Source organism: Xiphophorus hellerii, chromosome 12 (assembly GCF_003331165.1).
Source record: "Xiphophorus hellerii strain 12219 chromosome 12, Xiphophorus_hellerii-4.1, whole genome shotgun sequence".
In the NCBI taxonomy this organism is placed as follows: domain Eukaryota; kingdom Metazoa; phylum Chordata; class Actinopteri; order Cyprinodontiformes; family Poeciliidae; genus Xiphophorus; species Xiphophorus hellerii.
This window is the reverse complement of record NC_045683.1, coordinates 6,439,239-6,499,583: the sequence shown is the minus strand read 5'-3', so window position 1 is coordinate 6,499,583 and position 60,345 is coordinate 6,439,239. Positions and strand designations below refer to the sequence as shown.

The 60,345-nt window shown below is 37.0% G+C and overlaps 1 protein-coding gene across 3 annotated transcripts; it reads right to left on the bottom strand.

Moving 5' to 3' along the window:
• Nucleotides 1-3,646: 3,646 nt before the first annotated feature.
• Nucleotides 3,647-58,476, bottom strand: LOC116730340 (transducin-like enhancer protein 4). 3 transcript variants are annotated; one of them, XM_032579478.1, is made up of 20 exons: nt 57,876-58,476; nt 57,430-57,527; nt 54,680-54,743; nt 54,543-54,587; nt 37,656-37,718; nt 33,300-33,374; nt 32,648-32,849; nt 31,015-31,031; nt 22,438-22,560; nt 22,009-22,062; nt 21,755-21,907; nt 20,812-20,944; nt 19,872-20,059; nt 18,717-18,793; nt 18,350-18,599; nt 18,023-18,270; nt 17,062-17,209; nt 8,791-8,941; nt 8,275-8,351; nt 3,647-7,791 (listed from the first exon to the last, which is right to left on the bottom strand). In XM_032579478.1, exons 1-20 carry the CDS (start codon nt 57,918-57,920, stop codon nt 7,684-7,686), a joined length of 2,319 nt encoding a protein of 772 aa, XP_032435369.1. In that variant the 5' UTR covers nt 57,921-58,476; the 3' UTR covers nt 3,647-7,683. The 3 variants fall into 3 exon arrangements, with proteins under 3 accessions (XP_032435369.1, XP_032435371.1, XP_032435370.1); XM_032579480.1 differs by having other exon boundaries at nt 57,430-57,515; nt 57,876-58,475; XM_032579479.1 differs by having other exon boundaries at nt 7,684-7,791; nt 32,648-32,846.
• Nucleotides 58,477-60,345: the final 1,869 nt, after the last annotated feature.

The window sequence follows — 60,345 nt, the reverse complement described above, 5'->3', positions numbered from 1 at the left end:
GACAAGGAAATTCTACTAACATTGATTTATTTTGCTTGTTTTATTGAGTAATTCACCTGATTCAATTATTCATCCATTGACCTACATGGTTTTGTAACCATGTAGGTCAAGAGGCAGAATCTGTAATGCTCAGCTGAAAAGAACATTTGTGACACACCAAAAGTATTTTTAAACATGATCTGCAATGTCATAGCACGATGTAATATTCCACCAAAGCACAGGTAGCATCATTAAACACATATGAATGTAGACAGTATGGGCAGTTGCCCAGGGTGGCATTAGGAAATTGGGCGCATTTTTGCCTGATTTTATAAAAGGGAGTGTAGTTATTGAAGTTGTGCCCTGAATGAGACTTCAGTGGGGTAGTCACCACTCAAGCCCATGTTAAATTAGCACACCATGCATGTTGAACAAGAGGAATCAATGTTATTCTAAACTTGATAGAAAAAGTTCCTCAACATGATTCTTACTGTCTCATTGGTTCTCCTAAACAAGAACAACATGCAGCATTTCCAGTTTATTTTCCAGGACTGAATGTGCATAAGTGATATCATGTGGGTTCTCATTTATGTTTTGTGATGTCCATCTTCTAGGTACAACAGAAATAGCTTAGCTTGTATAAGACGCAAGTAAAATCTCCATTCCATTGGCAGGTAACATGTTTGGCTGTGTTAGAAAAACTCATCTTTAGATGTATGTTTCTGGGACTAATTTTTAAACTTTGGCGAATTAAACTGATATTGACATGTTAATTAATGTTGCATTGTTGTCTCTTAGTGGGTTTGTTTTTTGCATTATACCTGAAGAACTGTAATGTCCAAGTGAATAAAAAAGTTGCTGTAGGGCGGAATTCTTTTTTTTTGTTTTGCTATAATCTGTATCCATAAGGGGAACTTACCATAAATGTTTTGAACTGTTGTGAGTATTCACTTGGCTGCCTCCTCAATATCTTTTTTTTTTTGTGGATCTCCACAGTGTGCTGTCAGTATTTGAAAACTCTGAATTAATTAATGAGCTGCTTTGTTAGCCCTCTGAGGTTATAAGAGAATTGGAATGGGTAAAGTGGCACTTTGCTAACATTATTCCATCACGCTATGAGGTCATGCCTGCAGTTATTGGGGGTTGCAAAAAGACGAGACAGTTGACACTTTTCAGCATAAATTCACTTGATAGTTTTAAAACATTTGAAATATATTAGCTAAAACAATAAGCATATATGTAGCAACACATAAAAGTTTAAGGCACATTGTGATCATGTGTCCTGTTTGTTTAATCCAACTCGTGTGTTTGACAGTAAAGTGAGCAATTTGCATGCTGCAAGTGCTCTTACTATTTATTGTTGAAGTAGGGTTGCTAGTTCCCACATTGCATCCCAACCTTCCCTCCTTCTCATCCACTTTTGACTGTTTAAAGTGCTCACTGGAGAACTGCAGCAGGAGTATCATTCACTGGAATGGCAGAGCATCCTCCTCCACAGCCCTCACTTAGATCACTTAGTCCACTTTACTAGTCCAGTGCTCAGTGTTGCATGTACATAGCACGTTTACAATAGGGGGTTACAACAAACGTCATTGTTCCAATTTAAAAAAAAATTATATCATAAAGAGAAACAAAAAAATTATTTATATTTTTGAAATATTAGCAATTTCAGTAATATCAGAATCGTAGCCTCATGAAAAAAGCGTGGACATGTAAAGAAAAAGGTACAATCACTGTAGAAACTGTGCCATCTTTCTAAGGTTTTGAAAATAAAAAAATAAAAAACTATTTGAATTTGACATCAAGTGCCCAAAAGCCAGCATAAGATTCCAGTTAATCTTTAGTCTTAACAGCATTTTATATTTTTACAATTTATAGCATTTTATTTTATTTTTTTTATTTTATCTACAACTACTACTCAGTGGTAGTTGTTATTGTGTCTTGTCTCTATGCTGTAACTGCGAAGTAATTTCCCTGCTGGGATGAGTAAAGTACTTCTATTCTATTCTATTCTAGTCACTAAATAGGAACTACTGTTGTCCTTGCTTGTTCGCAGGAATTAAGGAAAAGTAGCAGCCAGATACTGATAATAAAATGTGCTTGACTTCTTGGTCATCATCCGAGTGACTAACTCTATAAGAGCAAGAGGTTTGCCAGTCTGGATCATACAGCTTTGTGTGTTCAATCAATTAATCAATAACATTTTATTTGTATAGCACATTTCAGCAGCAAGGCATTTCAAAGTGCTTTATATCATTACAAACACAAAAACACAAAGTCATGCAACAAAGAATCAACAATCAAAACATTACGTTAAGTCAAGTGCCATCATTAAATTCGTAGTTGATTACGTTTCAAGTACAGCTCTAAACAGGTGGGTTTTTAGTCAAGATTTAAAAGAAGTCAGTGTTTGAGCTGTTTTACAGTTTTCTGGAAGTTTGTTCCAGATTTTTGGTGCAAAGAAGTTGTATGCTGCTTCTCCTTGTTTGGTTCTGGTTCTGGGGATGCAGAGCAGACCAGAATCAGAAGACCTGAGGAGTCTGGAAGGTTGATACAACAGCAGATCTTTAATGTGTTGTGGTGGTAAGACGTTCAGTAATTTATAAACTTACAATATTTCAAAGTCTACTCTTTGAGCTACAGGGAGCCAGGGTAGGGACTTTAAAACTGGTGTTATGTGCTCTATCTTCCTGGTTTTAGTCAGAACGCCAGCAGCAGCATTCTGTATCAGCTGCAGCCGTCTGATTGATTTGTTGGGCAGACCTGTGAAGACGCTGTTGCAGTAATCAATGCGACTAAAGATAAACGCATGGATGAGTTTCTCTAGATCTGGCTGAGACATAAGTCCTCTAATTCTGGAGATGTTAACACAAGATAAAGAAGGAAGACATCAGCAATGACCTTAGAGAGGAAGTTCCTTTTGCCCATCAATCTTTAACAGTTTAAAAGGCCATTCCCAAACAATTTAAAGTCCACCTAAATATTATTCACAAGTGGAAAACACTCAAGACAATTGCCAATCCTGCCACATGAAGGTCAGGCTGTGAAGTGCTCAGAAAAAAAAAAAAATCCAAAAGCTCTATCTCATACTTTACGGGCATCAGGTTAGCATGTTAAAGGTTTACACTACACACAGACTAAATAGCTCTGCTTCAAATAGGTCCTCTGCTCTATCTGAAACTCTGCCCTCAGGGAGTTATCACATTGCTCCTCTATTAACACTTTAACAAAAATTTTACCAGCGTTGCACAGAAAAGTAGCTCAGATAACGAGCTCAGAAGATCTGCAGTTGCACCAGGTGTTTGCTAATTGCTGTGGGCTAGTCCAAAGAAGCATAGTGAGGGAGGAGTGCTGTGTGATGCAGATACTTGAAAACTAAGAAGCTGCAGCTCCAAGGGGGAGCTGCGTTTCAAAGACAGAGCTCAGTCCACACAGGCACAGCTGAATGGCTGCCACACCAAATTAGAGGAACATAGATTTTATATAATACTGCCCCTTCATAGTAGAAAATTCAAGCCAGAAACATGTGTTGCTTTAAAAAGTTCTGCAAATCAGTTTGACTGATTTGATATTTGAATTTCAACTTTTCAAAAAACATCATAAGAATTGAAGAAATTTAATTCTGAAACATTGCACTGAAATTGTTAAAGAGACCAAGACACAATAATTAATCCACACAATAATTTAATAAAATCAATCACAGACTAGAAAAGAGAGTGAAGGCATTTTACACTGAAAGAATAAAAGCTCAACTGGTGACAGGTTTCTTTTAAATAATTACATTTTTACAGCCAAGTTGTAACACTTTCATGAGCTTAGTCAAGTGTTCTGTACATCATTAATTTATGGTATATAATGAGTATTTGATGTTGTGTAGCTCATGTAGCATTGAAGCGAGAAAGGTAACATTCAGGTTTGGATTTTTACATTGAGCACAACAAAAACACATTTCAGGTTTTCTGGATGAAAGCAGAAGAGAATCCAGTTCAACAGATAATCAATAGATTTGATGAACAGCAGAGCATTCAATGACAACAACTTGAATAATTTAGCTTTAAATTGAAAAGTTTTGCCAGTTCAAGTACTGAAAGAAACTGCATAACACAAAGTCACAAATTATACTCACGAAAATGAATAAATATATATTGGTCTGTATGTAAGAGAGTAGGCAGAAGTGGCACAAAATATTGGTTAGAATATTAAACTTAAGCTTTTTAATTCTGTGGAGGTATCTGCAGTAAAAAATGGTAAATAATTATGACATGTCTTCCCTTTTTTCTGTTAGTAAAAGAAAACCTTTTTCTTCTTTGTAGTGCTAGAAATGATCAAATCTTAAACAAACAGATTCCGTGCACAGTTCTCAAAGTTTACATACTCTGATTATGGGCATAAATACCCTTCTCTAATAATTTCTGTAAAATATATATCTTTTTACATTTTGTTAAAACTGTCACCATGCCATGACAGTATAAGATGAGACTGATAATCTGTGAAATAAATCAAGCTCCCAGTCCTAACTGCAGAAATACACCGCTTGGTCAGAAACAACCAATCAGAAGAGGAGGAGGGTCTTAGTACTGTCAATCAAGCTTGTGTGCATGCTGCCCACACCCTCCTCTTGCTCTCTGCTACACTACGACTTCTCCCCATCAGCAGAGTCTTCCATCAGACTACGTAGATTAAGTATGACAGCGATGACGGCAAATAAGCGAGTTTTGCTGTAACAGTAAGTTGTTTATCTCCCATTGGCACATGTAGTTGCGCCTACACAGGTAGAATTAACAGCACTAAGACTTTCCTCCTGGCTCTGATTGGTTGTTTCTGACCAGGAGCTGTGCATACAAGTGGCAATAGTTATAGTGGGAGAAGGCAGAGGAGCTTGATTTCTTCACAGATTATCTGTCACGACACAGTGTTAGCTTTAGCAAATATGTAAAAGACATTTTTTCTTAATAAAAGTTACATACTGCAGCTTTAAAAGATTACATACAGTGGGATTTCGGAGAACAAAAGAGAGATGCATGGATCAAATAATAGTTTTGGACCATATTTATCAGTTTTATATTTTACCTCAGACACTCGTGTAGATACTGATATAATATGCAATGTTTTGATGACTTAATCTGCTGTTAGTCTACATGATTTTGCACCAAGTAGATTGAATACCATAAAATAAAAGTAAGATTTGTATGCTGCCACTTAAATCTATGATGAACATTTGAAATGTTTTTAAAATATTCAAATTTGACAAGATTAATCAATTGGATTGATAATAATGTCTGACTGTGAGCATACAAGTTTTACCTCTATGTATCTTCTGAGACTGTGGCTACCATAGTTAGTTAAATTAAAAATTATAATAATGACATTTGTAAAACAAAGTTACATTTGTGCTCGGAGTACTATTGAACAAGCAGGAGAGTGGAAAGGAAATCCAAGAAGCATAGAAGCATAAAGGCACTGTGTTTTTTCTGTCTTTTTTTTTTCTTTTTTACAAGAAGCTAACAGAACTAAATCAAAGTTAATCCTGTCCGATCACGACTACTTTTGTTCTTTTTTTATAGGTAGAAAAAGAAAAAAAAAGTCCACAACCAGAAAACCAAGTTCAAAAATGAGAAAGCTGACCTTCAAAACACCAATATATCAGTTTTACAGAAAAACTATCAGAGGAGAGTGAAAGAGCATTCACAGGAGTCCAAACTGGGAGACAGAACCAAGTGCAATGGTCAGTCAGGAGTGAGGACACTGATGGCTGTCTCTGCAGTTTGCTCATAAAGCGCCCGCAAGATCGAAACATAGACACAAAACACACACATGTGTGTGTGTGAACTTCCAGCCTCAAGCTGAAATACAGGAAAAGGTGGGAAAAATAAGCAGGAATACTGGTAGAAAATACTGAGGGTAATAACCTGCATCTTAAACAATAGAAAACAGAAAATAATAAGCCTCATCTGTTCAAATACAAAAAGAAATCTTTCAGCACATTTGGAAATTGTTTTTTTACACGTTTGTTTAATGAGTGCAGATAATACAGTTTAAATACATCACACACCTCTGTACAGTAGACATCTTGTTGTTTTTGGATTAGGCAAACTAGTCTTTACAATACAAGTCCTTAGGCTATGACGATTTCTTTTTTTCCCTCTTCATTAGTGTGTTTATTTAGCGTGTCCTCTCAAAGTACTCCTTGAAGGTCAGCTCCCCTTTTGTTCAACATGTCGCCTCTCTTTGTCAGTCCTTGAAGGAGCTCAGAGATATTAAAGAAACTTTCTGTGATGGCTTCCACAACAAGCACCCCTCAACATGCAACTGTAATGAAATTAACTGTTGGTGTTTCTGGCATGTGGAAGGCTTTTCTGAGAAGTATTTAAGAAAACATGTAAAAGTTTAAAAGTTAAAAGTGAAGGGAACAAAATGCATCAACATAATAAATATGAACATAATGCCTTTGAAGCCCATGTTATTAAAATCATTTTGTCTTTCAAAAAGCCCCTTACATACAGATACATTGCTGGCACCAATAGTAAAAATGTGAAAACCCCTTTTAAAGAAACTAACCTTTTATTGTGGTAACATAATTTTACGGAGAAAAGAAACCAACCTTTAATCTGAGTATTTGTTGCCAACAAACCCATAAATGTTGATACCCCTACCGTCAGTACTTTGTACAATCTCCTTTAGGCAACAGGACAATCTCTCCAGATGAGAGTCCTTGGCCCTCTTTCCTGCTCTCTCCTCTTCAGTTTACTCCACAGGTTTTCTACAAGATTTAGATCTCAGAAGTAGGCTGAATTCAGCTGAGTGAACAATTATAATGTTTTGGATTAATATTAGCCTGAATGACCTAGTCATGATGCACTACTTTTACCATCGTTGGATTTCAATTTAAAATGTCCATGTATAGTCAAAGAGTCAAATATTCAACAGCTGTAATTAAGTTTCTAGTGTATTTGAAAGATAAAAGCCTCCTCAAGTTCACAGTTTCTTCATCATACTTAACAGTAGGCACAAAAGAAGTATGAGGGGAACCTGGTGCCACTAGTGGTTTTAAAAATAATTTGAAAACAATTTTTTAAAATAAATTTTCTTCATTGACTAAATTTAATGAGGAATTTTCTGTGTTTTATTTTTAAATGCGCTCAATAAAAGATTGAATCATTTAAAGGCTTTTTACACATCTCTACTAGAAGAGCCCAAAAATTGGTCAGTGTCTGCAATTCCTTAAAAACAAATTTGCATGTGCATAATTACGACCCCTCTCTGTCATGTACCCTTTGAAGGCATAATGTCAACTCTGAGACGTAATCAGGCAGAGAAACTATGCAGAAATGACAATAAAAACTTGTTATAAAAGATGTGCCATTCAGAACACCTAAGCTTAAAGCTAGATATGTCTAAATGCTGTAAACAATCAAATATAAGAGATACTTGTGTTAAATGTCATATAAAGGAATGCTATCTGGCCAATTTAGACTTAGTGTACATGGACATTCTTTTATACTTTCACCAGCAGAACGGCACTTGAAAATAAAAGGAAGATAAAAAATCTGTGTGCTTTGTGCATTTTGATTCTCGACCAAACAGAATCAGGAGGTCAAAGTGTCATGGTCCCAGAACGTATTTGTGTTTGTTTGGATACATTTTTTATACTGATGATGGTGACTTTACGTCCAGATGCAAGGATGACCTTTAAGTCCAGCTTTCCTAATAGATGACCTCGTAGACCGTCGCTTTTTTGTCTCCTGAGCCCGTCACAATGTATTTATCATCTATGGAGATGTCACAGCTCAGCACAGAGGATGACTCCTTTGACTGAGAAGGGGATATAAGACAAAATGTGGTTATATGTATTAACAAAAAGACAGCCTTAGCTCCATGTTGTATTACATATATATCTTGTCTCTTCCAGCTGCTGCCATCAGGCAAGAGATACAGAGCAATAAAAACCAGGACAAATCGCCTAAAAAACAGTTTTTACCTGATGGCAATCATGGCACTAAATTCAAAGGCATAAGAACTTCTGCTCTTGACACCACTTTATTATAAATGAAAATTCTCCAGGCGCTGCAACCATCTTCTGATGTCTATTTATTTCTCATTTTGTACTATTTATTTCTTTATCTTTGTATATTATGTATATACACATAACCTGCATCTTAACTCGAGTCGAGCAAATCTCAATCTCGTTGTAATCTGTTGATGACAATGACAAATAAATCTTATCTTATCTTATCTTATCTTATATCTCTCTAAACAGAAAATTCCTAGATGCAGGGGCTGTTCTGTCCCTCTCACCTGGAAAATGCTGGCTCCATATGGAGTTCTCCATGCATTGAGTAGATTGTCTTTTCCTGTGCTCACAAACCACTTCCCTGCAAGGAACGAAACAGAACACAGTGAAAACTTATACATAAAAAAGAAAAAAAAAATCAACCTTCTGTTTGTGAACATTGACATTTGAGTAATGATTTTACTCTCTATGCACTTCCTGCTTTCTTGTATTTTCACTTTGAATGTGGAGAACTTACACAGTCACATTTTTTGTAATACAGAGTTATCTATATTACAAAATATAGATATTTTAGTATATTGTTCTGTACATGCACGTGATTTTTTTTTTTAGGTATGCAAGACCTAGGTGAACAAATAAATGTTTAAGCCTAACCAATTCAAAATACTGAGAATACTGGTTAGCGGTCCAGAATTTGACCACCTGTGTACACCTTTTTATGTCTAAATTAAGAAATAAACAAGGAAGCTTCATTTGATGACAGTGTCATTTATGTCCCCCTGACCATGTTGCACTCTTACCACAGTGAGCAAATCTTAGTGAGAGCACGCAGCTTTCATGTAGATGGAGTTGGTACTTGTCAGGTTTGGTGACGTGCAGGACCTCTACGTTGCTGTTCTCCATCCCCACAGCCAGCCACTCGCCTGTCGGACAGTAACCCAGAGAGAAGATCTGCAAAAAAGACAAACAGTCCTCTTTTAAATATTTTATTATACTAAATGTTTTTTTTTTCTTAAGGTTTTGTTGGCTCTAGTGCCCTTCATTTGAAAGTAGTTCGACAGGAAAGAGGGTAATGAGAGAGGGGGAAGACATGCGGCAAATGTTGCAAGGCCGGAAATTGAACCTGCAACTACCGCCACGAGGACTAAGGCCTCAATGCATGGGTTGTCCTTTGCCCCTGCACCACCAGGTGCCTCCCACCAGGCAGGGAGGTGTGACATACATATGTAGTGTCATATGTATGTCACACTACATATGACCCCAGATCATATGTAGTGTTTAAAACATTCAGCATTGTAACGTCAAAAATGTGCTCATGAATATGTTGTATAAATGTGAAAAACCAGTAAAAGACTTAAAAGATAGTTTAGCTGAGAAATAGTGGGTGATAAATTTGCTGAGACTGTAAAACTTTATCAGCCATACTGCTCCCTGTCTTGTGTTCCCTCTCTCTCAAATCTCTTTAATGCACACTCACGCCCTCATGTACAAACTGAGGTTGCGAAATGGGTCCTATTCAGGAAAATTGCTATAATGGTCTCTTATCGCTGCATTTCTTCTTACCTGAAAAAAAGTGAATTCAAACTGCAAGTATTATTGGTGTTAAAAGTATTTGAGGGCATGACAAAAATAGTCTGGCCTTTAGTGTGCACTGTAAAAAAAAACGGCCTCATTTTACGGTAAAAAACTGGCAGCTGAGTTGCCAGAAGTTTACCGTCTTTATACGGTAAAAGTCTGGCAACCAAAACTGCCATTTTTTTACCGTATTTCTAAAATACGGTAAAATTCTGGCAACCAAAGCTGCCAGTTTTTTACCGTATTTCTAAAATACGGTAAAATTCTGGCAACCACAGCTGCCAGTTTTTTACCGTATTTGCTAAATGCAGGATTTCACCGTATTTTTGAAATACGGTAAAATTCTGGCAACCACAGCTGCCAGTTTTTCACCGTATGTTGTAAATGCAGGATTTTACCGTATTTTTAATATACGGTAAAATTCTGGCAACCACAGCTGCCAGTTTTTTACCGTATGTTGTAAATGCAGGATTCTACCGTATTTTTAAAATACGGTAAAATACCGTACTTCCTAAAATATTTTAAAAAAAATAAAATGTGGTTTTGCCGTAGTAAATACGGTCATGCTGACTGAGGCATAATATCTACATGAGTGAAAAACACATCCAGACTGTATGATATATTGACATTTTATTGTAAACCCTCCCCCCCAAAAAAAACTTATGGTAAATTACTGGTCTCTGTTCCTACCAGAATTTTACCATACAAATTATAGTACAACAACCAAGGAAGTGTAACTTGTCAAGCATTTCTATACAGAAAGTTATAAAGAAAATAATTTCTAATTAAACAAAAATACAGATTACGAGTAATCCACTTAAAGAAACAATTTCTATTTAAAAAGTCAAGTTAAAAAAAGAACTGATTCTATTTTATGTCCAGTTTCCTCACGGTATTACTGAGATCTGGAAAACAAAAACAAAACAAACAGTATGTGTCCACATAAGAGATAACATATTGTAGAAGACAAAATGGTGATAAAAGGATTCTTGTTCTGGGTTGAGAGTCACAAGTCGCTGAGATCAGACGTTGCTCAGGATGGTTGTAGTCTTCCCAGTCACAGGTTGAAATTGAGACTCGCATGTTGTCAATCGGGTGTTTCCTCTCTGCTGGAAAACAAAAAGAAAAAGTTAGAAAGATGCACTACATGAACATCTTATTCGCTTAAATGTTTGTTTCACCTTTGTTGACTTGCATATGGACACAGGTACTTCAACCAGGTGGTGTGATCATTTCTGACTGAAAATTCAGTAGTTAAACCTTTGTTTGTTGTCAACAGGTGTGATCCTCTGGTCTGCAACCAGACAAAATACACAAACTAAAAACAAATATAACTGTTTTAGGCAATTTATGAAATAGATACTCACCATTTATCTGAGTCTCATGAAGGCCAATAGGTTGTCTTCAACCATTTATGTAAGTTACATTTCCTGCAAGCTAGCAGAAACAAAGCTGTAAATGTGAACACTTTTCATACAGGCAAACAAATTGATACAGCTGAGACAATTTATGCTAGGTTAGTTTTTCTCAGTCACTTTTGGTGCATTTCTCGAGTCATTGTTGGCATTTACAAAACAGTAAGCGCATTTCTCAAAACAATTTGTAGAAACAGGAAAAATAGCATTTGTTTGCTTTCAAAATCCTTAGTTCAGCTCTTAAAATCCTGTCTGTTAACATATCAGTGACTCAAAATAATAAGTTATAGTCTCTCTATGTACAGATAAGACAGTCAAATCGATTAGTCATGAGAAGAGACTACAAAAGGATCATTTACGCCAGTGTTTCTCAACCCTGGTCCTCAACGCCCCCCTGCTCTGCATGTTTTAGATGTGCCTCTACTCCAGAACAGCTGATTCAAATGATTGGATGACAATCAAGTACTGCAGAAGCTTGTTAATCATCCAGAGATACAATTCAGGTGTGTGGCAGAAGGGAAATACCTAAACCTGCAGGACAGGGTGACGCTGAAGACCAGGATTGAGAAACACTGATTTACGCTTTTGCTATAATTTATTCATGGACCATGCCATGGTGATTCAGAAAGAAAAAGACAGAAATGCAGAGAACAAAAAAAGTAGAAAAGGAGCCACAGGACAATCTCCTCAAGGAAAACTGTACAGTGCTGTAGAAATTACATTACATTTTAATTTCCATAGTCACTTTGTTCCTTAACTCCACTGAGGAATCTTTTTTCCTCAGTGGGGTTAAGGAATGAACAGTAGGGTGGGAGGACCTCCATCAGCATCATGTTGTGGGTCTCAGCCATGTCCTGATGTTGGACTGATGGAAACTGGCAGATGTCCTCAGCCTCTTCTGACTCTTCTTCTGCTTTCCTCCCAACTATTTCCTCCTCAGCCTCACTCCTCTTCTTCTCTCTGGCTGTTCACTCTGCCCAGATACTTGTTCATCAGTTCTCAGACATGTAACATTGTGTTGTGTTCTGACTATATAGAGCATAATGTTGCCAACTGATGGTTCACAAGATGCACCTCCAATCTGTTTCAGAAAACTGGTTGATCGTTGGTTGAGCTAATGGTTCATACACTGACCTGTTAGAGAAACTCAGGACTCACTTGGGAGCAATTTACCAATTCAGGACAGATTTAGAAAATAATAGAATATAAATTAATTAATATATGATTCACATTATGACAACTTTAAGACTTATGCATGTTAAGACTTACACAATGAACTGATGCTATTTTGGAAGTTGAGAATTCAACACAGACACGTTGTTGTCCTGTTGTCCTCATTTTCTGTATACACCCTTTATCCTCCGGGTCAAAATGACCCGTCTTCAATAAACCCCCAATATAAGCAGCTTAATTGAATTTTAAACACCAAATTCTATCTTGTATATTGTCACTCACCACAAAATGTGTGAATACTTGACTTTTCCCTCTCCACTTGAATTTCTATAGCTTAAGAAAAAAAATGTGCAAAATGAGTTTCGAATGCATTTTTATTCATCACAGTGACTAATTTTCTTTTACTTTTCTCCAGTGAACAAGAGGATGTACAATACAAAAATATGAAAAATAACATAACCCATTCAACTAATTGGCACATGTAGGGCAGTATGCAAGTGCACAGCCTTTGCAGATATATTTCTTACACCTGCAGCACACAGTATGTGTTTTACAGTCTGAGGGCAGAACTGACATCTCTTCCTCTTACTTGGCTTAGCTGAGGAAGTGGCTGTGGTAGATGGATCCTCAGGTTGATCAGGAGCTGCTGCACTCTGAATAGCTTTCACAACTGCTGCTGAGGCTTCTGTGTGGGGGACATGCTTCCTTCTTTCAATGAGTGGAGTTACAAGTGCCTTTCCTAGCTGCTCCAGGAACACCCTCTTCTTGTTGTGCTTATGAGACATCCAGGTTGGGTTGATCTCTATCCAAATCACAAAGGCATTGTAGGAGGACACATCAATGATGTTGTGGAAGATGACCAGGGGCCAGCGGGCAGTCATTCTTCTGCAGCTATATGCTCCAATCACCTTATCTAGGTTGTCCACACCTCCTTTGTTTCGGTTTTATTCCAGGATGATGATTGGCTTCCTGTCCTCACGGTCACTAATGTCGCCGTCTTTGTGCAGTGTGCTCAGAAGAACTACATTCTTGTTTTTCTTTGGGAGGTAGGAAACTAGAGTGGTGGTGGGTGTGAAGGCAAACTTTGAGGAGAAGACCTCTCTCTCCTTTGACCCAAGCAGTGCAGGTGGGAGCTCAGGCTTGTTCTTTTGAACTGTACCAACCATGGTGATCTTCCTCTTCAGGAGCTGCTGTCCGAGTTCATAAGAGTTGAAGAAATTGTCACATGTCACATTGTGACCCCTCAGTCCCTCTGTCACATCAAGCACAACTCGCAACCCCTGGTTCTTCTCTGGGCATCCACTGGTTGACTTCCCAGTATAGACTTGCATTTTCCAAGCATAGCTTGATTCAGAAGCCACCCATGACTTGATCCCATATTTTGCTGGCTTGCTGGGCATATACTGCCGGAAAGGACAACAACCTTTGGACAAAAGACATTAGCATCAGTGATTAGTATCAGTGTCACAGAAAACAGTCAAAGAAATCAATAGTGAAAATCACTTTTATTACAAATATGAAAACAGATTACCTCTAAATGGAACCAGTTGCTCATCCACTGTTACATCAGGCTCTGGATTGTAGAGGTAGGGCAACCGCTCCACCCACTTGTCCCATACCTCTCTTATGGCTGCAAGTTTGTCTGTCATACGTCTTGCTGGTCTTGATTCACGGTCATCAAATCGCATCAGTCTTGAGTAGGTGTGAAAGAGTTTGACTGGCATTGTGGCTCGGAAAATTGGCCTTCCACTCTCTGCTCACTTCTGCTACTGATTGATCTGAGACACAACTAAAACTTTGTAACATTTTATGGTTTGTAAATAACTCTGTGACCTTGATTTCAACTCCATTTGCCTCACGGGTCATTTTGACCTGAAGACCATCTTTGTACCTTTTTTTGTACAGCTTACATGGAAATGAGAATAAAAGCAACACTGAACTTTTTCTATTGTCTGGGCCAATCTAGGAAAAGTCTTAAAATCTCAAGTTAAAAAAATTACATTTAGGGGATTTTTTGGGGGGGGGGGGGGGTTTAACACAGTGGCGGGTCATTTTGACCCGAGGACAACAGGAGGGTTAACATATTTTGATCAAGACGATAAAAGCAAATTACAATTATAAAAGCATAGAAGTGTACATAACCAGCTACATGATGTACAAAAGCAAAACTTGCAAAACTAATTGTTTTGATGTGCAGAAGTGACACAGTAATTTGAAGATTGAACAGGTAGTTTTAAGAATTTCAATTCTGTTCTGAGAGATGCACCCAAACTGAGAAAAGCTGTAAAATATTAATATTTAAATTCTCTTATCTTCAAATCCTTCAACTGTCATGGACCCAGTGACTTTAGTGCAAGTATTTTGGGTGTGAGAGTCAAGAGGTCAAAGGAAAATATTAAATAATATCTCTGATGCCAAGCTTTATACTTCTAAGTATTACCAAAATATTGAAACAAAAGCTAACATGTTCTTCAGAGATTTAACTTGCATGCATGAACATTTCACACTCAAAGTAATTCAAATTAATTATTGAACCAAACTTGGAAAAAGTTGCTTCTGCCATTAACAATAACTTTAAGCACATGTAGTCTGAAGTAGACCAGAAATATAATCTATGCAGCCGTTCCTACAGAAACATTAATGGAAGTGTTGCATCTGTGAAGATTAAATGTTCCATATAGTAAAAATATCTAGCTGCAGTGCATGTACATAAACAGCATGGCTCAGAAACTACACATTTCTTTGTCAGTTGGTTAAAGTTAGCTAACTTCAGTTGAAACCGTGAAAGGGACTCACCTGTGATGTGTTGCCCTTCTCCTCCTGAACGTGCAAAAATAGCAGAAATTTGATTTCAAAGACAGTAGCAGCATCTTGACAAGGACCAGGCCTACTGGGCTCTCAGCACCCTAGTTAGCAACCTTAGTTAGCACAGTGACTTTACTGTGTTGAGTTCAGGACACCACTACAGGAACAGAGTTAAAAGAATCTTGCTGCTGATGCTGAAGGATCAAGCAGCAATGCAAACTAGATAATTATTTGTTTACATGACAAATAACAGTCTCCATTTACTGTAAACCCTACTATTTATCACAATAACAAAATGAAAAACTCTCTAGACCAGGGGTCCCCAAACTACGGCCTGCGTCATTTGGTCTGGCAATGCCGGATCTGGCCCGCCTCCTCATACCAGAGAGCATTCAGTGTATTTTTTCATATATTGTATTTTCTGGTTTGTGGATTTCTCTTCAACCACCAGGGGGCTCTTGAGCAGATGTTAAACTAACTTTCCCTCAAATATATACTAGTCAGTCCCAGTCACCGTTTCACTCACGGTTTTTTCCATTTCCATTCTGGGTAAAAATCTATCTAAAAGCGACCGCGAATGTGTCGTAGTCAGCAACCCCCCCCCCCCCCCCCCCCCCCGTCGACAGTTTCAAAGACAGAACAGCCCCCCCCCCCCCCCCCCCGCCGACAATAAGTTTCTAAGGTATCTTTCTCCAAAAACTAAGACCGGCCCCCGAGCAGAGAAAGGAACAGCTATGTGGCCCTCGCAGGAAAAAGTTTGGGGACCCCTGCTCTAGACTATTCTCTACTAATAGCACAATATTTAAAACCAAGTGTGGGATTTGTGAAACTTCAATGATGGGTGACTTTACAACTTGTATGATTTTGGATAACACTAGAATTGTTCTTTATTGAAGTTTCACAAATCAGATAAAGGTTTTACAAATCCCACACTTGGTTCTAAATATTCTGATATGAGTTGAGAATAATCTAGTCCAGATTTGAAGAGTCTAGGTGTTGTAGTTTTTTAGCTAGAGTAAATTAAAGATGCTGATTGCAGTGAAAAATTAGGTGGAATTGCCCTTTAGCCATTTCCCAAATTGGAAGCAGCAATTGGAAACCAACTTCAGCTTCATTCAAGCAAGAGGGGCTAACATACAGTTCTCTTAATGTTAATGATCAAATGCTCTCATAAATGATGGTGGCGTTGGCTGTAGGAGTTTGCTTTGCAATCGGTGGATCGCCAGATCGATGCCTGGTCTACTGCTGAGATTTCAGTTTGGTGTATTAAAGGCATTATTAAAAAAGAAACCAAAATATCACACCAGCATTCTGTTCTTTGTAAAAAATTATTTTGCAGTCTTGTTTACGCTTTTACATTGTAGATCTAAACATCAGCAAAATTTGTAATTTTGGCTGATTGCTACTGTTAAGTTTAGGGTAATTAACTGCTGGCAATATTACAATTTTTTAAGAACTTTACAATTACTTATATTTTTACACTATATTTCTGTATTTTCTACATTCGTGACTGTCACAATTATTTAGGATATATGTTTATTCAGTTATGATAATGCCATGTATTTTCTACGGCAGTATAATGCTGTGAATATTCTGGTCAGTAACTGCTGGCATTTTACAATTTTTTACCGTAAATTTACTGACTTTCTTTGCAGTTTCGACTTACGGTAGTTCCATGTAATTTCTACGGTAATGCAATGTTTTTGGATACGACGGTCAAAAACTGTTGGTTTTTTACAGTTTTTTACCGTAAATTTACTGACTTTTTTTACAGTGTGGGTTAAATGCTCTGAACTGAGCTGGTAAATTACTGCAATAAATCAAAAGCAGAGACGGTAATCACACACGCTGCAATTGGCAGGGACTCGTCCATCGAAGTACAATTTTTACCAATCTGTAACATTTTTACTTTACAAGTAACACAAACTACCGGTACAATAAGTTTGATAATAACCCAGCCGTCTTTGCCCCAGTGCAACAGCTTACATTATGAATGTGGTAGAGGGACTGAGTTATAAAGAATTATATGAAAATATAAGCATAAAAGAGGTTCATAAAAATATTTAACACAGTATACGTATTGCTTTGGCGTTTCTTACAAACCTGGGAAGTGAAGTCGTGTTGTTGCAGCTGCCGTCCCTCTCTCAGATCCCAGGACCGAACAGTGTTATCCAGACCTCCAGTCCAAAGTTTAGTTCCGTCGTTAGAGATGTCTATACAACTGGCTCCATCTGTATGACCCTGAAACTGCCTGCAGAGAATCATGCACAATACATCCATGTTATTTAACAATAATTAGTAGAAAAAACTAAAAAGTAGTTCATGAATATCCAAAAATAACATCAGGTGTGAGGTTTCTGGAACATAACTGTGCCCAGTTGGGTTGAATTAGAACACATGTTGTAAGCCATCCCTTCTTGTCCCACATCAATGTCTGACCTCACAAATGCACTTCAGGAAGAATGTGGAAATACTCCAACACACTCTTAAACCATCAGAAAAGTCTTTTCAGAGCAGATGAAGATGCAAATGCTACAAATGGAGGACTGACGTAATATTAGCGATGCAGAATGGATGTCACTCAAGTGTGACAGAGTATTAGGGCCATATAAAGAAAAAATTAAAAACATAAAATTGTGAGAATAATGTCATACAATTATCAAAATAAACTGTTATGAAAATAAAGTCATAATATTACAAGAATGAAGTCGCAGTATTACAAGAATAAAGTTATAATTTTACGAGAAAAAAGTAAAAAAATACAAGAATAAAGTCATGGTAATATATGAAAATAAAATGGAAATAGTATGAGAATAAAATCATAATATTACAACTTTATTCTTGTAATATTATGACTTTATTGTCATACTATTTCAATTTTGTTCTCATATGACTATTTTCATAATATGACTTAATTTTTTGCAATTTTGTTACTTTATTCTCGTAATTAAAAATATATATATTTCATTAGCGTGGCCCTAATACTCTGTCATACTCAAGTTCATGTGTTCAGTCAAGGAAATACAATTGCTATACACTACATTACCGATCTGTAGCCACCTACCGAACCAAAGTCTGGTTGTGAAGATCCCAGACAGCTATGTTTCCATCAGAGCAGCAGGAAAAGCAGACCTTGGAGTCAGGGCTGATGGCCAAAGCATAACACGCTGGTGCGGATGAAGTCAGCTCTGCTTTGATACGAGGAGTTGGTGTAGCCAAATCCCATATTGACAAAGTGCTCGCCTCGCCCCCTACAATTAGCGTTCGTCCATCCGGAAGCAGGCGACACGAGCGAATGTAGTTATCCCTGTTCTGAAGCAACAGAAAAACACTGTATTACATGCATTTACTGACACAGTCTGGAATATAAGGGTCAAGGCACAGGTCTTACAAGGCAGTCCAGCTGGGAAACAGGGGTCTTGTTACCCGGATGACTGATATCCCACACCTTCACACAGCCTTTGCCCCCGGTATAGACATGACGAGTCGGGTTACTGATGGTGACAGCACACACCACCTCTCCATGGCTGAGAGTATTGATCTGTCGTGCATGCCGTGGGATGCCAGGGCCGATCAAAGCATCTGGAGGAAAAGGCACAGGCTGCATTTGTCCATCAGCGCTCACATGAAAGGAATAAGCTCTGGAGGGGACAAAGAGTGGCAAGAAATAAGAAAGAGAGTGAAATGAAAGGATAACGACAAAATCATGTGTCTTTCTTGGTGTGTCTGACATTAACAACTGAGGTGAGGAAACCTACGGTTTTCCACCAGGAATTCCTGACAGGTTGGGAGGAAGCCCTGGGACACGGATGTGATGGTGAGGATCAAATCCCACCTAGTCAGAGAACGACAGTTCAACTACACACCACTGTGAAATGCCTTTGTTATATGAGTCATCTCTAATTAAAGCAGAGCTGCTTGAAAAATGTGATAATGAAGCTTAAGAGAGAATAATGCTAGAATTTTTCAGATTAGAAGCAGCAATTCTTTAAAAAAATTCAAAGCTGAGAACTAAAGAGAACTATTTAAAGAGTTAGATAAGGTTGCAAATTTTATTTTAACAATTAATTATAGATATTTAAATCACTTTTTCAATGTGATTTAAATATCTACTAGATTTTGATATTGCTTACTTTAGGGTAAGGTGATGTAAATGGACAATAGAGACATTGTCATAATAACATTACACTTAATTAATGCCCAATTCGAAACATTATAAAAAAAACACTTGAAATTATTCTGTCAAATCTAAGGAAAACTTAAGATTAGGATAATTTCTGTAGACCTTGAGAAATGCTTTCTACCACTCTCTTTTCTTGCTTTCTTTATTTTTAAAGGATTTTTTTTTCTTTCAGATAGAAAATTTTAGCTCTCTTTAAAGGTTAAAGCAGTTTTTTTTCTGCTTGTGTTGTTAGTAAGACTGACTGCTCTCTTGCGGTCAGTGACCTTCACTCTACGGCCAGCAGCACACTACAAGATTCTAAGTCAAATTTTTACATCAAAGACAAATACTGGAGGTTGCAGACAAAACTCTGAGATCTGCCATCAAATATCTGAGGTTAATCAGATATGAGGTCATCTGGATGAAGGCTTTAAAAAAAATCATAATCAGTGAGGTTTGAGTAGACAAGTTAAAGAACCGACAAAATATCTACCATGCCTGATGTTTAGAGGAAGTTGCTGACTGATTTAAAGGCAGATCAAACAACAGCAATAAGCAGAAAACTGTGAAAAGCTTGCTTGCACTCAGGAAAACATTTTAATAACGATTGTTTTATTTTCAGTTAACTCAATATTTTAATCACACAGCTAAAATTGATTCAAATGGTTTCTCCATTATTTTACATGTTTCTGTCTTGAACATGATCACAGATACAAATTCAGGATGTGTGTTTCTGTGAAAGTTCTGGTACCACTTGCGTGCGTCCATATGCCGCCACGGCAGCAGCGGCCACTGCGCTCATCTGTGGGGAGATGTTGTGGAGGCCGGAGTAGGCGGCGCTCGCTCCACTCAGCTCTCCGTTCATGCCGGGGTGAGGAACCATTCCGAACGGTCCGGGGTACGAGCAGGGCACTGCGAGCGGCGTCCGGAGACCGGAAGCTGGAAGACAACAAAGGCAGAAGTTACAATGGTTCCTGACACAGTGTGAGGACAGGTTTAGTAAGACGCAAATTCCTTAGTAGACTTAGACTTACTTTATTGTCATTGCATAGACACAACAGTGAATTTGGCAACAAAATGTTGTTGCTTGGATACCAGAAAACACAGAGAAAGTGTGACTATATATGCATACACACACATATAAACACATACATACAAGTATTACTGGTGCAGGTACAGGTGAAAAACAGAAAAGAAAACTAGAATAAATATGACACAAATAATACATTGATAAATATATAAGAGCATATATACATATGCATATATATATATATATATATATATATATATATATACATATATTATACTCTTCATTCAGTATGAAAACATTAGGAGAAATATTTTTAAAGCATGATTAAAATTGAGGTTTAGATTAGATTAATTAATTAAAAACAAACAAAAGAACATGGTCTACTTCTTCAGATACAGAAATATGTCAATATGTTTTTTATATTCTGAAATATAACATGTAGAAATGACATAAGAATTATGAAAGATCATTTCAACTTCTTGCTCAAAATTTAGCTTTGTCTAAGAAAATAAATATACTGGAAACATTACAATGTTCAAACTCTATGTACTCAAATCTGAGGAAGGCTTATTGGTATTAAAAGTTCTTTGTGATTCCTTTTGACTTCCATGCTTCTCGTTGCTGTAAAGATGCTTTATGATCAGCTACGATCAGGACTGACCCAGCAGCTCGGCTCCTGTGGGTTTACTCGGTGCAGGCCTCAGGCCAGGGGTGGAGGTGCTGCTGGGTGTGGGAGCCTCAGAGCGGGATGTTGGGGTGCTGGACTTAGACACAGGGGTTGTAGATTTTTCATTCTAAATCAAGTACATCATAGAAAGAAGAGCAAATTACTAGAAAAAATGTAAATTCACATCTAGAAAGGATGCAAAGCAATTCACAACCTAAGTAGGATATATATATATATATATATATATATATACAGACTTTCTTAATTACAAAACCCACAAACAAAACAAGTATACTAAAAAGAATACTTATTTAGTTTTATAGGTTTAAGTATCAGGACATAACATAGCTCTGAAGTTCTAAAACTTTTTAAATCTAACTGTACTACATGATAGATGCAGTAAAGATTTTTGAAGTAAAATGAATCTTAGATAAAGATGCTGTAAGAAAGTAAATAACTGTAAACTCAAATTGTAGAGCCACTTAAAGTATTGTGTCAAGTCAGTGAGGTTTGCAGATTTATTTTTGCACAACTCAGATTTTTGCACACTTCAATTGGGTCTAGACTTCATTTATTTGACTCTAGAATCATTTAATGCCGCCTTCCTCTGAGACACTCAATGACTAAAGTGCATTTTGTTAACCAATCTTTTAGCTTTTTTTCTGCTAAAATACTGTGAAAGGAACAAAAGTGTTCTTTATTTGTCATCTGTAATCTGTTCTTTGTATCTGATCTCCTATGGTTAGATTTAAAGCATTTTAGAACCTGGTGAAGTCCATAAAGCGTTTAGTATATCCTGATGCATTAAGATATTTATCATCAAAACATTTCTTCATACTTGACTTACAATGATTTGCTTGAATGTTTACACTGATATAAATATCTTTAAAAAAGAATTTAATCAGATGAAAAGACGGTAATTCCCCAAATGACTCACCAAATTAATCTCTTTGGACTTGGATGAAGGTGTGCTGCTGGAGGAGGCGATAGAAGAAGGACTCAGGGGGGCGTCTTTCTTTAGCAGGCGACTTTTGTCCAATCCGTTCTCCCGAGGAGAGTGGGCAGGACTTCCTCTAGGAGAGGTAGGATCCTGAGGTGGGTGAGCCCAGATGTTTTCAAAGAAACAAGGTTACATGTTTAACAAATGAACAAGAAAACATGGCATCTTAAGAACAAAAAGCTTCCTGGTACCTCGTTGGAGACGTCTACTACTAAGTTGTCGTCACTTTTTTCTCCATCACTTTCCTGGGATTCACACAGAAATGTAGCTTACATTTTTGAAAAATTGAATGAAATAAAATATATAAATAACAATATATTGTTTTACTGTACAGAATAAAATGGCCTCACAATATTTTCCATTCAGTCTGCTCTAACTTTTTGCCTTTGACAATATAAGAAAACATAAAAGGACAAATTAAAAGCTAGTGGCTTCACACATGAAAAGCTAGTTCTCCCAAGCTTTTCTCCATTTCCTTCCTCAGCTCTTCAAAACAAAGTGTAGTAAAAACAGACTCAAGAACTGAGATAAATTTTCCAATTTTTTCTTGCAGTGAGAAAATATTTAATCATACACCTCCTTCACTGCCCAGAGAAGGAGGGTTTAAGCTCATCACTCACATAGCGGCTGGAGGTCAGTTCCTTGTCATCCGTCTTCTGCTTCTTGCTCTCGGATGAAAAATCGCTGGAACTCCGATGTTTCTCTCCAGCCCGGAAACTGGCTGACGGAGACACGGATGAACTCTGAAGCAGAAAGCAAACATGTTAAAATAATTTGAGCAACAATTTCTGTTATCGCTTATAAACCAGATGTTATAAACCAGATGTCTGTGGAATAAAACATGATATAGTAATTCTTCTTGATGGAATTTAAATCAAATTTTAAAAGCTTAAAACCAAATAGATTACAACATAATTTTAACTGAAAATATTTTATGTATTCAACACTTAGTTTTAAACTAAGACAATTTATACATGCACCAGAATGAAATTAAATCAGTTTATATTGCGAATGAAACAATTAAAATTTTTTTTACTTTTACTGAGACAGATAAGGCAGTGAAAGATAATCGTAGTGTAACTCATACTATTGGACAAATTATCTACAATTTATTTTCCAAAAAAGATCTGTTGTCATCAGACGCTCCATATTTTCATGTTAGTGTTACCAGCTACACTAACATGAAAATATGGAGGGTCTGATAGTTATAGGACTCCTGCTAAAACACCTTAAAACAAATCCATCCATTTACATTTAATCTGAGTCTATTTAAACTATTGAGTAGAAAAAAATAAAATTTATTGGAGCATCTAGCAACTGTTAATTTGCAATCAACGACTTCATGTTTCCTTTAGGATAAATATGACATGGCAAAGGTGCCCATTTATTTTAGCTGTTCTTTATTTTAGTTGTTTTTCTGGACAACAACCCAATTTTATTCAGCCACTGCACACAGTTATGAGAACGATCAGGAAGACAAACATAAAAAATTTCCAAAGCTCATTTTTGGAGTACAGCTGCAAATTGCGTTAGATTTTACTACTGCAATAAAATAGATCAACTGACTACAGCTTCACGACTGATTAAGGTGAATTAATGAATGTATTGGGTTTTTATTTTAAGTGGTGTTGATAACTGATCTCCTTTGCATTTCTTTTGCAAATGCAGACAAAACTAAAATTCCAGTCAAGGCACACTTTTTACATGTTTAGCTAAGGCAGTTTCTGGGCTTTAAAAAGATATTGAATGTACTGTAAAATTAAAAGTGGGTCTCTCCCACATGTTTTATATCCTTCCCACAACATTCCATACAAATCGACATGTGGGCGAGTTGGGGCTTCTCTGCCTCATGGTTTCAGGGAAGATTCTACTAAATAATTTAAAGATCAACTCTACTATCTGTTAAATACTCCTATTTTAAACACAACAAAACAGTGAAGCATCCTTAACAGAGCGATTGTGCCACAGATGCTGCTTATTCCTAATCGAGCTTTGCATCTTTTAAATATCAATAAATGTTCTTTGAGAAGAGATCAAACTAAGAGATCGCCCCTCTTCCTCTGAATATCTTTGCCCCGTCTCTCTCACATTGGGAGGCGCTGCTCACCCAGAATACACTGGACAGAAAGAAAAAAATAAAATAAAACAAGACCTTTAGCTCGACCTTTCCACTAACTCACGCCTGTAACCTTTTCACTGCCCTTTGCCGTGCTGCAAGTGTTGATGACAACGATTCCGAGCGGGGGGAAGGGTGAAGCGGCGTGTGTTTGTGTGTGTGTGTGGAGCACTTGTTCCTGTTTACATTTTAGTCCTCTGGATGTGCAAATAATCTGCAGATATCAGTGTGTGTGTGTATGGGCATATGTCTCTTCATGAGTGATAGAGGAGCAAGTTGAGCCATCCCTCTCTGTCGCCTTCTTTTCAGGCTGATTAGATTAATTAGCCTGCAAATTAGCTCTTTTCAAAAACATCAAAGCAAATTAATTTTGCTGTGGAGACAAATGAAGGCCCTGCCGGCTGAGTGAGCATTGTAACTGTGACAAAGTCTTCAGTGTGGGTGAGTGAAAGTATTAATTTTCACTGACATCATAATTACATTTACTTCCCGTATCCAATTGATTCTGCGACTCTTGATAATGGTATCTGTAGCCGAGCCGCTTTCTTTTTCATTCACTTTAGGAATCTTCTTTCTGGGTGTTACATCAGTGTCAATCTTGATTAATTCATCCTAACATCCTAACTATGGCTGACATGATTCATCAACATAATCAATGACATTGACTAAAATGATCTGTAAAAATTTACATTTTTAGTCAACATAGGTTTTGTGATTTAATCTGTTCTCTTTTTTAATTCTTAACACAAATTACAATTTAATGTAAAGTTTATTACATTAAATAAATGTGATAAACTAGGAGACTGTGACATCCATACATCTAACAGATGCACGAGGATCTATAGTATTGCAGCTGATCATATTCCTTTATATCTACAGAGTATCCATCTCCATAAGGAGATGGATATTTGGATTTAGACATGCCATGACACAAATCATGACATCAGTGTCATGATCAGTGTTGTATAAAGTACTGAAATCTCAGAGTCAAGTAAAAGTACAAGTACCTCTCCAAAATATGACTTTGGTAAAAGTCGAAGTCACTGACTGAAATGTTACTTGAGTAAAAGTCTTAAAGTATTTGAAACTTCTTGTACTTAAGTATGGAAATTACTGTAAAAATGGATGTACTCAAGTAATGTAATGAAAAGTACAAGTAAAAAGTAAAACAAAGCAAATGCAGTTTGAATGACATTTTTTATATTTTGGTAAACTTGTCAAATACACTTAAAATAATGTACCCAACCAAGTGCAGGCAAAATTAAACCTGCTAATAGATATACCTGCAGGCATCATTTAGTTAAGAAAATTAGGTGCTTTACCTATAGCACAAGGTTAACTTAACCTGCTTTACAACTGAACCAGCTTCTTAGTATACCCTCCAGGACAGAAAATACAATGTTTTTGTAAGCCTTAAGTTTTCCCTTCAAGTAAGGTCAGTGCTGAAAATGAGAAAAATAAATAGTACAGAAAATGCGGCCAACATGAAGAAAAAGAGCTGTTACGATTACTCTACTTCACAAATCAGTGAATCAGTCAATGCTACAGTCAGTAGGTGGTGCACACAACTGGTCATTATGCAAAAGAAAAAAAGAATTGGGAGGGAAATGCAGCTTATTGGCATCTGTAAACCTGGTTTTGAACTTGCATGCCTTTCCTATATTCGTTAAATTTAGTCTAAATTGCTATTGCTATGGCTTCTGTCCCCCCTTGAACAGAGGAGTCTAGGTAGCCTGCTACAGTCAACATTAGGCCTAAGCTAAATACACCACGTGTGGAACTGAAACAATGCCAAACAAAGTTCATTTATGGTCAAGATTTCACAATACAGTAGTGCCTAGTGACCAAGCTATAGTTACTGAAACAGGAGGATTATAACCATTTCATAAGAAGTTACCTCGATGTGTTTCTTCAAGTTGGACGGGGAGTTTTTGTAAGATAGAATTTCCATGTGACTGCTACTGATTGCGAGACTTGCTTTGTGTTTAATGGGAGAAGCGAAACAGGTGTATCCTAATTAAAAGTAAAGAAATCAAGAAATGGCAAAAAATGTGGAATGAAGATAAGAAAGGAAGAAGATTATATGAAGTACAAAAGTCAGTTTGAATTCGAAGCATTAATGAACGAAACAGAAGAGAAGAAATAATAATTAGTAGATTAAGAGTAGGTCATACCTACTTAAATGACATGCTTTATAAAATAGGGAGGAAAAATAATGATAAATGTGAGAGATGTGGAGAGAAAGAAAATGTAGAACACATATTGATGAACTGTAAGTCAAATGAACTCGAAAGGGAAGAATTAAAGAGAATAGTTAGAAATATGGGGCATGAATGGAATCTTAAAGGTATATTAGGAAATGAAGGAAACATAACAGATATTCACAAATTAAGGAAAGCATTGTTTATTTATCTTAAGAATACAAAATTAAAAAGTAGAATTTAATAGATATGAAGTAATGCTTCTACACACTCATGTACAGTAGGTGGCGGTATGCACCTTAAAGTTGCTTGTGATCCGCCATAATAGAAAAGAAGAAGAAGAAGAAGTATCCTATTGGTGGTGATGAACAAGCCCAGGCAAGCAAGCTACGGACTTTGTTCGGTAGCCTGCTTGCTACTTGCTAATCAGTAGGTGGAGTCAAAACACTTGCGTTTCTCTCTCTCGCTTTTTTGTAACGAGTAACTAAACCACACATTGAAAATGTATCGGAGTAAAAGTACGCAATTAAGTTCGGAAATATAGTGAAGTAAAAGTGAAAGTCATCAAAAATTTTCATACTCCAGGAAAGTATGAAGTACTCCAAAATATACTTAAGTAAAGTAGTGAAGTATTTTTACTTCGTTACTATACAACACTGGTCATGATGTCCTATGACACAAATGTTTCACACTTTCTCTAACTGGTTTCTTGTACATCATAAAATGTATTGTAGTGTAATGGTTGAAAAAACACCTAATCTCAATCCATTAAAGCACCATTGAGATTTGGTGGTACAAAAGATTTAACCATGCCATGCAACCATGGAGTGATATTTGTAATAGGCACCTCATTGAATCTTTTTGAGGATAAATAAGGCGTATTTAAAGGCAAAGTGTACCTTAAAAACTGTCTGGTGAATGTGTATAAAAAGCAGAACAAGTGAGTTTGTTCCCAAAACCAACAGAAAACCTGGAGGAATATGCTTGATCATGATTATTGTATAAATCATCACTGTTATAATATTATTGGAGTTTTGTGAAGATCCTATGAAAATACGAATTACGTTTCCTGGATGTGGTTCATGCATAATCTTCTTTGTTATGTTGGAAGTTTTGAAAAGTAGTAATAGACTCTCAATTGCAGTACAACTAGCCCAATATATCTGATCAGCTGGTTAAAAAGTTCATCAAACAAACCAGACACCAAACCTGCCAACTGTTTAAAGAGTTTTCATTAGCTGCATGTACAGTGAATGTGGGCACCAGGGGAAGCTGATGTCTGTTAATCCATGCGTGCCTTAGCCACATATGTTTTTATTGTATGTTATTTTTAAAACTGCAAAAGTAACCAACAAAATTTTTACCATGGCAACCACTAAAGTTGGCAATAATGTCATCCCTAAATGTGACTTTGTTACTTGGTGACAAACAGGCACTTTAAGAGCTGCTCAGAAAAGCAACTATGTACTTCAAAGGCTACACAGAGTAAGTAGTCATACATTATGCACAAATTAGTCCTCCGTTTCATTTTTGTCTCCACATTTTTCCCACACATATTGATAAGACATTCCATTAGATACGGAGTAGAGGTGTCTCTGGGTCTCACCACAGTCACTAACCCTGCAAATATGCATCACAGATGTGCCAGTTAGCCTCACCTAGAAGTGTCCCTTGAATCAACGCCCCACATTTGCCCCTAAAGCTGAGCAGGGACAATGCACAACCAGGGATTGTATTTGTTGCTCCGGCAATGAGCGCATGCTGGTTTTTATCCCCAAATGGCAGGATGCTAATGTAGATTTAATACACCACACAATGATCTTTGATGGAGGAGAGCTACCAAATGCGAAAAAATGTGACACAGAGGGGTTTCTGCCTGAGCTGAAATGTCTAAGCTGTGACCAGTGGTCCAATTATATTTATTTTTCTTTGATTAACAGCTCAGATGGTCACTCACCCAATTAGGCAGCAAAATATCCACTTTTTTTGTTTCTCACCTTTATTCTGCACAAAGTTCTGCACAAACCCAGAGGCTTTTGAAGTCTGTGTGGTAGTTATTTGGTTTAATCCATCTCTCTTGGCCTGTTCATTTGTTTCTTTCTCTGCAGCCAGCCCAGCATGGAAGGCGAGGCGACACGCTGCAGTCAGAGTTTTATAAAAGAGCATCCCAGCACTGACAAAGAGAAATGGACTGTGGCTGTAAAGCTTGTTTGCAAGCAAAAATAAAATGAGACAGAAAATAACAAAAACTCAAAAGTAAGTTGCATATTGCAGTTTCCACACAAGCAAAAAGCTGTAATGGGCTCCAGTAGAGACATGCAGAGAAATCAGCTGGTGACAAGAATTAGATGATTTTCAGTTTGATTGGACCAAACAGGCGATGGGTGTGATACTTTTCCAATCAGTAAATTAACTTTATCTAATCACTGCCACATGAAATTGACAAAGTCACTCTGGGGTGTGGATAATGTGAAGAACTGTATATTTGAACCTATTTTTGGTATCAGTGAGGTGCTCAAACATGAAGTAAAAATTTGTGGTTCATTCAGGCCGAAGTTCAATATAATTAAAGAAATCAAATCAGCAGATCAAGGCTGTTCTAACTATAGTACGTTATGTTGACAATGATAACTCAAAGAAACTTTGAGGAACTGGTGACCTATCCATCCACCAAATGACCACTAAAAACAGGCAGCAGTTCCCCTATGACGCTGTATGGATAGTTAGGTTTAGAAAGTACATGGATGGCTTTTAATATCTTTTAATTTTTGACATTTAGACAATGTTAACCAAGTACAAACAAAAACAGAGCTGTGATCAAATCATGTTTCTCATACAGTGAGAAACATGATTTATTTCTGTAGTACATAACATTTAGTACATAATCTTCACCTTTAATTTGGAGATTAAATGTTTCACATGAAGTTTAAAATGAAAGCTTTTCATCAACAATTAATCCCAGATAAATAACCAGTGACCCTCGTAATAAATTTACCTCCCCTTCTTATTGAGGAGCTACTCTCAGCAAACAGATGAATTTGAAAAAAGCATTTCACCATTTAAAACAAATTTTAGTGGCTCAAGAAAATGTGCATTTCATCAAAAGGAGCCTGTAGAAATGTATATCCCTATTCAGTTCAATAAGAATAGTAAATCGCACAATCTGCATAAACTGATGGGAAGTATTTGACAAATTGTGATTAAAATGAACCCTATGACTGATCCTTGATGTACACCTTTTTTAACCTTAACAAAAGAGGAATTTGCCCCAGCCATTTGAACACATTGTGTCCTATTAGCCAAATAATCTGCAAACCAGTAAGATGCTTCATTAAAGATGCTTATCTTGAGAAGAATATTTACCTAAATACTTTGGACCACAGTGTCAAGTGATTTTCAAATTTAGAAACTTTGTGATGAGGCAGCCAGTTTTAGAAATAAAAATCCAAACTATCACAAACACAATTTTTATTTTTGGAGTCCAACGTTTTGGAATTGGGTAATTTATTAAAAGACTTACTAGCAGAAATGCATCTCACAATTTTCCAAAACATGTTAGAATGCACTGGTCATCTTTGGTTTTCATCAATAAAGATTTTGTGATCTTTTAAATCATTTTAATCAGATCTGTTACACAGAAAGAACATTTAGTCTACATAACTCAGACTTAATGGGGATATTGCATATACTTCATAATCAACTCAATGATGTAAATAATCAAACCAACTGCTACCCTCACACTCATTACTACCAGCAGCAACAAAGGCTCTCAGATGGCTCTGTCCTTGAACACACCATGACTGTTTAATTGACTGCCTGTACGGGTTACAATAGGTCTGCAGACGCGCGTGCTGGAGCTCGCTTCATACCCACACACCTTTATCGGAGTGTGAGGACCTAATTCCAAGGACATCAAGGCACAGATGTTCATGCAATTCACACAAACTGTACTCTGTGGACTGTAGCCAAGGCAACGGCAGATCACTGACAAACGGCTTATTGGTTTCATGGAGTGACTGTTGGCCGCTGTGTCAAAGAGCATCTCTGTGTGTTTGTGTGTGTGAGGGAGATTTCTCACTGAGCGCTAATGAAAGGAATTTATCATTCTGGCCTCTCCGTCTTTATTGCTGATTTCTGATGACCTCAGAAACACAGACACACACATGTTCACCCCTATATGTGAGTGCTCACATACACCTACTAATTACAGCAGTCATGATGCGTGCGTGCGCGTGTGTGTGTGGTTGAGGATCTGCTACATGGTGGACAGGAGATGACATATTAAACGTTAAAGAAAATTCCTTCAAATCAGAAAAAGCACACACACACATTTTCTCTAAACGGCATGTTCAAGCATGTGAGCTCAGCTTGCTCATATAAAGACATGCTAATCTGCTCATTGAGTATTCAACAAACCAAATGTTTTCCTTTGGGGGGGTGGGGTCTGTGCCGCTTAAGGGACTAATTTACCACACTCACTGGATGTAACCATGATCTGTTCCTGAACTCCTTCGTTTTTAGCTTCTGCTCAGCTTCTGTCATAACTTATCTTATATTTTCGTTTTTAAAAGCACATTCTTAAATATATAAATTTTGAGAAATTATTCAGTGGATAAAAAGAAGCTTAAAACTGCATTCAGATCTAGAAATGTAAAACAATTACTGGATAAAGGTGCCATGTTGTAATGCAGAAAAATGTGCTTCTTGTACTAATTTAGTCTGATTAAATGTCAGAAAGTGAGTCAGAAAGGATTATGCACTCAAATGTAACCTAGATTTCCTTCAGACATACTGGTTGATCATCGCAAATGAAGATACAGTAAATCTTTGAGTCAAGGATGGTTCTTGTTATGAGGATAATAAAGACTGAAAGAACTTACCTTAACTGAATCTCTGTCTGAGGAGGCAAAAGGCAAGAGAAAGAGAGAGACACAAAGAAAGAAATATAATTAATAAAATATTCAAAAACTAAAGCAAAAATGACATAGACCCATATTAAACAACCACATGTACTACAGTATCATCTTCTTAACTGTGTGATCTGGCCAATTAATGTGGGTCATTCCCTATCTTTTTTATTACGCTTACAGTTGTTTCAAACTTTTTAATCAACACCCGATATTGCCGAGTTTAGCTAGAGCTCAGCTGATTTTAATAAAAACAAAAAACATAATGAATTACTGAGGTTTAAGCAAATCTGATTAAAAGAGGTGAATAAACAAAACACTATACTTTCTACACCAAATATGTCCTGTAAGCAAAGTTTACAGGATAAAGAATATATTTCTTATTCTAAAAAATGGTTTGTACTAATTAATTAGAAGCATTGCAAGACTCAACTATTAAAAATTCACTGTCATAAAGATCTGCTACAATAAGAAGTATAACGTAAAGCCAACCCTACAAAGGAAAGACTGTTTAAACATTTGAATTTTGCCATTCAAGTTATGTACGTGCAAAGAAAAAAAATAGTTTGAAACAAACAAAACCATAAAAAAACAGTTAATAATTGTCACTTTATCCACAACTTATCTTTACAAGGAATATTATAATGTCAAATGTTAGAAAACAGCAATTTGTTAAACCTGACAGGAGATTGAAATTATAGGCCAATACAAGGTCTCCCTTTAATTACAGATATAGACAGTGAAGATTGTCTAAAACATCATATCAAGGTTTGTAAAGGAAGGAGAGCCACAAAGTGATCATTAAACTTAGATTTACCAACTATACAACAAAGTGAATTCTAGAAATCAAGCATTTAAAAACACATGCACATATAAATTTTCTGAGGTTCAGATTGCATTTTTATTGATTCTTCTGCTAATGCATGAGAGTGCTTGCTTCATTAGCTCATGTTAGCTGTTCTGCAGGTAAAGGGCAAGGTCAACTGCTCGAATGCACAGTAAAAAAAAAAACCCTCACAGCCTTGTTACAACAAAACAATTAAGTGATGGCATGCACCGTTTCTATCTTATACACACAAGCATATCTACTCCGTGAACAGTAATTAAATACTCAAGTTGGAAATCACATCAGAGAAGAATCAAAGCTGATCTCAGTGTAGAAGACAAAAAGGGCAACATGGTGGTTTTTGCCTTCCTAACAGGCAAATTAAAATGACTTACAGTGGATCTTTGTTTATACAGTTTTACCTGCTGGTCATTAGGGGAACTAAATATGAAGAAGCAACAGATGCCTTTAGATAGCAAGAGGATGTACTGATATAATTATTAAAACACGTGAAACAGTGTTAGGATTATTTTTAAAACCCTATTATGTTTCAAAGTCTCAGCTTTCATATATTTTTCAAGCATTAAAAAAACCAGAAAATATAATGTTAATCTAAACTGACATAAACCACAAAAAAGAAATGTCTTATTTAATGTGAGGCCATGTGAAAGAAATGATAAGCCACTACATATGACAGAATAAGTGGATATCATAAGGCTAATTAAAACAGATGTTCTCTGAAAGTTACTCATCGTTAGACCCACACAGAGCCAGACATACCTCTTGTGTGCTCACTGTTGTTCTCGTGGTGTTTCCTCTCATCCTTAAGTGGCAGCTGGTGACTCAAAGCTGATGACAGAGCCAACAGGCTGGCAGTACTGGCACCCGGGGGCAGAGGGGGCTGCAGGCCTGCTGGATGGGGGGTGAGCGGGACTGGAATGGCATGGCCATGGGAGAGGTGCTGAGCCTGGAGCTGCTGCTGCTGATCCACATACGGACACATGGATTACAGTTTGTATGTGGGAATGAAAAAGCACAAAAGTGGCAGCATCTGAAGCACTTTCACTTTAGCTTGACCTGTGGTGCAGAGAAGGAAAGCTTGATTCCCTCAAAATGTGGAATAGATTTTAAGTAATGGTTGAAAAACAAATTTTACAGATCATTTTGACCAATAAATCCCTTCAAATGTCATATTGAGAAGATTTCAGAGAGAATCATCAAGTATTACACCAAAAAAATCAGATTAAAATGTATTATCTCGAGTTAGATTTTTAAAAAATTCTTACAGCTGTAGTCAACCCTGAGTCATGTTATCCTTGCTGACATTCTCATCAAAATTAAAACACTATCTGAATCTTACTTATTGATTTTGTCTACATGTGTGTATGTGTGTGTGTGTAGGGGGGCGTGTGTGTGTGTGTGTTAAACTCACTCCTATGATGGCGTTGAGTTCAGCCATAGTGACCTGTTTGGCTCTTTCCACAGCCTGCACCACTTGTTGCTGGTGCTGATGGACAGAAAGGAAATATCAGCAACAGATTCAGTGAAAATTTCACTCACAGAGAGAAATATTTTCTTAAAAAAGATAATTAGATTTTTAAAAAGATTGGAAAATCTGAGAAAAAAACCTTTCATCGGCACTAATTATACTACTCTAAATGAGAACATAATTTGCAAACTAAGCATCAAGCTGGTTCAAAAGACTTAAAATAGCAAATGAAACCACCGACTCCACAGGAAATAGTTTAATAGGGTAATAAATTTTATGTGGAATGAGGGTCAATTACTAATGGAGTTCAAAGTAATCTCCCTTTATTTTACAATGACATGAACAGCTATAAAATAAAATGGTGACCACTTGAAAACATCTACATTTGCGCTCCTTTGGCTTCACAGTCCAGCTCTGTTATACAATTTATACAAGGGATAAACAACCAGGAAAATAAAACTATTCAAGGGCTCTTAAGAGATGGTTGCTTATTAAAGGAATACTTTTTTATTATTATTATTATTTAAGACTCTTACCTATCCAGTCACAGTAAGTGTCTGAAATAAAGTAAAGTGGTTCAAAAATCAATAAAATTGCATTCAAGTGAAGATTTTTGCCCTTTTAACACTGAATTGCTTTTATTTGAGGCACTTCAAAGTTTTAAATACTTTACACTTTGTTGTGACAGTATAATATAGGATATGAGATAATTTGTGAAAAAAATAAATAAATCAAGCTTCTCAGCCTTCTCTCTTTGCTCCTACTGCCACCTGCAAAAACACACAAAATGCAACACTCCTAGTCACAAACAACCAATCAGAGGCAGGAGGAGGGTTTTAGCATTGCCATTCATGCTGGTGTATGCTCTGCTCACATCATCCCCCTTGCTCTCTGCTGCGTGAACCGAAGCCTGCTGCGAATTCACAGGCTAGTAATCAAGACCACTGTTGATCCCAGATGAACAGTTGCGACTGGAAGTTGTTTCTACACTATAAACACATTGCACATCACTTGAGCCACAGAAGAAATGACAAATCAAACTAGTCAAAAAAACCAATAGATAGTTGTGATGTATAAACTGAATGAGTTCCTCTTCCTTCGTTTTTAAGTAATACTTGACAAACTAACAGTGACGTTTCTGTAAAGTAGCCAATTGCAGGCTCTACCTAAGCAGACAACCCAACTAATTAACCAGTTAATCTCAATTTGTTGAACTTGTTGCTCTATGAAAAGCAGGACAGCAAAAAGGCATGATATTGCATGCAAAAGCACTTTTAAAAGCTATTAAATTTCACAGGAGTTGCAGGATTACAAACGAACAAAATAATGTAAATAAAACTACAAGTTATAGGTAACATTGTTATAAACAGTTACAATTTCTATTTTAGCAGCAACAGATATATTTTTGTCTTAAACAAAAACAGTTGCATGATTTTACATTATTGTTTGACACTTATGTATTAAGCTATTTTTAACCAAAAATGCTCATCCTATGAGAAACTTGTACTGTCTGATCCTCTGATATGAGGGATAGGCTGAAGCTTTGCTTTTAGGAGTTCATTCCTTATGATTAAATGTCGCTTTACATTTCCTGCAAAGTTAAATATTTGCTTCTCAATTGAATCCTGAACACAGTTCACTTGCTTATTTAGTTGCTGGTGCATCTGAAATGATTCAAAACAAAATAGCTGCCATACCTTCATCACATTAACATTTTTGTGGAGAGACAGAGACAGTTAAGAAGAGGGAGACAGCAAGCAGTACAAAGTCACAAAAAGGGTACAGAGAGAGGAAGGCAGATGCAGACAGAAAGAGCAGGAAGATTCATCCAGGAGCGCAGAACATCAAAGTAAAGCAAAGATGAAAGAGCTTATCAGGTGTGGAAATGAACCTGACCATCGAGTTCAGCTACACGTAGGCTCCCTAAGTCTAACCTACCAGAACGTGACATGCACACAAGTGAAGATCCAAAACTCTGATAAATCTGACTTTATGATTTTATGAAGTTCTCATCTAGACTTCCAATAACTACGAACCTGAAATGGCCATCATTAACTAAAAATCTTACAAATGAACTTTTATCATCTAAGCCCATATTGGTGAAAAATTTCTTGATCTTACAGAAACAGAACTGTACATACAGCATTAAGTATTTGAATAGTGACGCCATTTTTTCCACATCGAATCATGTTGCAAGTACAAACTGTGATGTGATTTTTGCTGCAATTACGGCAGCAAGTCTTTAAAGATATCGCTCTGCAAGCTGGGAACATCTGAAGACTGAAATCCTTGCCCAATAGCTCAGATCAGTCAGATCGGAAGAAGCATCTCTGTGAACATCAGTTTTCATGTTCAGGATTCAGTTTTGACTTTGACTGGGCCATTCTAACACAGGAATATGGTTTGATCCGAACCATTTTGTTGTCATTTTAGTTGTGTGTTTTGATTTTCTTGGGTTATCTTGATTGAGAATTTTTTCCAAAGTCAAAATTATTTTGTCCAATTTAACAAGTTCCATCCATTTTCCCATTAATTCTGACCAGCTTCCCCATCTCTGCTAAAGAAAAACATCTCACAGAAGGATGCTGCCATCATGCCTTGCCATGGCGATAACTTGTTTAAGGCAGAATGCAACATTAGATGAAAGCCATAAATAGAGTACACATGTGGGCCAAATAGTCTGATGTTTTTAGAAAAAGTTATGTTAATCATTGTAAATCTGTACTATTAAAATGACCACATGTAAATGTCCTATTAAAAGAAAGGCATACAACCTCCTGAAATGTTTGAGTCCTTTTTTGTATGTTCTTGGTCCAGCAATGATTTTTGTTTATTCTCAGCAACAAGAAGGATATGACAGTTTCCTTTAAAAATATATGCACTGTATTAAACACACTGGATGTGTCTGTTTTTGGCAAGCCTTGAATGTGTAAAAATTCAACCCTAAATTTTGGCTTCACACTGGACGCCTCTGATTTAGTATGTTGGCCAAAAAATTTGTTTGCCATCTCATATGACCAGAGAACAATTTTCAGCTTGTTTTCATTGTCTCTTACTTTGCTTTGGCTTTCTTTGAACAATTCCTGTCAATACATAAAAGTCAGTGGTCCTGTCAACAGATTCTCCCACTGAGCTGTGGATCTGTGCAGTTCCTCCAGAGTTACCACGGCCAGCTTTTCTCATTCATGTTCTCTTTCTCTGACATTTTAGTTTAGTGAGAAAGCCATGACGTGATAGGTCTTTTTCTGTTAGTGTATTACAAAAAATACATATTACACTTTGAAAGGGTATGTATAATTTGTCAAATTACTGTAAGCCTAGTTTTTCCAGTTTTAGTTTTCTGCCGACCCTATGTAGAGTAAAGACGTTTAAATGTTGGGATACGTCTTCAGTCTAAGCAGAAGAGCAGATTCTGCCCACATGAGAATGTCGCTTTGAGCTGTGGGAAACAGGGAAGTGTAGAGATGTTCTGAGTAGAATTGTACTAACCAATGCTTAGGAAGAGCAGATGAAAATTCAAAGTATATTGGGGAACAATATAAAAAAGTGACAGGTATGAAAATAAAAACAAAGACTCGACATAGCTGATCTTATTTCCTGCATAATAACGATGATATGCAGCAGTATTGTGGTACATTTCATATGCAACCAGACAACTAGGCTGTGTACCAACACAAAGCAGCTTCCTCTCCCTGCCTCCCCTCTCTGTGGGCCTGAGGGCTGTGTAGAAGCACCACAGTCTAATGCCATTATTCCTAATCCATCCTAAAGCCTCCTAATCCATGGCTAATCTGGAGGAGAGCTTTCGGAGTCCAAACTCACTCATTCCTGCTGTTCCCACCCCTCAACACAACACACACAGAGTTTGTTACTTCCTTAGAGGGAGGATTTATCACCGAAACACACACGCGCGCACACGCACACCTTAAGAAAGGATAATAAACACACTGTATAAAGCACATTTTTCACACCCACCACTGTATATGCACACAAGTGAAATGTATTTTAACAAAAAAAAAAAAAGTATTTTCTTTCACGCACACTTCACTGCTGGCTCCTGCATATGTTAGTGGGAGACATTTGATAAGTTCACAGTATATCTGCCTATCCTGAGCAGGGAGGATTAGCCCAGGATAATCTGCGTGTTTGCGTGTACATTTATGTGTGTGTCTGTGTATTTTTCTCTTTTTGCCTCAGAATCCTCCGCAGAATTCTCCCCCAATCGTTTCTTCTCCCTCACATTCATTCTCTCACCCACCTCTTCCTTAACTCCCTGTGACAGGCATTTTTGACTCTTACCTCTTGAGAGAGGAAGGGAATGACTTGGGCACAGATTGCATTCAGCCGCTTGACGATCTCTGCCTGTAAGACAGAGGGGTGGGTGCAGAGAAAACAATCAACATCAAATTCAACAAGAGACAAGAAGGAGTCCTCTTCATTTAAAGTTCAGCTGATGAGATCACTGAGGTTTGTGAATAGGAACCCATATTATTGTCTTTTAAGCAGCTGAATAGTCACATTGGAAACCCGAGTCTAACACAACTAAGTATGAATGGTATTTAGAGGATGGGTTTTTAAGATGGGTTTTCTAAGAGACATTCAGTTAAAGATGAAAAACTCCTTTTACGATTTAATGCAATACAACTGCTTTGGGAGGATTCACTCTCTATTAAGCTGCAAAAAACACAAAAATCTCACATGTCATTAGTCAATTTAGGAATTGTTGTTGGGTAGCCCCTCTTCACTCTGCAAGACCACAACCTAGCACAAAAACATCACCTAGAACATCGATTGGCCTTGCAAGGTTGCATCAGGTATTCAATACACTTTTCATGCATGCATTGTGTTGTGCTTCAGTTATGTGTAGCACCACATGGTATTTTGCTTCAACATGTTTGTTGTTTGCAAAAGTGACAGGAGTTCATTTAGCCTCCTGTCAAAACTCTTCTGGAGCTTTGTAGAGGACATTGTGGCAGTGGAGCATTTTCAGATGCAAACCATGAAAATCCAAACTTTAAATAATCACAGTCATACTTCCTTCCTTTTCTTTCTTTTATTGCTCAACCCAAACTCTCTTTTTACTTGCTGCAACTTCAGATACTAACATTCTATTAATTTTGTCTATGGGGTTGATGAAGTTGGCTAAATGTCTGCAGTTATTTTTCCAGTTTATACTTTTTCCTCATGTAACGCTCCCTCTAAAGAACTGGTGAACATGACCCACACTGTGATAAACCCTCACTGTTATCCTTTGCTGTATTTTCTACAGTTAAATACCACAAAATGCCCAGTAAAACTACCATAAGACATCTTTACAAGTAGTTACTGTAATTTGCATTGCATTATGGGTATAGTACATAGTATTACAGTAACTTACTGTATGTTTTGAATTTGCAGTAATTTACTGTTTACACATTACAGTAGTGGTACTGTACTTATAATATACAGTAAGAATTATATTTGATTCCCAACGGTCATCATACACTGTTAGCCTTTGCTGTATTTTTTACAGTTAAATACCACAAAATGCCCAGTAAAACTACCATAAATAGGGTGACCATATTTTCAGTTGGGAAAACCAGGACACGTTGTAGCGAGGGGGGGTCTGAAAGCGGGGAAACTCTTTTGTAAATAGTAGGTAAACATACATTTGCGCTTTCGTATGTTGTTTTCGTACTGACAGCCACGCTATCTATCTTCTGATTAAGAACAGGGCTGCCCGCACTGACGCGGCTCAGGGATTACGTCACACGCAGGGCCGTGCGCAGTGCCCTAGTGCCTGTAAATATAATGGTCCAATGAAGGTAATTTAAAAAACAGGACATTTCCTCACTTTCTAAAAAAAACCCGGGACGCCCGGGACAGGACGTGAAATACGGGCATGTCCCGGGAAATACGGACGTTTGGTCACCCTACCATAAGACATCTTTACAAGTAGTTACTGTAGTTTGCATTGCATTATGGGTATAGTACATAGTATTACAGTAATTTACTGTATGTTTTGAATTTGCAGTAATTTACTGTTTACACATTACAGTAGTGGTACTGTACTTATAATATACAGTAAGAATTATATTTGATTTCCAACGGTCATCATAGCTGCTTCATCGTGGTTCCCTGTTTCTGTATTTTTACTCCTTTAGTGGTTAACATATTTTTAAGGCAGAAAGAGAGCATGTACTTTTGTTTTGTTCACATCCTAGCTAACATTAATATGCAGTTTATCTAGCTACGTCATCAAGCGTGGCTTCGCTTCCAACTGTTTTCTGATGACGTTTGTTTTAAACTCCGAAGCTTTTTCTCTCCAAGTGCAAGTGCAGCTCTGTCTCCGTGCTGTGGGCTCACACTGCTTCAGCTCTTCAAGACAGGTAAAAAAACACTTCTTAGAAAACTGTTTGAAGCCAAAGCCTAGTCTGGAAATGTACATTTTAGATGGAGTTAACGTAACTTATAGCACGTTAACTTATAGCTGGTTTGTGCTGGTTAGCCTGGTAACATAACGTTACCTTTACGTTACTAACTCTGGTGTTTTATATAACTGGCATATTGCAACCTTATAAGTTACGTGTCTGTAAATGAGGTGAAAGATAGGAAAATATGATGGTGTTATTTTTTGAGCTGGTTCGGAATTAACATTAGCTAAGGTGCTAATTTTACCGTTGAAGGTTTTAGCTTGACTTTTACCGCTTAATCTTCCTCGGGCGGCTTTGGGTTGAGATGAGCTCAGTGCTGAGTGTCTGTTAGCATTGTTGTTACATCCTTTGTCGAACAATATAACCTTAACTGATAATTGATCCCCCCCTTCTCTTTTTTTTTACATCTAATGACTGTTCATTTGTTTAAACCATGATCTTGCAAATGTTAAAAGTGCAGATTAGCTACGTAGGTCAGCAAGGATGAATTTCTAACTTTGTTCTTTTTTTTCCTTTTCTTCAGATGACCTTTTTTTTAAACTCCTAAGCTTTTTCCCTCCAAGTGGCTGTGCAGTTCTGTCCTGCTGACTGCTAACATAGCTTCATCTCTTCAAAAGACAAGACAACAGGTAAAAAGACAGCTCTTCAAACATATTTGAAGCCACAAAATAGTCTGGAAATGTAGAGGAGCAGCTAACCTAATCTATAACTTTGAGCTTGCTACAGCTGGTTAGCCTGCTAAAGTACCATTACATCTCCAACATAGTGTATAAGAGTCTGTAAATGAGGACAAAGGTGAAAAACATTAAAGTGGTTTCTGTTATTTTTTGAGTTTGTTCAGCCACAGTGGCAGGTGGACAAAAAAGTTAATTTCCAACCCTGGTTACACATAAGGACTGTTCACATGTTTAAACCATGCTCCTGCAAATTTAAAGTTAAGTCAGTACTAACAGGTGCAACTATGTACAGGTGTAAATTCTGCAGCATTTGTACTTCAGAATTTACAGAATTTTGTAGTCATGTGAAGAAACATCAACACACAGCTAATTATCGGTTTGCATGTGGAATAGAGCAATGTCCTGCTTCCTTCAGAACATTTTCTGCATTCAGGTCCCACATGCACAGGAGTCACCGCCATTGCAGAAGTCAGACTGAACACTTGTGGAATGTAATGCTTTAAAAAATGCATTTAGCCCCACAAACTGTCATTCACATCCGCTGTTTCAGAGTGGTAGCAGGATGTAGGGGTAAAATCTAGTCTAGTCTCCGGGATGAGGTTCTCAAAAACCTGTTGTAATCTGGGTGAACTGGCCCTTTAAATATAAATTACTACCAGTAATTCATATTTAAGAGAGTTTTCCTTTTATGTTTTAAAGGTATCTTCCACCAAGATGTCTGTTGAAATGGAAATGACCTTACCCACTACACCAAGGGTAATCATGCTTGGTAAGAGGAATATTTTCTATCACTATAATTTTTTCGTAGCAATGTATGTAATTGTTATGGTAGTCTGTACTTTTACTCACTAGCGTTAGCTTGACAAGGGTTTGTCTATTTTAGGAAATAGCTTGATGTCTGCAACCCGGTGGATGGTCAGTATGGAGGAGAAGGTATTTTTCCAGCCTGAGCAACTACATGACTTTGCCAGCGTCCTTGCTGTCTTTTTTGGGTCATATTATGTCTTCAATCTGGAGTATCAGGAGTCGGCATCCACCACGCTGGAGATGATACAACGGTAAGTACTCTACACCAAGCCATTTATGAATTAAATTTAATGACAGTTTGACTGATGATGAAGAACCATAGCTGATTGCTGTATTGTACGTCTTCATTAAAAAAGTACAATTAATATATTTTATTTCTGTTAAAAGATTCTTTGTGAGGATCAATCCAGATGTTGGTACCAAATGCACAGCCAAAGTCGGTACAAGCTGCAAGACGGGAAGTCTTGTCAAGAGGAAAGTAGTCAGTGTCAACTCCCAGATCACCACCTTCTTCCAACAACTTGCTGAATTTGAATGGAGGACTTCCAACTAGGTAAGTATTTTACCAAATGTAAATGTTTATTATTTTGTTGTCTTTTCCTCCTATCTTGCATGCTCTGACTTTACTTTAGCCTTTATAATATGATTTTAATGATTATTTATAAATGGCATGTGATTCCTACACAATAGCCCTTTAGAGTAGCCTGCATCTTTTCTGTGTCCGTGGTAAAAAGTGGATGTCGCTGCATCCCTTAATAAATCACAGAAATGTATAAGTGTGTAGTCGTTTAAGTGTGGTGTATTTTTATACTATGCAGTTTTCAGTTTATTAGGCACACCTTTGCAGTAATCCGTCAGCACCAACAAAATGACTAAAATCTTTTGAATTACTGAAGACTGAGTGACTGACTGCTTTTGCCATAAACAATCCAAAAACCTGAAGTGAAGCCAGTCCTGCTCATTCTTTATGCAGCTTCTATTATCACTTCAGTCCAATTGATTTTTTCTTTAAAACAAATTATCAACTTAATGCTGCTTTATGACAAAGATTTTATGCATGTGAACATTGTCACTTCAGCTTAATTTGTCAACTTCCTGTCGATTTGAAAATGTAGATAACTTCCTGACCATCTCATGACCTCCCACATTGTCTGTCTTATTCTTTACAGTTCAGCTTCCACAAGATGGATCCCACTGCTTTTGTTTGACGAATGGAATAAAAGTTCTTCTGATGTAGGAAATGTGTTCTATGGTTTTGTTGTTTTACAGCACATTATATTGTATTGTGACATTGTTTTTTATGACATTGCGAATATGTAAATGGATTTTATTTCTACAAATCTGCTGAAAATAAATACCTGTTATTCACAGTACTTGGACTAAAATTTCTTTTATGAAATTTTTCGGTTTATGGTAAAATATTCTTATCTTAAAGAAATGTAAACTTTAATTTGCAGTAAAACTCTGACATTATGTTGTGAAACAAGTTTACAGTAGACCAGCTTTACTATAAAATACAATTACTGTATTATACTATAAACTACATTTACAGTAATGCAGTTATAACTGTAAAGCACACTCACAGTAAAAATTAACTGTGAAATATCATAACAGTAAAGGTACTGTAGAATGGTAATTACAGTAACTTACTGGCAACACTGTTGCCAGTAAGGGTACTGTAGAATGGTAAATACAGTAACTTGCTGGCAACAGTGTTGCCAGTAAGTTACTGTAAAATTACAATAAAAGGTCTAACAGTGCTGCTCAATGCCAAATAAGATATTTTGATGGAGAAATTAACAAAATTGGTGTTAAGAAAATGTTATGTTCAACTTTTTAAGTAGAATAGACATACAGTTTTTTAAAATGACAAAAAAGTGGTTGTTTTAATTTTAATATTGACCAATAGAATCAGAACTAGAATTGCTTACATAATCAAACATCTGTGGGTTAAATAATCACTGAGGATGGCTTGACTTGTATTCTTTAACATTTCCCTTTTACCTCCTAAACCTGTATTAGGTTTTTTTTTTAATTTTATTTAAATGTTGTAAGACAAAACAACTGGGATAGTTCTGCCCTTTTCACAACTCTTGTTATGTGAAGGGCAAAGCAAATAAGAGAAAAAATAAAACAATGTAGCACCCATAGAGTTTTGGTTACGAATGAGTAACAATCACAAAAAAAAAAAAAGGAAAACACTGAGACATCTCTACTGCAACAAAGAAAAACCTTTCACTGAAGATTTGGTTGTTTCATTTGGTGTCATGATCAGCTGAATATAAATAGGAGTGTAAATGTTTACATCCAAGTGTGTGCATTTATATGTGCAGAAAAACACTATGATTTACCACAGACAAAATACACAACCACTGCAATTATCATCATATTCATAAGATGCACCACCCAAATTATTGCAGTTGGCACTACTGCAAATACCATCATTAAGTTGTCTTTGAAACTGTAAAAGCCTCTAGAGGAGAATCTGTGTGCACTAGAAATACTGTAGTGCACACATATAAACAGACATCATGAATGATGAGGGATGAAGCTTTCATCTGCTCCATTTTTATGAAATAATGTTAACACTCCCTACATTTTCACCCTTTCAAAGTCAAGTGCATTTTCATCAGAGTACGTGAGCATCATTCCTGAGTTGGAGCAATCCATCTTTGGCCTTGAAATCCAGCTGTCGCCTTTTTGCAATCAAGGTGTTCTGTGTTACCTTAGCAGCTCTGAATGTATTAAATATCAACACTTGCTGAGTGCACACTGGTTTCAACACCTTTTAGACTCACAAAATATGTCACTAACTGCACAAAAGTCTTAGATTAGAAGTACTGTCGTTGTGAAGCCTTCAGTAAGTTAGTAGCAGACAGTTTGGTTTCAGATGAAAGAATTAAAATACCCTTCAACAGTTTGTGTGTTTTTTCACATATCTGGACATAAAGGTATTTAATATACATTTTTAAAAATCTTCAGTAATATAAATTTATGTTCCATAAACTTTTAATTAATTAATATTCAAATTTATTAAATAGTGTCACAATCCTTGAGTTTCTGTTTTGATCATTTCCTTGGTGTTCATTTATGATCTGTATACAGTATATTACCATTTTCAGTCCATTTCAGTGTTAAGAAGGTTGTTGTCATTGTAGTTCATTCCTTTGTGTTTAGTTTTAGTTTATAATTTGGTTCTTCATGCATTTGGATTTAGTTTTCTAAGTTAAACATTAGTCTTTTCTCCTTGGGTTGTGGTTCTTATTGAATCTTAGTTGACAGCCATTATGATCATGATCAAAAGTGAATGATTACCAACCTCTCCTTTATTACTTTTTGCTTAATTCATTAACAACATGCCAATTAGATAGCAATTATCATTTAAAAGGTGCCTTATAAAGAGAAATTCACTTTTTAAAATGTTGTCATTTCAGTGAATTTCTTTGGAGCAGCTGTCTAAAAATAATAGTTTATTTTTGCTCCATTAATCAGGTAAATAGCAAATCTAATAAATTACCTTTTTCAGAGTCTGGCAAAAGAAGCAGAAGAGGCAAAATCTCTAACCTTGTTTCATGTACATAACCTTTGAAGAGGTGAACTTTGGTATCAGTGGTACCAGACTTCCCCTGAGGCAACGACAGCAAACCCCCAACGCACACTTAAATAAATCCCTCAGCCAGAAGCACAAGCAAAGCTACAGCAGACACATAAACACAACTTTACGAACGCCCAGACACACATCAAGAAGCAAAGGCAACCCCACCTCCCACCCCCCACAGACTTCTTTGTATTCATCAGATGTTTTTACTGAACCTGAGGCTTGGCTTTTAAAGATTATACAGCACTTACTTCCTCCAGATCAGGTGGGATATTTTTTTTAACAGGAAGCTGCCTGATCCACCGTCCCAAAGGGAGTGCTACCAGTGCAACTCAAATCCAAACATAAACAGAGACAAAAGACATGACTAGAACAGAAACGCATATTAATAGGCAGCTGAGGATGAACATAACATTATTTATTTGTAACACAAACAACGTAGGGCTCCATCTGGACAGTATTTCCTCTTGTGATTAACTTGGATGAAGTATATAGTGGGAATACCTGCAGAATGTGAAGTAATGTGGGAACCTCTGATAGAAAAAAGAAAAGAAACTCCTGATATTTTTGGCTGAACAGATTAATCTATGAAAGTTTTTTGCAGTTTAAAATATATTTTTAACAATATCTGGATTTTAAAATATAAAACAATGTTGTGGTTTGTTTAATGGTGACCAGTGTGAACTGGTCACCATTTTTTTAACGCAGTTTTTTTATTTATTTAATATTTAATTAATAAAAATGTATTTGGAAAATGTAATAAATATTTTTAAAAATTCAGAAATTTTATTTGGTCCGTCATCTAGTGGAAATACTTTATCTGTGACAGTCTGGCTAACATCGCTTCCTCTAGTCCTGCACTGTGGAGTAAAACGATGATTAAAAGCATCTTAATCATTATATTTAAAGGACATTATAAATGACATTATATTTAACATACATTACGTATGTTTGGGGTTTAATGCCTCTTCAATATGTTACAAGTACAATTGCATGTTAGTGTACTTACTAACCTACAGGTAGGTTAGGGTAGTTATATAGAGTATTACTTTTTTTTTATAGTATCCATCCATTGTCTATAAACTTTGGACAAATGACAAGGTTTCTCTCTGAACACTTTGCCAAGTCAACACATTAACTTCTATGGGGAAATGTAGTGTGACAAATCATCCTAACAGCCATATTTGTTGGTCTGTGGGAAGAAGGCAGAGTACCCAGAGAGGAACCATACCTACATAAGGAAAAAGTGAAAACTCCATGCAGAAAGACCCCAGGTCAGGATTCAAACCCAGGATACAACTGTAAGGCAACAAAGCTAAGAACTGCAACACATTGCAGTCTTTATGCATACATTGCATGATTAAAAATGTAAAATTGTAATTTGCCATTTGCAATTATGTTTTTGATGTTCCACAACAACCACCACAATATTGTGCGATACAGAATACATAATATTAATCTCAAATGATCTTCCCATTTCTGAGTGGAATATTTAAACTTCTTTTGAATAAAGTGCAGAGGAAGGGAGGTTAGTGGAAGCGCTAATGGCAGGAATAAACCTAGGCAATGGGATTCAGTCCTAATGTTATGAAGTGTTTGTAAAGTAGGCTTTTGGTTAAATAAGTAGGTATTATAGATCCCCGTTTGTGAGATTGTATGTTGATAGAGCAACATAGCCTATTCAATTTAGATTTTTAATCACATACTTCAATAAATACCAGAAAATAAAGTGATACAATAAAAAGTTGTTAATGTCCATCATTGAAAGAGCAGCTCAGAGAAGAAGAAAAATGTGTGAACAGTCACACATAAGTTCATTTTTAGCCTTCATATACTGGTGGACAAAACCTATTTATAATTAACTCTGCTTAAGAGTTTTAAAAGAGACATTAAACACTGAATCATCACAGCCTGTTTGAAGATTCACTTTCACAGAGTCTTATGGTGCCTGGTGGAGGGGGACTAAGAGAAAAATAGATTTTTTTTTTTTTACGTACTGATATTGTAGTACTGCACCAGGACACTGTCTTTCAGAGAAAACCTAAAACACTGACATTTTCATTTTATATTTAGTCTTTATACAGGCAAGATGTGCTGAGCACACATGCCCTTTTTCGGTTTGACTCCTCTTCACATTTCTGCACACCGGGGAACTCACCCGTTCATATTAGCCTCTGTGATTCTCCAGTGAGGTTGTTAGCTGGGGTTTAAGTGCTTTGCTCAAGGGAACATTGGTGTTAAGTGTTGGCCATGTTCAATATTTATACAGCTGGAAAAAGGAGCAAGTGACGCTGCTTAAGCTGAATGCAAAGCTTAATGGATGTTCGAGAGGCACTGAACCAGTAGTTGACGGCTACTTGAAAGGAAGTTAATTTTGGCACCATTGCTACTGCTACTAACTTCTAAATAGGCATTGTTTAAAAGTCTTATATGTAATGACGTAATGCAAATGGAAACAAAACACCAGCTTGCTAGAAACAAAATAGTATTTTCTCCCATCTATTGTAATCTGAGAAATAAAGTGTATTTTGCTGCTCTAATACAATGAAAGTAAAGTATTCTTTTTATATTTAACACCACAATAAGAGTTTAGTTTTGGCTATGAAGAACTACAAATAATTGCTTAGGGCAATTAGTAATAAAACTAGTAATTTAAATAAAAATTAACAAGTCGGGGCACCACTTGATTATCAAGAAAATAATAGCAAAATAATTCAGTCTGGTATTTTCTGTAAATATCTGACTGACAAGGCTTCGAGGTTCTGCCGATATCTAGTTGTGATTGGGCGGGAGGCAAAGTATACTCTGAACAAGTCACCAGTGCATCACAGGGTAACACAGAGGTGCACAGGACAAACTACCCTGCATGTACACCCCCACACACGCACACACACACCATAGGACAATTTAGAGACAAATTAACCTCAAACATAGAAAAGACTCTTGCATATTTTGTAGACCAAATACATAATCAGAAAATGCCATAAAATTTATTGCACAGGTCAAAGATATTATTCAAATCTATTTTTTGCATTTAGCAGTCATATAGCATTTAGACAGTAATAGTGCTTTAATTTGGGTTATAAGAAATTGTTTCATCAATAATTGAGCGTCCAGGTGATTCTTTTATAGCTGAACATAATGTTGCTGTAAAAGTGGAAATACTGAACAAAAGCTAATTACACTTTTCCACTGTGCAACACAACCCATTACAGCTGACATTTTACACCAGGTGGAAGCCATTGTGACAGTAGGCCGGAGTGCAGGGATGTCAGGCAGTTTGGCCAATATGCATCCTGGGACTGTCAGAGCACATGGGAAAAAAAGGAGAGAAAATCAAAGCTCCTTTTTTCCTCTTTTTTTTAACAATTAGGCCTCAGCTTTGACCTGGACCTGTCATTGGCTCAACAGAGAATGCATAATCAGAAACAACTGAACAGAGATACCTAAAGGTTAGGGCACAAAGCAGGTCGATTTGTTTAGTGTATTGCTCTAAAGAGAGGACTCTGTGGTCACATCAAGCTGCAACAGCCTCTGAGGTTAGAAATATGGACCCTGAAATATCTTTAACTTTTTGTGAGGCACCAGAGAATTCTTCCACAGGTTGAAAAATAGTTGTATGACGTCAAACACCATGTGAAAGGATTGGCGTGTTAGACTAGAACCGCTGAATCATACAGATAAAAAAAAAATCTTTTAAAAGGTATAAGTGATTACATTTTGGTTAAATTACCTCAAAAGTTATTACTTACTTTTGAAGTAATTTCCTGGATTGCAGAATTTTCTTTATTTATAACAGGCTCACATGCCATCAACAAACACTTGTCAGTAAAAATTGCAGTCAATAGGGACAATAATGTTAATAAACGTGGAGAACATTCTGAAATAGTCCCACTTTACCTCCTAACAACAATGAAATTAGATCAGGCAAGAGCCCAGGAGTCAGAGCGGGTCAGATACAAGATCAAATGTCCATCTCCCCTGTGGAGCTTTGTAAGCACCACATCAGCACCACTTTTCACCACCAGCTAATACACCTAATGGACCTCACCATATAAAGTCTTCATTCCCTTGTGACCCTGTGTGTGTGAGTGAGTGTGTGAAAGAAGCAGCGAGCACAGTGGAATGGGACAAAGAGGAAATATAAAGGGCACTAATTAGACTGTCTCTAAGCTGTTCTTGTTGTAATTTAACTCCTTAATGTAATTTTAATGCTATTGTGACATAAATGTTTTCTGATCTTGGCACTTAAAACAGTTAAGACAAAGTAAACAAATGTTGTAAAAGGCAGCGAGGTTAAATTCTAACATTACTATGAAGTAAAGTTCCTCACTGAAGATTTGTGTGGCAAAAATTACCCTTTGGGACCAAAAAATGTAAATTTTAAACAATATTTTTTACCCCAATGGACCGTCACATCAGCAGCAATGGCTCTAATTATCTGCTATAATGACAGGGATACTTTATGCTGTATTAATAACAAATAAATCAGAAATGTATGATTTTTTTGTGGGGTGAAACAGTAAAACAATCCATCCATTCTGTTTAAAGAGAAATGACTTTCTGTTTATCTTTTCTTTTGCACAGATGTCAGCTTTTAGAAAATAAAACAACACTGCATTGCAAAAGTATTACTCCCCCTTGAACACTTTCACTCATTTAAAACATTATAGCCATCAATTTTAAGAATATTTTGTGTACATATCAACACACAGTAAGTGTAATTGTGCAGGAGTGACAGTAAGAAACCCACATGGAAGTCCACAGGAGGTCTCATCTATAATTTGCCAAAAAGGTTGCATGGTAAAGGTATGGCAGATGGTGCTCAAATTAGTTGGGACCTATTTATTTTCTGTCAAGACAGTATGTGTGAAGTACAAACATAGTGGTGGTGGCCGTATCATGTTGTCAGTATGGTCTTCTGCAGATGGAGTTAAATAAAGGGCAGTTCTGAAAGAAAACCAGTTAAAGCTGCACAACACTTGAAAGTGGGAAGGAGTTTCACCTTGCAACAGGACAACAACATTAAACAGCCAGAGATAAAATGGTTTAGATCAAAACACATTCCTATGTTGGAGTTCTCCAGTTAAGGTCCATATGGGCCATAAAGAACCTGTGACAGGACTTGAAAACTAATCTCCACATTTGCTCTACATCCAATCTAGCTGAGCTACTTCATATGAACATGCTGCACTATTATGAATATTTACAGTGCTGTGAACAAATATGCATCCCCTTCCCAGATGCTGTGTGGTTTTGCTTTTTTCATAATGAAATGTTTCAGATCATTAAACAAGCTTTAATTTCAGGAATTGATAAAATAATATAAAAAAGCAGTTTTCCTTCATTAAAGGAGAAAACTATTTTAAAAACTTGTCCTTTGAGATTTCTCTAGCCAGACCATAATACTCCGAGACACATGGAATCAAGAACCCGAAGCAACATTTTAAGCACAGCAGGCTTCACTTTCCTCAGGTCAGAGGTCAGGATTCAACAAAACAAAAAGAGACTGGGCCACATTGAAATCACTGGAAGAGTTCCAAAAATCTCTCATAAATAACAAAAAAGGTCACAATTATTTAGACAAAAAAGTGAAAAAGATTTCATAAAGCCCACTATATATCTCGAGATCAATCTATTCTAAATTTGTTATGCAAATGTTGAGAAAAACTATTTTTATCTTCTTAAGTTGTTGATTTTTTTTTGTCAGGAGGTTTACAGTTGGAAGAGGAAGGAAACAAAAGAAGGGGATTGCCCTGAGCACCATTTTATCAATAACCAAAAACACCTACTGACAGTTTAATTGGCTGAAAGCAGGTGATTTTTTAAAATTGTCTGTCTAATTTAGATCATTTAAATTAGACAGAATACAAGATCAAATTACTCTAAATATGTATTGAAAGGAGATTTTAAAACTGTAATCTAAATTATTAATTAAAAATTAATATTAATGTACAGACTCTCCAATTTGCTTTCAGTTTTTAATTTTTCTCACAATTTTTCAAATCACAGTGATAAACCTCACAATGAAACAAATGTTTCCTTATCTGCTGCAGTAAAATAACCTGTCACACATAACTGAAATCTCTGCCAATCTTCAGAATCTAAACGTCTTATTACTTCCTTCTTTCACCACTTTGTCCTTGTGCCTCCTTCCTTTTTCCCTCCTTACGTCCTGCGCTTTGCTTTATTTCTCTTTCAGCCTCACTAATTTGCAATTGATTAGCTGTCCTCTCTCAGTCCTGCACGCACTGCTCCTCCCTCGCTGTCTCTCCTCCCCACCCACCCGTCCTGTCCTCTCTTCCATCTACGAGTCAATTTCTCTTTAACGAGCCTCGGTACATTTCTCTCCCCTGGGCACTAGAGCCCTTCTGTGTAAATAAAACAGGGAGCAGAGCCAAAAAAAAATCAATGGGCCTATTACCCTTAGAAAATGCTAAACAAGCAATATTAGCGACTCTCTTGGAAGTGGTGGCTGATTGCCTTAATACCTGCCCGCCAAAGAAACACCTCTGTCTCTTCTATCCATTCATCTGCACAATAATCCGCATGCTTTCTAACACACACTCACGCAGTAATACTCTGGCATGCTGGAGCAAGAGTCAAAATAATTTGCTTCCAAAGCTCACACACACACACGCAGCCGCATGATGCATGAACCCACAGACTGCTGGCAGAAATTAGGGATTCGCTCTCCTGACAGAAATCATTCGGCACCACACAGAGCTGCAGGCCACGTTTTACCGCTTCTCATTTTGTCTGTCTTGTCCATGCAAACACAACAACACACCGCAGCACGTGCAGCGTGCACAAACAGCAGCAGGCGGCCGGGATTTATAGTAGACACCCCATATTTCATCCGACAACTATGATTAGTGTGCCAGTGAAAAAGCTGCATGCGTGTATTTGTGTGTGTGTGCACGCTGAGGCAGGAGTAAACACGAAAAGCAAAACGCATACGCACCCAGTGTGCACAGATTCACAAATAGTGAATGCAAAACTGAATAAACATCTAAAGTGTGCCTGCAGACAAACACATTCATGAAAACATCCACACTGTGTAAACATGTGCGGTAAGTAAGGGCTGTTAAACACTCACACACACACGCGCACCCCCACACAGAAAGCAAAGTAAACAGGCTGTATAGTTACAGAAGGACACACACAGACAGCAAGACAAAGGCCAAGCATTTATCACGTCTTCTCAAACCGACACACACACACAGACACCCACACACACACACTATTTGTGCAGAGATGAATGTGTGGCTGGTTAGCTGTGGTCCATTTATTGTGGCAGCTGATGTGTGGTTAACACAGACATTTATGCTAATGACCCTTCGTGTTAAAGTAAAAAAAAAAAAAAAAGCAGCAGTAATGCAAAGGCTCGTTAAAGGCCAAATCCTTATTGGCTGCAGTCATTTTTCAGCCCATTATCTTGTTCAATTAGACTGATGAAATTCTTATTCACATGTGAAACGTCTCACCAAGTGACCAAACAAGACTAAATGAAATACCCCTTCTTTGTTAAAGAATATTTCTGCTTTTTTAAAAATATTTTTGTTACTTTTGGTTCTATAAATCTAGCAAATTTCACTCCACTTTTAGAAGGAGCTCACAGTTTGTTTTTACACTTAAAGATGAAATGCAGAATTATGTTGGCTGAAACCCTCTGGAAATAAAATGTAGTATATAGTTTTGCTGTGTGTGTGTGATTTTTTTTTTTAATTAACCCCAGAGGAAAAACCACACTTTGGTTTCACATTGTATATTTGTTTAAAATCGCGAAACAATGGGAAAAATGCAATACAGCTGTAGCTCAGAATACAAGACAATGAAACTTCCAAGTCCTTAATTCCACCAAATTTATTTCAAGCAAGATTAAAACATTATTCTAATAATGGAGAGTTAAATCGCTTTTGTTCTTTTATTGTTCTTTGCTCTTAACCTCATCTTCCCATTCTCAACAATTTATTTCACTTAACCATAGAAACAGAGGATGTTAGCAGTACATGTTATGCCAGCGGATTGTGCAAACTTTCAATTCAGTTCTCTTCTTTTCAATGAACTTACACTGGTTCAGTGTAAATCCTCTCATTCACCAACTCACATGTTAACACTCGGCCCTCCTTCCACTTTCTAGCTGTAAACAAAGCAACTCATACTGAAGCCGTAGCGGATGAATTAAATTTTTTCGCAGTTAATTATATTTATGACCTATACAGGTAATATTAACTAGTTTCTCAAATCACATTTATAAATCTAATATGTTGAGAGGACTTTTCTGACACCTTTTTTATTGTGCAATGTCATCATAGAACTTGCCACAAACACGTCTGCATTCCAAAGTGCAAATTAACAAATGAAATCATAAATAATGAGCTACTGCCCAACATATTCTAGACTGTAACAGTTGCATCTGTAGGAAATGTGAGCCTCTTAAAAAAAAAGCTTCAAATAACTCTCCAGGGGAGAAAACTTCTCACACATCCAGTTTATGTGAAAATATTTACTGCATTTTTATTGCAGGTTTTCTCTAATGTGTGACTAAAATAAACATTTTCATATACTCCCTATTTGGACCAGTTGATTCTAATAAAATACAAGACATTATAATCCCTGATCCAAATAATATGACTCGGAGTGACTTCCTACATTATCTAATGCTTTTCTAACATCCTGTAGGCTCATAATGAAGAGTTCTTTCAGAAAAACAACAAGTTCATCCAGATCACAGTCCAAAGGCATGCAAAACGCATTGGCTTCAAAATGAAGTTGGTGCAAGACTTTTTTCTTTTTTTTATTTATTTCCCAACTGTATGATTTTCTTTACTTTGTTCCAGAGTTCCCAAACATCTTACATTTCATGAATGTATACTGGTTTGTTGGCAAATTTGTGGTCCATTTTTTATTCGTGAATTCAAAAGTTCAGTTTAAATTTATCACGTTTCCACAGTGTTCAGGTTTAGAAAACAAAAACTCCAAGGATGATGAGAATAATTCTGTTGTTTCCCTAATGCTTTTCTAGTCTTTAAATCCAAGAGTCTTTACCTGTTTGACATTTGCGTAATCTGTGCAGGCAACATGTACAGGTGCAAGCATCCACTCATTACTTCCAACATAAATCTGCAAACCTGACTAGTAGAAAAGTAAATATCTGACATCTTGAGACACAGGTCAGAGCTTCTAAGGCAAATTTATTTGGCCCAAGACATTTTGGGCATATTAAATGTTAGAAATGTCTGAAAATCTAAATATTTTTCTGTGAGGTCATTTTCTTTTCCCTATTCTTATGAAGACCTTTAAAATAGAGAAATACACTTCCCCAGACATTTTAGAACTACATATGAATCCTGTAATGTGGAACAGTTTTCTGCACAAGTGTCATCAAATATTAAAAATGAAGATAAAGCAACCACAGGTAATAAAACATAACATGTAATCAAAAGTGCCATTAAACTCACTATAACAGTTTGCATAAAAGCTCAACCATTTTATAAATTCTCCCAAAACGTGAGGACAATCCGTCACTTTTATTTGTGTCATTTCTGGTATTCCGATATATTATTAGTATCTACACATGTACAACTAAATTTGCATGGATCTCACTGTCATGCACGTTTCTCTGACACCAACTAAAAGGCTGTTTGATTCTGCTTTATTCTTGCATTTAAAAAACAAGACATCTTACCTGCTTGTGCATCTCGATGTTAAGCCCGTATGACATTTCATAATACTGAAAAGAAAAAAAAAACGAGATGAAAGCAAGGTCATTCTCTTTCTTGTGGCATATGCTCTAGTCAGAACACAAGCTGCAGTCAGGCTCACCATTACATAGTGTCGCTGCATCTCAGTTTTCTCACTGGCCAGTTTCTCACATTCCAGTTTCAGACTAGTGGAAAAAATTAAGAGAAAAGGTTACATTAGTGTGAGAATTAAACTCCATTAACCAAAACAGAGGGACTTAAATTAGTGTTTTGTGACTCTGAATTCACATGAGATGGTGTCTGCAAAGAAAAATGTGCAAATCTGAATCTACAATCAATCTTAAAAAGAGGAAAAACAAAAACGAAACAAAACGAGCCGTGTGGCTCACCACAGCTTCTTGCTGCAGACGTAGGCCCTTACTCAGCAGGTGCATAGGAGTAATTACTGAATCAATGGACACACACACACACACAGACCTCATCACATATTCTTACAGTGTGAGAGGAAGCCAAAACTGCATCATCAACAAGAAAGTAACCTTATAATGAGGATCCATTTTACAAAAAAGGTTAACTCTTTTAAATGTTTCAGCTTATGGGAAGGCTTCTATTTACAGCCACAAAAAGCTTTTAAGTGGCAGCTAATGAGATGATCATCAGGTGTGCGATAATGTTAAAATACAAAAGCAGGTAAACACCACTTTCTTTGAATGAAACTTTAAGGAGTTGAACTTTACTATAAAACCAGTCAACCAGGTTCCTATACGTTTTCCATTTCAAAACTTAATACATTTTCACACTCAAGTGATCAGGATTCTGAATCATTGTTTAGGCCATTTCTAAAGTAAAAATACAAAAATGGCTGACAAAATGGTCTGGGATGAATGGGTTCAATGGTATTTTTTTATACTTATCCAGATTTGGAAAATGCTTAACTCCAATTCTAAACTAATCCAAACTTCCAAAGACTAGTTGGGAACACTGATCCAAAACAGAAACAAAACACGAATCAGGACAAAGATTTTTAGTTTTCTGATTTCCAAGCTGATCCACCCTTACTCTCTATTTTCTTCCAAACCAACCCCCCATGTTGAAACCGTTTGATCTGGGCGGCTGCAGCATTAAGCATGCAGCTTATTATCCTCGGTTCAGCCCGTTCAAGCCCCAGGATTGACCAGAAAACTGGACCGCTGGTTCATCTCCCCAAGAGACTGGGTAACAATTACAAGGTGGCCAGAAGTGGGCGATTATTATGCATTGGTGTCGTGCTTTATGGTCCTGCCCTGCGGCGACGTATTTCACACTTCATCATGTCGAGTAAAGCAGTATTTCACACCACTTGCACTTGCAGGGAGAGACGTGCAGACGAAAGTCAATGGGGTTTACCTGTGGTTAGTCACTGGTAATGGACAGAGCAAAGACAAACAGGGGATACAGTACAGCACCAGAGTACGAATGAGCTCTGCATAGACTGCTGGAAGAGAGCACGTCTCATTTTAAGATGCTAAAAGCAGCCATACTAAGGTTGTTTTAATTATCTATCGTAACCTGAACCAAAACCTATTTTCTGTCTGGTATTTCATGTCATTGCATCATGTATTTCTCAGACACTTTGGTCATATTGCATGAGTCATGCATGACTGCATGGCGTAAAGCATTATCAAACTTTTCTGACCCCGAAACTTACTTAATATGAACAAGTCAGGCATAATATTATGACCAGTGAAGTTAATAGCATAGATCATCTCTTCATCTTGTGTTATATTAGGAAGGAGCTGATTGATTTTCTCCTCAAAGTCTGAATTTTAAACAAAGAAAACATGAAATTTTGGGATATTGATAGTCATTATTAACCATACATGTTTTTCACGCCGTCTTCTTTTTTGGCAATACTCTTGTGAGCTTTAGCACCTTGGCTCACAATCTACATCAGGTGTAGGCGTGAAGGACATGGAGACAGCAACTGGCCAGATATAGCACTGACGAGTAGAGCCTGAATGTTTGAGATTTAAAATAATATATACTGGATAATATTGCATTCAAACAGTCTATTGTGATTGGCAGTATTGCACAGACTAACATTGAAAATATAACTGTGATTTGCACTAGAAGTAGAAAAAGAGTAGAAGTTTGAAAGTGGTGAAATTGTGACGGCTTGGTCAGTGGCTCCAGAAAGTTTTTCAAGGGGTGGCCAGAAGGGGGCAACTGGTAATTCGATGTGATGCACCAAAATGGCAAATCAAAATATATATTTAGTGTCATTATATTGTGATAATATGTGTGGGGTTTATTGCAACATGGCTTTCAATAAATGAGATTAGTTCTTTGAAACTAATATTTTCAGTCCTACATTGAGATGAATAAAAAAAAAAAAAAAATTGCATAACAGAATTCTTATTTAGAAGATGATCGGTTGGTCATTCTCCATAACTGCGGCTTCTATGAGGTGTTCACGCTTAGCAGTGGTTGCTATCTATGGAAATTGCTCCAAGGAAGGAAGGGAAACTGCCAACATAGTGTAAGAGGTCTGTGTGGTCCAAAGTGACAGATGAACTACTGTTGCTCAAATTGGTGTCACAGGGTGTCAGAATACACAGTAGATCACAGTTTTGGGCGTCTGTATGGGATTCCATAGACCAGTCATGCTGGTCAAAAGGTCATATGATCTAAATTTTACATAGAAAAGTGAAAAAAAAAACAGGTTTCTTTAACTCAAGCAGCAACAGTACTTTTGTTTTTGATAATAAAAAAAGAAATCATTTTCTTTACATTTTAGTCGATAGTTTTATTTCTTTTTGTCTGTTTACTCAGTTCAGTTCCAAAAAGAGCAGAGATGCGAGACTGTTTCCTGCCTTATTTCTAGACTCTCACCTGTGATATTGGGCTTGCAGGAACTGAAATTCCTCTTTGATCCGGTCACAGGACTCGGTGACGGTGAACTTGAACGGCTGCCCCGGCTGGTGTGGCACCTCAACCCGAAATCAAAGAGCGTGTGAGGAAGAGGAGGGGGGAGAGAGCAAGAACTGAGCCACCAAAGTTCAGTGTCATGACACAACGTGCAGGACTGGAGCTTTTTTTTTTTTTCTTTCTTTTCTTTTTGACAATGGACCACTGTGATCGCACTCAGTCTCCTCACACTTTAACCCGCGGATACACACTCACACAGACACAAACAGCTCCAGAAATCTGGACAATGAGCTCAATTGTTAAAGTGGCCGCGCAGTGGCACGGAAACTGTATCTAAACTGATTACGCATCAGACGCGCTGCAGTTAATCTGCGCTGTTTTGACACTTTCTGCTTCTGTTCTCTACTTACCGGATGCCGTGCCGGGGGGTACATCTTGCTCAGATCTCGAATCATTAAAAAGGCGTCGTAAAGTTCATCCACAAGAAGAAGAAAAAAATACAGCAAAAGAAAGAAATGCGTGAGGCGCTTTTTCTCCCGTGCGTAAAGGGTCAGTCAGTAGCCGCTGAGCGGGCTGAGAGCAGGTCCTGTAAAAAGTAGAAGCATCCTTTGACAACAAAAACAAGGCAGATAATTATTCTCCTCCTTCCCTGTCCATAAAACTCAAAGAATTCCCTTCAAACTAACAGAAATCTTCTATTTTCCTCTTTTTTTCCCTACGGAGTCTCAACTTTTGGCGCATCGTGGCACAGCTCATCCACAGCTAAGCAGCTCAGGTTACTCCCCGTTGTCGCGTATTGATCAGTAGATCTCCAACCTCCTTTTACGCTTCACATCCGAGCGAGAGACCACCTCACCAACCAACTGTACCAGCCTGCCCTTGTCTGTGACGCCAAATTTAGCAGCAGCCAGTCGTGCGGGCGCAATTACATATTCACAACATTTACTGGAGCCCGCACACCGTGACGTCGGGACGTGTAGTTTAATTCATATTAGTCGATAATAAGCCCTACAGATGTGAATGTGCCGTGAAGAACTACAACTTCCCGGCTCCTACGCAAAGCCCCCCCACCTCCCATAAAGCCAATGATGTGTGGTCTGAAGGAGGAGCGGTGATTAAACACAGCCAATGACGGAAAAAAAAAAGTGAGCACTGCGCCGCATCCTTCTGTCTGTCATCCACACGCTGTCCAATCACATCCCGACAAGATGCGAGTTATGCGGACCCCCACGTGGGGGGCTCATTCTGGAGAAAAGGCTGTGACAGGGATTGATCTGAAAACTATCTGTTGGCTTATGTTTTTTATAGACAATTTAAACCACAAGTGACCATATGGCCTGGAGATGCCTGATGGTGCTCTCTATCCCCCCTGTTGTTTTGCTGAATCGCCCGTTTAATTGCTTGATATTCTGTCCACAGATTACACCTGTAACCTGGCAATTAAATTCTCATTCAGCTTCCTCATCTCAGTCTGCTTGATTGGTATAAATCACGTAGAGCGCAGGAGGAAAAGAGGCTGTATTTACTCACATTCGAAGAATTATTGTTGCTGAAAGATGGTTTAAGGTTCCACTGTAATTATTTTCCTCTGTGGGAAATACAGACATAAAACCCATGTGGTTAAAATATATTCACATAAAATGTTAGTGTTTGCTTTTAAAGATCATAATCTGTCTTTGCCATGCTCTAGAAGAAGATATGATCAATGAAGCAGTAAACTAGAATATAGCTTGTAATAAAGACAAGTTCTAAGCAAAATTTTAAACTAATGTGACATCATGCAACAAATATTCAATTCTTAAAAAAAACATTTTGTCACATTACAGCCATAAATGTCAATGTGTTGAGATTTTATGCTATATAAACCCAAACTGGCCAATACATAATGTGGAAGAATTCAAGTTTTCAAAATCAAAGAATTGGCAATCAAAGAAAAGTGTAACATTCATTTATTTTAAGCCAGTCAAGCAGCACAACATTTTAATCACAATACCCAGACTTCTAGGTTATCCCCTTCCAGCTTTCAAGGGGAGACATGCCTCAGTGTTTAGACAGGTGCACCATATCAGGTAGCTATGAAGCCTTGACGTTGCTGTCTTTGGTTGGATTCCCAACCATTAACTCTATGTGTTCCATTTCACTCTCTCCCTTTTTCCAGTCAAGCTAGTGATGAGTCAAAGCAACTAAATTTTAAAATATCTTTAAAAATTGGAAGAAGCAAAGCTATTTCCACATGTGTTTTGGAACAATGACATCCAAGCAGCTCAACTTTACCCTCATCTAGCCATATAGCATTCCTCCAACAAACCTTTTGCAGTAAACTGTAAACAAGCGTCAACATGCTTTTACTTCAGTAGTGGAGTTTTGTGCAGTGAGTGTGCATGGAGATCATTGAGATTGAGCAACCTATTATTTTACAGGGAAAAACTGTACCTGCTATTAGGTAGCAGGTCAGAGAGCTTTCAGAAGCTCTCTGATAACTACTTTTTATTATTCTTTGGCTTCTCAGTCAGAAATCTTATGTTGTTGGTTTATCAACTACATTAAAAGGTAGCCATTTCCACTTTTAAATTACGGCTCCAACATTGAAACTCTGAGAAGTTTAGAAATGCTGTTGTAATTGCTGTCTTTAGTATGGTTTGCAACATTAACATGTTCTTTTTTTTTGTGAAGTTATCTTGATATAAGTCAATACTTTGATAATGAGAAAACCTCTTATAGGCCATCGGGTAATATTAAACCAGCTGATATTAGGACTTCACAGGTGAAATGCTTACTAAATAAAGCTTTTAACAGGTTTCAGTACATGTACCATCCAATTTCATTAGACATGCATTCTCAGACTAATTTCTTTTGAATTTGTATGCATTCATTATTCAG

Coding starts and splice junctions, on each gene's coding strand:
- LOC116730340 (XM_032579478.1), bottom strand. CDS start 57,920: ATGATTCGAGATCTGAGCAAGATGTACCCCCCGGCACGGCATCCG. Junction 20,945..21,754: donor AGTCCAAAGAGATTAATTTG/GTGAGTCATTTG, acceptor TACTTGATTTAG/AATGAAAAATCTACAACCCC. Junction 18,271..18,349: donor TTTCCCAGCTGGACTGCCTT/GTAAGACCTGTG, acceptor CTGTTGCTTCAG/AACAGGGATAACTACATTCG.